The sequence below is a fragment of the Myotis daubentonii genome, chromosome 5 (genome assembly GCF_963259705.1).
Source record: "Myotis daubentonii chromosome 5, mMyoDau2.1, whole genome shotgun sequence".
Lineage (NCBI taxonomy): Eukaryota > Metazoa > Chordata > Mammalia > Chiroptera > Vespertilionidae > Myotis > Myotis daubentonii.
Genome location: NC_081844.1, coordinates 30,855,081 through 30,912,476, shown reverse-complemented (window position 1 = coordinate 30,912,476; position 57,396 = coordinate 30,855,081). Strand labels below are relative to the sequence as shown.

The 57,396-nt window shown below is 51.2% G+C and overlaps 2 protein-coding genes and 1 long non-coding RNA gene across 3 annotated transcripts; 2 read left to right on the top strand and 1 right to left on the bottom strand.

The window, feature by feature from the left end:
• The first annotated feature begins 18,363 nt into the window (after window positions 1–18,363).
• LOC132234215 (uncharacterized) lies at window positions 18,364–19,270 on the top strand. Its single transcript, XR_009452874.1, has 3 exons — window positions 18,364–18,552; window positions 18,826–18,958; window positions 19,072–19,270. It is a non-coding gene; the product is annotated as an uncharacterized LOC132234215 (long non-coding RNA).
• A 10,612-nt stretch (window positions 19,271–29,882) lies between these two features.
• On the top strand, window positions 29,883–34,774 carry FEM1A (fem-1 homolog A). The gene is made up of 2 exons (XM_059697093.1): window positions 29,883–30,102; window positions 30,585–34,774. The coding sequence occupies exon 2, from the start codon at window positions 30,791–30,793 to the stop codon at window positions 32,777–32,779; it is 1,989 nt and encodes a 662-aa protein (XP_059553076.1). The 5' UTR covers window positions 29,883–30,102; window positions 30,585–30,790; the 3' UTR covers window positions 32,780–34,774.
• Window positions 34,775–44,820: 10,046 nt separating this feature from the next.
• On the bottom strand, window positions 44,821–52,124 carry TICAM1 (TIR domain containing adaptor molecule 1). The gene is made up of 2 exons (XM_059697092.1): window positions 51,955–52,124; window positions 44,821–47,313 (listed from the first exon to the last, which is right to left on the bottom strand). The coding sequence occupies exon 2, from the start codon at window positions 47,175–47,177 to the stop codon at window positions 45,105–45,107; it is 2,073 nt and encodes a 690-aa protein (XP_059553075.1). The 5' UTR covers window positions 47,178–47,313; window positions 51,955–52,124; the 3' UTR covers window positions 44,821–45,104.
• Window positions 52,125–57,396: the final 5,272 nt, after the last annotated feature.

Here is a 57,396-nt window from a genome sequence, read left to right as displayed (position 1 = left end):
CGTGGTCGTCCGGAAGGTCTTCCAGACAGTCGTTCTGCTGTTCGGTTGTTCAGTCGATTTGCATGGTCGATTTGCTTTTATTATTATAGATATTTATGTAATTATATATATACACATATAGAATTCACTCACTCATTTAAGCAATATTTATTGAGTGCCTACCGTGTACCAGGTACTGTTATAGGGGATACAGCAGTACACAAAGCAGTTAAAATTCACTGCCCTGCCCTAACCGGTTAGGCTCAGTGGATAGAGCATCGGCCTGTGGACTGGAGGGTCCCAGGTTCGATTCCAGTCAAGGGCATGTACCTTGGTTGTGGGCACATCCCCAGTAGGGAGTGTGCAGGAGGCAGCTGATCGATGTTTCTCTCTCATTGATGTTTCTAACTCTCTATCCCTCTCCCTTCCTCTCTGTAAAAAATCAATAAAATACATTAAAAGATAAAATAAAATTCACTGCCCTGCTGGAGGTCACACTGTGGTGGAGAGGTAGGAAACGGTAGCAGTACATAAACTGTACCGTATTAGATGGCGTTAAACACGAAGGGGATACATAAAGCCGGGAAAAGGGGTGGTGACTATAGGGTGGGAGGGTGTAAAAAAATCTTCATGTGCCCGAAGTAGGCCTCACAGAAAGGTAAACATCTGAGCAGAGGTAAGCTCTGTGCCCTCGGGCCCTGGCAACGTTGGCCACCGTGTGCTCTTTGTTCGGGAAATTCAGACTGAGTTGAGGGTTTTTTAAAAGCATCGTCCGTGCCACGATGTCCCCTGATGTCTGTACATCCCTGCGTCCTCTCTTGAGCTGGCCCTTTTCAGACCAGTGACAATTTAAGACGCTGCCTCTAAGCCGTCTTGCTGATGACTCATTTTTTATTCCTGTTCTAGTTGCAATCCTGAACACCCAGAAATCACCCCCCAACCCCTCCCACACCGTTTCCCCTCCCCCCGGTCCCCGGGAGGAAAAGGGCTTCACCAGGGACCACGGTGTGATGCTGGGCAAACCCTTCTGTGCCTGCTGGACTCAGTTTACCTCACTGTGGTTCAAGCAATGTTTTTTCTGAGGGCTATGCTGGCGTGGCTCCAGCGTGACTGCCTTTTTTTGCTTTGGTTGAGCTGGGAGGCTCACCTCACAGACATGCCTTTCCTTGAACTAAATCCTCTGCTTTCTTCTGCGTAAAATACCCGTCCATGAATACTTTGCCTTCAGTTAGGACTCTTAGGGTTGCAAGTGGCAGAAAACGGATGTTAAACAGATTTAACTGGTGGACAACTGCTGAGGACAGCAACAAAACTGGATCCCCCATGCCCTGCCTTTTAATGCCCTCCGGAAATGATACCCTCACACCTTTATTTACACCATATCACCACCGTGCTTGCCGAGAAATACAGGGCAGGTGTGCCAGAAACACAGCCCTTGCATAGACCATTATATAACTACTAGAGGCCCGGTGCACGAATTCGTGCACAGGTGGGGTCCCTCCCAGCCGATCGGACCAGCCGCTGGGGAAGGGACTGGGAGAGGTTGGCCGGCCGTGGGAGGCTGGCTGTGGGAGTGCACTGACCACCAAGGGGCAGCTCCAGCATCTGCCCTCTGGTGGTCAGTGCACATCATAGCTACCAGCCAGTCATCTGGTCATCCGGTCATCCAATTATAATGGCTGCTTAGGCTTTTATATATATATAGATATCCATTAATAGGACTTGACTGCACCCAGAGCTTAGCTGCAAGGAATTCTGGGAAATGCAGTTTGGAGGCTTCCAGCCCCAGCAGTACAGCATAGAGAGAGAGATCCCCACCTTCAGGCCACCCCTCAAGGCCCCAGACATGTAGATGTGACCATCTTTGACCTTCTAGGCCAGCTCAGTCACCCTTATGCAGCTGCATGAATGTACCCAGGCTAGTACTGCTCAGCCAAACCACAGAACGATGAGGAATCAGAAGTTGCCTTTACATTTTGGGGTGTTTTGTCACACAGCAATACGTAACTGATACATTAGTGGCCTGCTGAGAGAAGACTGTTGAATGGACCAGTTAATTGATCCATCCTTTTAAGCAAACAGTGGCTTAATAGAGGCAGCGAATGTCTAAATCATTTCTTTATGTCTCTCCCTCTCTGTCTCTATGTCTGCCTTTGTCTCTCTCTGTGTTTGTCTTTCTATCTGTCTGTCTCTGCCTGTCTGCCTGCCTCTGTGTCTCTCACTATTTCTGTCTCCGTTTGTGTGTGTGTGTGTGTGTGTGTGTGTGTGTGTGTGTGTGTGTTCCGCCTGGCCTCTGTCTCCCCCCCCACCCCCCGCCTTATTCTCTCTCTGCATCTCTGTGTCTCTGCCCCCCCTTCAGCTCCAAACCCTGGGATTTGGGGAGGACCCCCAGAGCAGCAGGTGGTCAGACAACCTGACACCCCTGGGGATTAGCTGCTCTGCCTCTCCTTCCCCTGATACCCCAAGAGATTTAATGCCACTGGCGTTTCCACTCCACCTTGATTAAATTTCCTCGTTGTCACCTGTGAAGTGCTGTGCATTTGCTAATGCGCCTGATCCTGTGTTTCACTCTATATGTTCCCAGTCCCCTCCCAGGTCCTCCCGAGTCACTAGTTGGCCACATGGCTGCACCTGCCTGGGTTGGGTCTGAGTCTTCTCACCCCACCTGCACCCCCCTGTTTCGCAACACACACGGAGCCTGGGAGACTTAGAAAAGCAACCATGTTCTCAGTTAGAAATCTTACTTTTTAAAAAATCATAGGTTGGCTGCCTAGATTTTTTGCATTTTCTCCTGCTTGTTTTGATGAGACACAAAAATGTGTGAAATTGGTGTTCCTTAGTTTTAGATTTTAAAACATTTTATTTTAAAAGTAATTATAGGTTTTAATAGGAAGTTGCAAATTCCCCATCTTACAAAACTCTAGAAACATTATCAAAATCAGGAAATTAACATTGTCACAATAGTATTATTTAGACTATAGATCCTCATTTCCCAATTTTTTCTTAAGCTCCCATCATGCACATGCACCTAAATGTGTGCATACACACTTCTTGAATAACACACGCATGACCAACACATGTACGCATGGGAGCACTCACCTGCACCCAAGTGCACAAGTCGCTCACACCCAGCATTGCATGCACATATATGTACAAGGGGACTCAAATACCTGCACGAATGTGGGCGCATGCACGGGTGCACAGAGCTGATTGCACAAATGCATGTAAAGTAACACTTGGGACACACATGGGACTCACCATCTGCCCATAAGCAGCTCTAAACTCATATGGAAAACTGCACACAACTGCAGTCACACCCATGCACAATACACACCTGCAGGATCACACCTGCAACCCATGCATGCAGTCACTCACACACATATTCAGACACCTATGCAAATATGCACACACACAGCCACACACACACACATCCTGCCTTACCCATATAATAACTCATGCTGGAAAAGTCCACATAGATTATTATTAATATCGTCAGCACCCCCCCTTCTAAGTCATACTGGTCGCCATGGTTTCAGGAAGATGTTGTCTGCCCTTGCCAGTTTCTCTCCCTCTCTCTTTCTCCCCTCCCTTCCCCTTCCCTTCCCTACCCTTCACACTTTTCTCTCTCTTTCTCTCTGTTTGAATAAAACACTTGCTACATTGGTATAAGTTTTTCTGGCTTTGGATTTAATAATCATAGAAATATATTCAAAGTTCTGGAAGGGGAGAGAAAAGAGGCTGTACCAAGGCCTGACTGCAATTGTAACCCTCACAGACCCTTGCCCAGGCTCTGCCTTATTCTAGTATTGGAGGACGGGGTCCTGGTGATGGGGGTGGGCAACTTGGGGCTGGCTTACTGGGTCCTATAGCAGGTGCCTGGGCCATTAGGATGCCTTGCCCCTTACCTGTGCCTGCCCCTACTTACTTCCCACCTGGCTTCTTGACCGCCCCCTCAAACCTCCAACACTAACAGATACCTTGATGCATCCAAACCTGAACTCATGATCCATCCCTTATAAACCTGACTCTCATCAAGTCTCACCACCATCCATCCTGCCTTACAGGCCAGAATTTTGGGGAGTCTCCTCGACACTTTCCCTGCTCCTAACCCAAATCCCACCTCCTCACACCCAGCTTAGTCCCAGCCAGCATCAGAATCAGGACCCTTGCAGGGACATCTCCAACCAGGATCCCTCCATCCCTCACTCTTTTCCACACAGACCTGGTGCCTAGAATGGGCCGTGTTCCCTTGCACCTCAGGGCCTTTGCACATGCAGTGCCCACCTCCCGGGACACTCTTTCCTCTCTGTGTATCTTAGTTGTGCCAATCCATCCTTCGGTCTCAGCTCATATGTCTGTAGGGAAGCCTACCCCAGTCACCTGCTATATGTTCTCTCATGTGGCCCTATGCTTTTCTCCAACACCCTGTGTTATAATGCTTCCTTGTTTCGTTAGTGTCTGTCTTCCTTCCTTTTTAGGTTACAAACTCCATAAGAGCAAGGATGTCTGTCTGTCTTCTTCATCGCTCATCTGGAACAATGTCTGGCACACAGCAGGTGTTCAATAAATACGTGCTGAATGGACAAATGAATGAGGACATTTTCAACCCTGGGGTCACACAACCAACAGAAAAATGAGTCAGGTGGGTCCAGACTTTTGAAGTAATTAGAACTGAAAAAAAGAGGGAACAGAGATGATCTTGCTCATTTTATATATATTTCAGAAAGGAAGGCCGAGGGAGAGATCAAAACATCAATGATGAGAGAGAATCATTGATCAGCTGCCTCCCGCATGCCCCTTACCAGGGATCAAGCCTGCAATGGGGCACAGGCCCTGACCAGGAATCTAACCATGACCTCCTGGTTCATAGGTCAACACTCAACCACTGAGCCACACCAACCCGGCGATCTTACTCATTTTAAAGAGGATTTTATGGTTCCAAACAGGTGACCTCATAGTTTGTAGAAGTGAAATTCATGAACATAGGTTTGTGTCCATATAGAAAAACCTCTGGCAGGGCGTGCTCCAAACTGTCAAGAGACATTGAACTAAGTGATGGAATAAATAAAACACTTACTTTTCAGTTCCTTCACAAACTGCATTTTCAAATTGCATTGTAGTTGATAAAGCAATTTCATTCGTTGTCATGAAAAAATACTTTAAAATGAGCACACTTGTTGATATGGCAATTTTGCCTCCAAACACTTCTCTTAAGGAAATAAATGTGGACAGGTACAAAGACTTAATGCCAAAGAGCTCTACCACAAAGTTGCTTTAGCCCTAAACTGTGAACAACCAGGAATTCCAATGTTGGGGCACTTGTTACTAAAAATGTGGGGCCGCTGTCTCAGGAAATACAACGTAGGAGAGAATTTCAAAACATGAAAAAAAGTTTCCCATCTATTAAGTGAAATAACGTGCTGGATGATTCCATTGTTGTAAATATATGAATGAGAACACAGCCACGTTGGGGAAAAGGCGGGGGAGGATATTAAAAACCGTTAGCAGCAATTTCCTCTGCATGGGGTCCTAGTGTGTGACTTTCTTTTTCATTGGTGTTTTTCTCTAATTTTTAAACTGTCTACAGGGAATATGCACTCATGTAGTAAAAAAAAAAAAAAAAAAAAAAAAGACAACAAATCACATTGTTTTTGAGAAGATGAAATGAATGCAATGGTAAATGGTTGTGTGTGTATGTGCATGGATGAAGATGGGTACGTGTGCGGAGATGTAGTCCTGGCCCCTTTCCTAACATAAACCAGGGTTTCTCTACCTCAGCACTATTGACATTTGGGGCAAGAGTGACATAAGGATTATCAGGCTCAGTCTTCATCAGAGAGGACTCACTCCCAAGCCCCTCACCTGCCTAGAAGGGCCTCCCAGCAGCTGTCCTGAGTGGAAACTTGAGTCCCTGTTCTCATGGCTGGCTGGCTGCTGGCGACAGAGGCTGGGTGGGTAGGCGCACCCAGATCCACAGAGAAACAGGGAATAGGCCAGGGGTGGTACTCCAGGGGCCCAGGCAGGCTGGGCGACAAGTGAAGTGTCTGACCACAGCCTGGGAAATCTTACCCTTGTGAAACCAGACGTCTTAAGCTCAAAGATGCTTAGAAAGGGACTTTAGACTCATTAGCATCTCTCAACCCTTAGTTGTGTGGGAATGGAGTGCTTTGATCTCCTAACTATAGATTGCTTCAACTATCATCTTTGAAGTCATATACCATATATCACATATCCTCACCTAGGGGCGATTCTCTTCCCCCCCGGGACACCAGGCAATATCTGGGGATATTGTGTGGTTGTCACAACTTAGGGGAGTCTGCTACTGGCATGAAGTGGGTGGAGATGTGTTCAGCATCCTACAATGCACAGGACGACCTGCCACAGAGAACAATCTGGCCCCGCTGTCAGCAGAGCCAAGGAGAAGGCGAAACTGTGAACTAGATTCACAGAATAATAAAATCATAACAGTTAACTTTGTTTATTGTGCATTCCGTATTTACCAGTCTAGCCATGTGTGGTGAGACCCCCATAAGTAGTTAAGACTAGCATTGGCCACATTTTCCAAGTGACAAAACTAAAGCCCAGAGAGGGAAAGTGTCCAATGCAAGGTCACACAGCCAATGTATAATAGAGCTGGATATTTGGCCGGGAAGAGCTGGACATATCAAGCCATCACTACTACCCACCCACTTGATGGCTTTATCACACAACCAGGAGATCCTCTTAGCTGTTGGGATGCCAGCATCTGGCATGCAGTAGGAGCTCAATAAGTGTTTGTGGAATGAATGAAATGAATTAGAGAGACCATAGGACAAATCCAAACCAAAAGCATCTATGAAACAACTTCTCTGCTCTCTCCGAATGTATGGAAGTCAAAGAGAATGAATTCAGACAGGAACACCAAATGCAACATATGATTCTGATTATATCCCAGATCAAAAAAGAAAAGTGCTATGAAGAACATGATGTGGATGGTCAACAAATTTTAATAGGTTTTATATATTGGATAATAACATTGAATCAGTGTTCAATTTCATGCATTTGTTGTATTCTAATTATGTAAAACAACAAAACAAAACAGCCTTTTTCTTAGAGGTGCTATCTCTTAAGGTGACAATAATAAGGTGTATATATTAACATGTTAAATATTGTTGTTTTTAAGCCGCTAAGCTTTGGAGTAATTTGTTACACAGCAATAGCTAATTGATACACTATTATCATTATTATGATTATTATAGTAAGTATTATAAAGTGAATAAGAATGTGGGCTTCGCCCTAACCGGTTTGGCTCAGTGGATAGAGCATCGGCCTGCGGACTGAAGGGTCCCAGGTTCGATTCCGGTCAAGGGCATGTACCTTGGTTGCGGGCACATACCAGTAGGGAGTGTGCAGGAGGCAGCTGATCGATGTTTCTCTCTCACCGATGTTTCTAACTCTCTATCCCTCTTCCTTCCTCTCTGTAAGAAGTCAATAAAATATATTTTAAAAAAATAAAATAAAATAAAAAGAATGTGGGCTTTAATAGACACTCCTGGAGGGTGGAGTCCCTGTCTTCTAGCTAGGTCCCTGCCTCCTAATTGGCCCCACTCTGAGCCTCAGTTTTCTCATCTGTAAGATGGGATGTAATGAAGATGAAATGCAGGTAAAGTGCTTGGCTGAGGCACTGCACGTGGAAGTGGTCAGGTGTAGGGGCAACTGTGATGAGGGTGATGATTTCAGGGACAGGGACTGTCTCATCTCTGTCTTGTTAAATATCATACCTTTCTGAACACAAGCTCTGAGCCTGGTGGGCTTTTCGCAAATACTTGTTAATGCAAGATCTGTATATCTGTGTTCTGTCTACACACCCTGTCTGCGCATGGGATAGGCCCTGGCATGGGTCCGGTCTGTGTTGGCGGGCTGCGTCCCGCCTGGCCAGGTCTGTGACCTTGGACCTGCTATGTGCACCCACCTGGATGTCAAGTCCACAGGGGCCTCATGGCTAGGGGTTGGGGGGCTGGGGCCTGGGAAAGCTAGGGAAGGGAAGCAGCTTGCCTCCCTCTCCCGATTCCCCCTCCTCTCTCTCCTGCCAAGTCTCCAGACCCTCTGCACAGCCACTTCTCTCAGGCACTTGGCAGAGAGGACGCGCGGCAGGCGTTGCCTGGGCAACGCCGGGATGGCCAGCAACAAGTCCACCATGCGCATCACGTGCTCGGAGTGGACCAATCCGAGGGCCCGCCTGGAAGCAGGTCAGCCTGGGCCAAAGTCCGCCTCCCTACGTCCTCCCGCCCGGGCTGGAGGCTCGGAGCTAATTACCGTAATTGCAGTGGGAGAGCTCCGGGTGCGCTGGGGCTGGGGCTGGGGCTGGGGGCTGGGCAGACCCCGAGGAGGTGAGTGGGGAGAGCAGGGAAGCAGAACCCTCTCTCTCCTGCAGCTTCGCCGCTGCTTCCACAACCTCCATCCAAGAGCTCATTAAGCGCCTATTGCGTACACTTATCGTAGGGGAGGAAGGTTGGAGCACTTGCTATGGGAGTGGGGAACCGCAGCCTCGGGCTTGGGGAAATCTGGAGTTGGGGGCGCGAGTCAAATCAATGGGTTAATTCTTGACTTTTGGGGTCTCAAAGGATTGGCCCAATCGCTGTTGGCTGTATTGAGTCACACACACACACAGACACACACACACACACACACACACACACGCGCGCGCGCGCGCGCGCGCGCACGCCACATTCCACTGTCTCAGTTTCCTCCTGTACAAATATAGGGGAAATGCGCTCTTGAAGGGCGTGTATAAAAAGACTTAGCTCCAAGCATATTGGGTTTGAATCCAGTCTCTGCCAAACACCGCCCCGGGATTCCAGATGAGTCCTTTACCCTCCTTGCACACACTCTGATTCCTCATCAATTAAAAAAGGTGGGGGGGGGGGGGAGCCTGACCGGTGGTGCTCAGTGGTTGAGCATCGACCTCTGAACCAGGAGGTCACTCCAGCTCAGGGCACATGCCTAGGTTGCCGGCTCCATCCCCAGTATGGGGCGTGCAGGAGGCAGCCAATCAATGATTCTCTCTTATCATTGATGTTTCTATCTCTCTCTCTCCCGCTCCCTTTCTCTCTGAAATCAATAAAAATATATTTAAAAAACAAAACACAAAACAAAAAGGCCCTGGCCGGGTTGGTTAGAGCGCAGTCTGCATTCACCAAGCTTGTGGGTTCGATCTCCGGTCAGGGTACATAAAAGAAACAACCAATGAATGCATAAATAAGTGGAACAACAAGTCCAAGATATTCTCTCTCTCTCTCTCTCTCTCTCTCTCTCTCTCTCTCTCTCTCCTCTTTCTAAAATTAATAAGTAAAAATTAAACAAATAGGGGATCTCAGTATTTTTTCACAGGAGTTGTGTTTCTTGAGAGCATGTATGTGAAGCATACGGTAGCATTCGATAAATAGAAGCTCATTATCATCACGGTCCCAGCTCTTAGTTATGAGCTGTGAGATTTTCAAGTGGCATGTAATGGCTCTGAACTCAGTTTCTCCCACAGATAAAATGAAAAGATTGGGTAGGCATTCTGACTGGCAGCCACTGGGTTTGTTTCCTCGCATGATTTTTTCAAGAGCCCAAATTGGAAGATTGGGTGGAGGGGGACAAAAAGAGAGAACATGGGAGACATTTATAATACTGACCAAAAAAAAAATTTTTTTTTAAAGAGCCCCATTTGGGAATGTTAACATGAAACACCCCTGCTTGAATTTGGGTTTTTGATTCCTGGGCTGTCTGATCTCTTAAATTCCTACCAGTTTTTTGGGGCTTTGTTCATTCTTTCATCAACAAACATTAATTGAGCACCTACTGTGTACCTGGCCTGCGGTGGGTCTCAGCCTCCTCATAGAGAACACAGGCTCCCAGGACCAACTTTGTCACGGGCCACAGTGAATGGCCCAGGACCTCAGTGGCTAAGGGGGTGGACCTGGACTTCTTTCAGGTTCTCCAAAACTGCTCCCCACCTCCAGGCCTTTGCCACTGCTGCTCCCTCTGCACTTATTTTTCCCTCTGCCTGGCAGGCTCTAGTCACAGATTGGCTCTCTCTCACCTTTCCTGTCTCTACACAAATGGCACAGCCCCGAGTGGCCTCCCTGACACACACCCATCTTATTTCCTCCCACCACTGTGGCTGCCAAGAATCCTGCTCCTGCCCCATCCCCCGCTGCCAGGATGTGCAGTCAAAGGAAGGACCGTTGCTGGGGAGGGCTGTACCAGGAATTTTGTCAATACATGAAGCACTTCCAAAAGCTGAGAAGGGAGAACACATTGTTCAGTGTTTGTTCACGGTTCTTCCAGGACTCGGGGCTGGACAGGAAACCAGGTCCTTAGAGGCGTGGCCTTCCTCATGGACTCTGCAGCCTGAGAGCCACCCCTGGCAGACGGGGAGCTGGTCCCACTCAGGACACAGACACCAACCACACACTGTGGCTACGAGTGGGGGCTCTGATTTCAAACAACTGCTCTTCCCCCTTCCCTGCTGTGTGAGCCTGGGCAAGTGTCCCAACCTCTCTGTGCCCACTTAGGACTCCAAGAAATAGGGCTCATAGCATTGAGCTTGGGAAGTTAATGTGCGCATGAGACGAGGTAGAGAGAGCCCTCACCTAGTAGGTGCTCAATAAATGGTAGCTGGCAGTATTACTTAAACAGAAAAGGGTTTTTTTGAAAGGATGTTGTGAGGGTCAGAGAACCAACATGAAAGCTACAAAATTGGTTTTTGGAAAATGGCAGGTGTGAGAGAGGAGTGGTGGTTCGGGGGAGCAGCAGGATGGCATGGTGTGACCATAAGCTAGCAATCTGACCTCTGTGCGCTTCCCTTTCCCCCTCAGGGACAAAACTCCATGTCTTGGCCTCTTAGACAGATGTGAGATTGGAGCAGATAACCCAAAAAGGGTTCCAGAAGGCTCTGAAAGGCCAGACTCTCCTACATACAGCATCATCCACTAATATCTACTTTTGAGAACCGATGTTTGTGAGATGTTGTGCTTGTTGCTAAGGCTGCAAGGGAATATGGGAGAGCCAAGGGAAAGAGGGCCAGAGAGAGGGGTGGGAAAGCTGGATTCCAGTCCTGGCTGGGTCCCTGGCATGCTTTGTGATCTGCCGAAGGTTACCTTCCCTCTCCGGGCCTCATCCGAGTGAGGGCTAGGGAGCTCTGTAATAGGAAGACCTCCTTTCTGATCCCGCCTCTGCCCCCTACTTGCTGAGTGTCCTTGGGGGAATGTCTCCACTTCTCTGAGCTTTGGTTTCCGCGTCCCCCCAAAATGGGATTTAGTACTTATGCTGCAGGGTGACTGTGAGAAGTAAATGAAATCGTTCGTATATTCAATGACTATCAATTCCAGGCATTGGGAAATGCAGTGGGATTAAAATGGGCAAGATCCTTGTCCTTGTATGATACTAAACCTCTTAAATAAATGAGCATCAGCATTATAATAATTATTATATATAGTGTTTCAGTGTGCATTTATTATACATAAAATGTGCAGTGCTGGGCACAAAATAGATGCCCAGGAAACACTAGCTGGTATTATTGCAATAATTCCAGGATACACACTGCAAGATTCTCCTCTCCCCCCAGGTCTGAAGTGCTGAAGTGCCTGGGGTGATTCTCATTGGGGGGGGGGCGGGAGGGGGCTGAGACCTTCATTAGGGATTCCCTGGAGGCCTCAGGTGAGGAGGCTGGCCTCTGTGTGGCCCTGTTTGTGTGTTCTGCCCCTTCCAAGTAAATGCCTCCATTAATCTCCTCCTGCCTGGGCTGGAGGGTCAGGTTTCAGAACCAGGCAGATGTTGTCCAGAGTAGCCCTGTCTCCTTAATCCTCAGGGCTCCAGAAACTGTCCTTAGAAGAGAGAACAACAGGCTTGCTGAGGCCACCATCTGTGCAGTCTTGATTTATGAATGCTCCTGAGGGTGGCAGGAAAGAGGTCTCTATAGTAACGGTTGAGGAAGGGGCTGTGCCTGTGTGGGTATCAGGCAGGGAACAGGGAGGAAGAATCACCGGAGACCCTTATTCCTAAACCTTCTTTTCTACTGTGATGAGCTATTAATTAATACTCACTGCTGGCTTATTATCCCCGGAGATGATTAGCTACTGTTCCTAACTGGAGCCTCATGGGGGACATTCTCTAATGAGACTCATTCATTTCTGTCCACCTGCACCTGCCTTTCTCCTGGGACATAGGCAGATGCTGCAGATCCTAGGGACCCAAAGGGGAGAAATCAGTCAAAGGGGACTGTCCATGAAGCTGAGATCCCAGGGAGATGACAAGTGATTAAAAAACACCAGCTAGGATTATTCTGGAAGGCAGAATGGAGCCTCGTAAGGTGCCAGTGTTTGCAAGGGAAAATTGCTGCCTCTGTTTAAATGGGCCAGTTAGCCCCCAACGTAGGCAGAAGAGGCAAGGGGAGGAAGGACTCTGCAGCCAAGAGGGTCCTGAATCTAAAGGTGCCAAAATCCAGAGTTTTCTCCTGGGCCTTCGATCAGGGGCACACTCCAGCAACGTCACCCAGCTCACTCCTTCTCAGACTTAGGTCTCAGTTTATACAGTGGTGCCTCTTCCAGGAAGCCCTCTTTGGTTTGTCCCCCATCTTCCTGGACTGGGGCAGGTGACTTCCTTGGGTTCTCACAGTACCTGAGTCTCTTCCATCACAGCTTTGTCCACTCTGAGCTGTAATGACCTGGGAGTGTCTGTCTCTCCACCTAGACATTTGCTGATGATTATATAGGATGGTGTTCTCCTATATATACTGTGAAGTGAAAAACAGCATGTTCTGTAAGGTATAGATATATATATAGAGAATGCTACCTTATGTATTAAGACACTGAAGAAAAAAAAGACACTGCACATTGCTTAGGTGGCTAAAAAAATAGCTGACAATACCAAGTGCTGATGAAGATGTGGAGCAACAGAAACACTTATCCACCGCTCACAGGAATGCAAAATAGTGTCATCACTTTGGGGGAAAAGTTGGGCAGCTTCTTCTTTTAAAAAAGATATATTTTATTGATTTTTTTTACAAAGAGGAGGGAAGAGGGATAGAGAGTTAGACACATCGATAAGAGAGAAACATCCATCAGCTGCCTCCTGAACACCCCCTACTGGGGATGTGCCCTTGACCAGAGTCGAACTCGGGACCCTTCAGTCCGCAGGCCGATGCTCTATCCACTGAGCCAAACCAGTTAGGGCAAGGGCAGCTTCTTAAAAGTAAAAAAATATGCCGAACCAGTTTGGCTCAGTGGATAGAGCGTCGGCCTGCAGACGGAAGGGTCCCAGGTTCGATTCCGGTCAAGGGCATGTACCTGGGTTGCGGGCACATCCCCAGTAGGGGGTGTGCAGGAGGCAGCTGATCGATGTTTCTCTCTCATCGATGTTTCTAACTATCTCTCTCCCTTCTTCTCTGTAAAAAATCAATAAAATATATTAAAAAAAATATTGTCCACGCAAACACCCGTGCGTGAACATTTCTAGCAGCTTTATTCATAACCCGACCTAGAAATGTCCTTGAACCTAGGGTCCCTGCACTAGTGACTGAACAAGCCCTACTCCACCCACACAGTGGAACGCTACTTCCCGACACACAGCAGCATGGATGGATCTCCAATGCATTAGGAAGATGAAAGAAGCCTAACACCGAAAGCTGCACACCATGTGACCCCATTTAAATGATGTCCTGGAAAAGGCAAAACTATAACGATGGAGAGCAGATGAGCAGTTTCCAGGGAGCAGCGATCGGGGTGGGGATAGCCTATACAGGGGGCAGGAGAGAACGTTTTTGGGGTGAGGGAACTGTTCTGTTTCTTGACTATGGTGTTGGCTACATAACTGCAATTGTCAAAATTTACAGGACTGTGCGCCTAAAAAACATGAATGTTACTGTATAGAAATTATACCTCCATATATCTGGCTTTAAAACAAAATTCTTTCAAAAGTAAATGAGCCGAACCGGTTTGGCTCAGTGGATAGAGCGTCAGCCTGCAGACTGAAGGGTCCCAGGTTCGATTCCGGTCAGGGACATGTACCTCGGTTGCGGGCACATCCCCAGTGGGGGGGCGTGCAGGAGGCAGCTGATCGATCTCTCTCATCGATGTTTCTAACTCTCTGTCCCTCTCCCTTCTTCTCTGTAAAAAATCAATAAAATATTAAAAAAATAATAATAATAAATAAAATAAAAAGTAAATGAATAGATAATTATGTGTGAGGAGACTAATGGATAAGGTTATATATGTATGAGGACTCTAGAAGAGGACAGGGAAAGGAGTGGACAGTTGACAAGAATTTAGATCTTGGAGTCAGCAGACGGGGGACCCCATCCCAGATCCAGCCCCCAATTATTGTGGTCTATGGGGGGAGGGGTTTGCCTCTGCCACATCTGTAAAACAGGGCGTTTCACATCTGCTCTGCAGCTTAGGATGGAAACATCTCAGAATCCCGGGTGTAAAGGCCTTCTCTGCTCTCCGGAGGTTCTGAAGGAGACAACAAGTGAAGGCAATGCTGGTGGGAGAGTGCTGAGAGCATGGGCTTTGGAGCCAAGAGACAGAGCTGTGTTCATTTATTTATTTTTAATTTTTATTGATTTCAGAGAGGAAGGGAGAGGGAGAGAGATAGAAACATCAGTGATGAGAGAGAATCACCAATCAGCTGCCTCCTGCACAACCCACACCGGGTGATTGAGCCGCAACTTAGGCACGTGCCCCGACCGGGAATAGAACCGTGACCTCCTTGTTCATAGGTCCACGCTCAACCACGGAGCCACGCCAGCCAAGCATGAGCTGTATGTAAATCCCAGCTCTGCCTCTTGCTTTCCAGGTGGCCTTGGACTAGTTCCTTATCCTCAGTTTCCTCATCTGCAGAATGGGGACAACAATGATAGCAATCGCATGGGGTTGTCCTGAAGCCTTCGGAATACTTGGCACGTGAAGTGTTTGGCACCAAGCCCAACACGAAGTAAAAGCTCAAGGAGGGAGAAAAAGGGAGGGGGAAAGGTTTTCCTATATGATCTGCTCCTGGCCTGAGTGACCAAACCCTGGCCACCTCTTTCTGAGTATAACTCCTGCAAGTCCCCTCCAGGACACACTTCAGGGCCTGTCTCTCTCTCTCTCTCTCTCTCTCTCTCTCTCTCTCTCTCTCTCTCTCTCTCTCTCACACACACACACACACACACACACACACACACACACACACACACACAGTTTCTAGGAACGAACTGTTCCTACAAACAGTAACCCAGCCAGCTCACTGTTCAGCCTGATATTTGTCCTTCACATTTTCCCATGGTTGTCTTCTTCTCACCTTTCAGGTCTCAGCTCAAATGTGTCCACCCCAGAGAGCCCTTCCCCAACCATTCCGCTAAAGCTACGTGTCTTACACCAGCCAGTCACATACTAGGCAGGGACTAGAAAATATGGCCCTTGGGCCAAAGGAGCTACCACTATTGTTTTGTTGTTGTTAATCCTCACCCCAGGATATCTTTTCCATTTATTTTTAGAGAGAGTTGAAGGAAGGGAGGTGGGGGGAGAGAGAGAGAGAGAAAAAAAACACCGACGTAAGGTAGACACATTGATTAGTTGCCTCCCCGCACACACCCCATGGGGCAGGGATCCAACCTGCAACCTGCTACTTGCTCTTAACCAGGAATTAAACCAGTGACCCTTCAGTGCAAGGGTGGATGCTCTAACCACTAAGCAACATCAGCCAGCTGCCACTATTTTTGTAAATAAAGTTTTACTGGAACACAGTCACACCTATATATATTCTCCAAGGCTGCCTTTGAGCTACAACAACAGACCAGAGTAGTCAGGAGAGAAACCAGCTGGCCTGCAAAGCAGAAAATATTTACTTTCTGGCCCTTTACAGAAAAGTTAGCAGACTCCTGCTCTATCACCCCAGTCTGTGTCTTCTAGCTGTCATTATTGTGTGAGGTTATTTTGTTCCTTTATATATTTGTTTATTGTCTGTCTTCTACACTAAATGGAATACAAAAATGAGATCCGCTTTGTTCCCTGCTGAATCCCCAGTGCAAATATTTTCATTGTGAAGTGAATGCATACAGTAGGTTTGAGGTGTGGATTTCTGGCCAAGTCTTTCTAGAATGTGGAAGGAGGAAGTGACTTTAAAAATCCTCTAAATAAAATGGTGTTGTGAGAAAGGGGTGCCAGGCACTGTGTGTAGTGCACACTCCCATTGAAGGCAGTGAGCGAGCCAGATCTCTGAGCTGAGAGGAGAACCCTGGGGTCTAACAAGATAGAGCTACTACAAAGCTCACCTCCTTGCAAAAGAGATGGGAAACGCAGGACAATGAAATCACTGCACAATCCTGAACTGGATCCCAACTTGGAAATGAATGTCATACAGGACAGTATCGAGGCAATTGGTGAAACTGGAATGTGGGCTAGAGATTAGACAAATTGTCACAATTTTAACTTTGTGGTTGTGATCACCACATTATGGTCACATGGGAAACCGTCCTTGACCGTGGGGGAAGCATGCTGAGTATTTAGGAATGAGGGGGCCACTGTGTCTGCCACTTATATGGTTGGGACAGAGACAAAGATATATGTAGAGAGAACGACAAAGATCCAGTGGCTGTGGCAGAACGTTAACAATGGGTGGGTGAATCTAGGTAAAGATGATTATGTTCAGAAGTGCATTGCACTATCTTGCAACTTTCCTGCGGGTTTGAATTTTTCCCTCCAAAATAAAAAGGTGAAAAGGAAAAAGGGAGGGAGCAAATAAACAAAGCAGCCGTTTCTAGGCTACATTCCCGTTTCTTCTTCTTCCTTTGGTAGCGAGGTCCTTGCTCCTCTATGGGAACTGTGAAGCCAGAACGAGCCTGAGTGGAGACATGATGCAGAAGTTAGAGTGTTTCAGGTGAGTATTGCACTTGACAGCGAATTTGCTGAGTACCTACTATGTGTCAGAATTCCGAGCAGCTTCTGCACCCACTCCCCATGGGTTTGGCCGAACTTTCCCCCAGTGCATCCGTGGAGTTAAGCCTTGGTTTGGGTATCTTTGTTGGCAAACCTTACCTGACGTTCCTGGATCCATGGGTGGTCTGCAGGTCACTCATTTGTGAGCTCAAATTCCACAAAATAAGCAGCTCTTTTAGGGGACTTTCATATTGGGAAGAGCACAAGCTAGAACACAAATTCCTTTATTGTCATGCATGCTGAGTTTGAGAAGAGTTGCTTTTTCATGTCTTCACCCTCCCTAAAGGAAGGTTAGTTGCTGAATTCATGAATGGGCCCCTCCCCCAACGCCGTGCCTAACACAGTAAAGGTGTTTTGAGTAAATGGATGGACCATCTCAGGAAATAACAGGAGCTACATTATTGGGAAAATTACCAGGTCCGGACATTTTTTCTAATGTCATGCCAAGCTGCATTGGAGTCTGAGGCAAACGGAAAAAATCAGGAATGCAGATCCTGCCTTTATTTAAAATGATATTTTGCTTATTGTGGATTCTTCATTAATTTTGATTTTTAAAAAACATTGCATTGAAATATGATTTATTTTGATAACTGAGGGGGTTTTTTGTGCCCCCTTAAATTTTGTACCTGAGGCAAGTGCCTCCCTCACCTTAGTCCTAGCCCTGATTATTTATTTCCAACATGCAATCCACACCATAGCGTTAACGCCTCATCACAATGCTCTGAGAAGATACTACAATCATCACCATTTTACAGTTGAGGGAACTGAAGCACAGAGAGGTTCAACTGCGCCCCAAGTCCCACAGCACGGAGGAGGAAAATTTGGACTTGAACCCAAGTTTGTGTGTTTTTCGGCTCAGAGCCTACTCAGTAAAGTAAAACAATAAACTAAGTTATGAGTTGGGTTTTGAGTCGAGGAATCAGAAGGTCTAGGCTTGAGTCCCACCTCTGCCCCAGGCTCCCCTGAGCCCTACATTCACACAGACCTCAGTTTCTCCATCTGAAACTAGACTTAAATATTCTGCACCTGCCCTATCCCCCTTCCCCCTCCCCCCCAACACAATTTACCAGCTTTATCTCTCCTGATCGAGCAATAGCACACGCTGGAGAAACAAGCACTGACCGAGCCAGAGCTGCTAAACTGGTGGGGAGCTCAGAGACCCAGGAGAGGGCTGGGCCGAGTGGGGAGATCCTGGGGACTACAGTGAGTGGCCCTTCCCCCTCCAGAAAACCCCAACCTAGATTTTGGGCAGATGCCAGTCTTTTATTCTGAAGCTGAGGCCACAACCTATGAGGTAATCTTTGGAGCTGCATTCGAGGCGGAGTCCCATTGGTCGGCTGGCCAAGCCCCGCCCTGGGTTCCCGGTGCCCCGCCTTCCCCAAAGCCCTTAAAAGCGCAGTCCCCGCCTCGGCAGCCACTGGACACCTGCATCTGCCCACAAGCCTGGAAGCAGGTGAGACGCACAAGGGAAGGACTTCAGCTGCGTGGAAGGAGGGGTGGCTTGGGGGACCCGGCACCTCGGGGGTGGGGCTGGTTTGCAGGTCAGCGCGTGGACATCTGCCCAGAAAGCGACAAAGACGGCGAAGTTTGACGGTCTGGAAAGCAGAGACCAACCGGGCTGACTACCTGGGAGGTAAGTCCTGGGGACGTGCCACGAGGTAAGGAGCCGGGATGAGTCCTGGGAGGTTGCGACCCCTCCCACTGCCCCCCTTGCCATTCTGAAGCGCCCGGGGAAGAGGAGCGGAGAGGAAAGACATTTTTGGAAGGCGGGTTCCCCAAAGGCAGAGGAACGGAGAAGGCGGGGGAGTGGGTCGAGCCGGGAAGAGAGGAAAGTTAAGTTTTCTTCAGCCCCGAGGCTGAAGACAGCTCTGCGAGGACCAGGGGAGAAAATTGCTATTTATTTCAGCACGGAGACTCCGGACAGCGCCTCTCGGGGTCCAGGGAGGGAACCGCGACCTGCTTCAGCACCCGCGCCTGGACAGCTCCCAGCAGGTCCCGGCCGGCTTCATTGCAGCCGCAGGGCACGGACAGCTCCCCAGGTGACGGAGAGCCCTGCAGCTTGATGGGGGAACAGAGGACGGTCCGGGGTGTCTGACGCTTCTGGAGACTTGCCCCCCTCATTCAATAGATTTTTCAATGCATTGTTTTCCAGATGAGATGAAACGGCACACAGAAGTCTGTCATGCCCAACAGGTACGATGATCAAGCTGTAGGGCTGTGGGGGAATGGGTGCCGGCCAACAGGACATTATTGTGCTCTCTCCAGACTTCTTTGAGAAACATTGGGTCAGTCATTTTACATACATTATGTCATGCCATCTTCAACTTCAGGACATGGGAGTTATTACATCCAGGTGACCGTTGAGGACACTGAGACCCGGAGAGGGACAGGTCAAGGGGTCTCAGGCCCAGGGTGAATCTGCAAGTCGACCCCACATCCTGCCCACTCCAAATTCCATGCTTCATGGGCGGGCGGGAGTTGGGCCCTTGGAGATCAGCTCCTTCCTCTCCCCAGGAGGACCGGGAATGGGAGACAGGAGGCGGTGGAGAAGCAAGAAGCCCATATGCTACAGCTTGGCTCAGGCGCAGGAAAAGAGCTGGGTTGGGAGGTCGCAGACGCAGGGCAAAGGGTGGCCAAGAAGACTGGAGCCGTTGTGGTCTAGTGCTGTGTGGAAGACTAGTGATTTTGTTGTTCTGGTGTGCTATGACAACAAGTCACAGCTTCCTCATAGCGCGGACTCCCATCAACCTCCGCCTGCCATGGACAAGTAACCGTGGGGCGGGGGGGGGGGGGGGGCAGGAAGGAATCACGTCCAGCCAGGGGAGTGAGCTGGCTAATCCCATGGGACAAGAGCCAGGAGGGAGTAAAATAGGCGCATGCACCCCGTGATCACGTAGCAGTGTGCCATGCATGGTGTTGGCCATGTCACTCATATGCCCCCCACAGGCCTGAACATACAAAATACCTGACTGAACCCAGGGCCTTGGGAATCAACGAGGGGACGGTGTTTGAAGTTCTCTCTAGACCAGGATTCTACTAAGATTGGCCAATAAAAATTCCAGGAATAATTTATTTTTCTCCCACACCTCACCATCAGTTCCATGGACCAACTACAGGACAGGTGTAAACTTGTGCCTGGTAGGTGAGTTGTGGCATCGGCGAGGGGTCACCCCCAGTTCTCTGCGACATCCTAATCACGTCGAGGACACCACATTGAAGTCATTCCAGCATCAGAGCCTTGGTCTTTGCTGCGCCCTCATCTTGGAATGCTCTGCCTCCCCGAGTACCCCACGAGTTCCCTCTCCCTTCTTATCCCGGCCTCATTTCACCAAGGGAAACTTTCCTTGTTGCCTCACCACCCACCGCATCAAGCCTGTGTTATACACTCTCCTAGACCTGGGATGTCTCCTCTCCAGCACTTGCTCCGATTATTGTTAACTGTTCACAGGACTGTCTGTCACCCCCATTACACTGTGCGCTCCATGAGGGCAGAGACTGCGTTTGTGTTTTTCACTGCTGTGGCCCCAGCACCTAACCAGGGCCTGGCACACAGCAGGCGCTCAATAAACATTGGTTGAATCAATAAAGGCATCAGAAGAAATCAGTATATTAATAAATGAGCTGATGGTTTCAGCACACACATGAAGATCCTGCTTCTCTTTGGTTTCCCCCACAGAGATACCAGAGGGTAGTGGGTGCTGCGGGTGTTTATTGGGGAGTATAATTAAATTTGTGGACACTCAAGGGCCAGCCAGCCAGCTAATAGCCCCAGGAGAGAGCCAAGCTCATTTAATTAGCAGTTATGAGGCATTGATTCCTCATTAGCTCTGGCAACCCCCGTCTCCCTTCTCAGCCCCAGACAAATGAAATCTTTCTCTCTCCAGGAGTACTACCTCAGTGAGTTCATTAACAAGCAGAGAAAATATGATTGCAAGACACCTACATGCCAGAGGCACTTTGAGGATGGGGTGGGGAGAGGGGTTCAATGTCTGGATCAAGGCTAATTGTGAGAGTTTTTGTGTTGTATATAGATCTCCCTTTGGGAATGGAAGAGGTTTTAGATTTTTTAAAAAGGCACCCGGATACTGCCTTTTAGGGACCCCTAGGAAAGAGGAGATTCTGCCCTGGAATTTCTACAAATGTCTCCCCCTGGGCCCCTCACAGCCACTCCACATTAACCATTTCACACCGAACGTCCAGTCCACCCGCCCCCACCTCCCCTCCTTCCGTGTCCCCCTCAGTGTGGCGGCGGCCTCTCCACATCCCAGGGCCCCGCCCCCCCCTCATCCATTTCCCTAACCAGGTATTTGCCAAGGCAAGTCATTCTGGGCAAATCCAGCCTCTTCCCCAGCCCTCTGCCGCCATCACTGCCTGGTTGTCCCTCCCCTCCCCAACACACACAACCGTCCATTTATTCTCCACATACAGTGAGGGGTTGTTCTAGAACACAAATCTGACCAAGTCCCACCTTTGCCTTTAACCCTTCCAAGACTCCCATTGACTGATGGATGAAATTCAGATTTCAAAACACAGCCTGGCTCATCCTGCTGAGAGCATCGCCTGTCAGTTCCCCACCAGCTGCCCTTATCAACCGGCTCAGCCAGGGGCATCTTGGATTCTTCTAGGAAGCGCCCAGAGAATGCAGATTCCTAGGACCCTGCCAACTTCAATAAGCCAGAGGCGGGGCGGGCCCCAGCATCTGCATTTTGATGAGCTTCCCCACTGATTCTGCTTTGTTGTTGTTAATTCTCACCTGAGGATATTTTTTTCCGTTGCTCTTCAGAGAGAGTGGAAAGGAGGGAAGGAAGGAAAGAGAGAGAAAGAGAGAGAGACATGGATGTGAGACATACATATTGACTCCCGTATGCACCCCCACTGGGGGGTGGGAGTGAACCTGCAACCCAGGTACGTACCCTTGACCAGGAATCAAACCCGAAATCCTCTGGTGTGCAGGCTGACACTCTAACCACTGACCCACACCGGCCATGGCCCCGCTGATTCTTATTTAGGGGAATCCTTCCTTTGATTTAAAAAACAAAACAGAGGGGAAAAAAAGAAAAAAGAAAAAACAAAACGGCCCAGCTGGTGTTGCTCAGTGGTTGAGCATCGACCTATGAATCAGGAGGTCATGGTTCGACTCCTGGTCAGGGCACATGCTCTGGTTGCGAGCTCGGTCCCCAGTGTGGGGCATGCAGGAGGCAGCCGATCAATGATTCTCTCTCATCATTGATGTTTCTATCTCTCTGTCCCTCTCCATTCCTCTCTGAAATCAATCTTATATAATAAAAGCCTAATATACAAATTGTTGACCAGGAGTTTGACCACTCGCTATGATGTGAGCTGACCACCAGAGGCAGCACAGAACACGGTGGGCGTCTGCGATGCGGCGCTGGCAGCAGGTGGTAGTGGAGGTGCTGCTGGGCCTGATGGGCCCCAACAAGTGCTGGACAGCAGTGCGATGGCGGAGCAGGTGAGGGGGTGGCGCCAGGCCAGAGCGGGGTGCCAGGTGGGGGCTGTGGGGCTGCGAGGCTGGGGACACGAGCAGGGGCTGTGAGCCTGGGGGCGCGAGCTGGGACCCAATCCCCGCAGGCCACCCTGAGAGACCCCACCTGTGCATGAATTCGTGCACCAGGCCTCTAGTAAAAAATAAAAATAAAGGTACGTAAAACCCACCAACCTTTCATTTTTCCCAAAGACCTCTGGGAGGGGGCACCTCGTTTAATCTCACCTGTTTCAGCCTTCTCCCGTCCATGCCCAGATCAGTGTTAGCACGTGATAAGTATTCAGTTGAGATAAATGCTGGGTCTGAGCTCCTTTGTCAGACACAAATATGAAGGCCACACACACCTATAAAGATGAGCCAGCATTTGCAATGGAGCTGAGGGCATCTGAACTGAAGGGACAACCCACTCAACTTTCTTATCACATCTGGTCACTATCCAATGGTCTTCATTTGGGATTTCATGAAAGTGGAGTCTCAGACAAGACGATGATTCCAGGAGCAAAGGTACCAGAGAGTGAGGCAAAGAAGCAGGGATTGCCAACGTATGGGGATATGGTCCAATTACTCTAACAGGCTCAAAGTAACAGTGGCTTCAGCAAAAGGGACATTTATTTTCTTCCCTTTGACTCAGCAATTCTATGCCTAGACTCACACAGATGAGAAATGAATACCTACTTCCACAAAACGAAGGGAGGAAAGGAGAGAGGGAGGGACCCATTTCAGAGGCCGATCAGTCCTCTCGAGCAGTTGATTAAGTCCACACCTGGACGACTTCCCTTATCAGCTCTCATACTCAAGGGCCACTAGACACCTCCTTTAATTGTCCAAGAGCTAGGAACCAGGCAACTAGGGGCAGCCCTATTGTCATGGAGTTCAGAAAATTATTCAAATGAACCAGTTTCAGGAAGCCGGGGAAACCTGGCTCACCCCACCGGCTTCTCCAGTTACTGTCACCCTGTCCCTGCTGTAAGCCTGTGGCCTCTTCTTAGGAGCTCCAAGTAACAAAGGATTCTGCCTTTCTTCTATCTGAGTGTCATTGTGTTGTGTCCCTCCATCAAAACAATATTTAAACCTTGCAAATACACAGAGCATAAAATTTGCATGTAACCTTTTAAAAGTGACAATTTCACGACATTTCATACTTCACATAGTCCTACAACCATCACCACTAGGTGATTAATTCCAGAACATTCCATCGCCCCCCCCCAAAAAAACCCCACAGATCCTGTTAAGCAGTCACTCCCCACGCCCCTCTTCCTGCAGCCGCTGGCAACATTAACGTGTTTTCTGTCTCTGTGGGTTTGCCTGTTCTGGGCAATTCATATCCGTGAAACCACACCGTGTGGCCTTTGGTGTCTGGTTTCCCTCACGGAGCAGCGTGTGTTCCAGGTTCACCCATGCCATAGCGTGTGTCCATGGTTCATTCCTTTTGTAGAGCTGAATCACAGTACATCAGATGATGTATTAGGGTTTTAAAAAACCCAGATACTATGATACTATTTTAACAGCTATAGATATATTAGCTCCTATGAGGTAGGTACCATGATCATTCCCCATTTTATTTTTTATTTTTTTATTTATTTTTAATATATTTTATTGATTTTTTACAGAGAGGAAGGGAGAGAGATAGAGAGTTAGAAACATCGATGAGAGAGAAACATCGATCAGCTGCCTCCTGCACATCTCCTACTGGGGATATGCCCGCAACCCAGGTACATGCCCTTGACCGGAATCGAACCTGGGACCTTTCAGTCCGCAGGCCGACGCTCTATCCACTGAGCCAAACCGGTTTCGGCCATTCCCCATTTTATAAGAGAGGAAACCAAGGCTCAGAGAGCTGAAGCAAGTTGCTCAAGGTTGCACAGCTCGTGGGTGGCAGAGCCAGGACTTGACTGTTGGCAGTTTGCATACAGCGTCTGCATTTCAACCACTATCTTACACCCCTCTCACAGTGCGATACGCACAGACAATGTGGCAACTGCGACATGTCCTTCAGTCGTTTCCACAGGGGAGGAGGCCAAGATGTGGACAGGAAAGGAGACTTGTGCCCACATAGCGAGTCATCCCCAGCCAGGGCTGGAGACGGGTGGCGAGGGCAGAACTCAGATGCTGCATTGTCCAGGGAGGGTGGGGGTCTGCCAGAGAGGGTGCTGATTATATCCTGCACCTTAATGGGTCCTTCAAAAGAGAGTGGCTTGGGTTTCCATGACAACAGGCAGGCAGCATCACAAGGAGATAGCTGAGTTTCCTCCCCCAACCCATATCTGCCTCAGGAATCTGTGCTCTCCATGCCTGCCTTTCTGGATCCAGAGAGCAGCTATGTGGGTGGTCAAAGCTCACACCGGCTGGTGCACTCAGAGACCCTCTCCCGAGCCCTGCCTCAGCCAAGCGACAGAGGGATGGACAGAAACAGAACACACTGGGCGTGTGCAAAGTGAGGCAGAAGGGATTAGGCAGAGCGGGCAGTTGCCCCGAGTTTTCCCGGTAACATCATGAATCAGCAAGGGGATGAAGAAACCTCTGAGATGGAAACTGTTAACAGGACAGGACAGGACAGGGCAAGACTCTTTCACTGACAGTGATCAGTCAAGTTACAGAATGTGCTCCTCAGGGCAGAGAAGGGAGATTTGACAGAGAGCAGAGGAGGCAATAATTGGAGAGAAAAATCATCCTCATTTGATCCCACCTGGCCCAGACTCAGTGATAAACCAGTCTGGGTCAGGAGAAGGAAAGCATGAAAGGGTTGTGAATATCACTGACTTCCATGGGAGCCGCTATAAAGGACACGATTGGAACAATGAAAAGTCTTGGAATGTGGATGGTGGATTAGATGATCGGGCTTATCATTATGACATTTCCAATTTTGATCATTAAACTGGTCTGTGAGAGAATGTCCTTGTTCTTGGGAAATCTCACTGCATTTAAGAGTAAAGGTTGTAAAGACTCCAAATTACTTCCCCAAATTATTCATAAAACATTATATATACTACATTGTGTGTGTGTATACATATATATATGCATTACATTTTATTTTATGTATCTTATACATATATGTAATATCTATAATACATTATATTCTGTTATAAATTATACTAGAGGCCCGGTGCATGAATTCGTGCACAGGTGGGGTCCGGCCGGCCAGGACCAGTGGGGAGGAGGGGACATGGGAGGTTGACTGCTGGCCCCGCCCCTGATCGGGGTTCAGGGGAGCCAATCGGGCCAGTTGGCTGCCACAGTTCACGTCATAGCAACCAGTCATCCTGGTCAGTCCATTGTTCCGGTTGCTTGGCTTTTATATATATAGATAATAGATATATCATTATCCTATGTAATAAAAGGCTAATATGCAAATTGGCCCCTCGACCTGGAGTTCAACTGGAGTTCAACCAGGGGGAGGGGCCAGCCGGTCAACTGCCTGCGGACCCTCCCCCCAAGCCTACTCCAATTAGTCCCCCCACCACATCCCCTCCCCTCTGCTGGCCTAGCCCGATCAGCCCCCATAGGGGTGGGCCAGCCAGATACCACCCATGCACAAATTTGTGCATCAGGCCTCTAGTCTCTATATCTACACTAATAAAAGAGAAACATGCAAATTGGTGTCACTCTGCTATGCCCACCCGCCAATCAGGATGGCTATGCAAATTAGCCCAACAAAGATGGCGTTTAATTTGCATATGCAGGCATGGAGCGAAGACTGAAGACGACTGAAGACTGAAGAGGCTTGGCTTCTCTGCTGTGGTCAGAGTGAAGGCCTGGGTCCCGGGTGCCGGAGGAAAACTGGTGCCGGCAGCCAGGGGAAGGAAGGCCTATTGAACGAATCTCTTCATGCAACGGGCCCCTAGTATATATATAAAAGGCTAATATGCAAAGTGTCCCCTCAGGAGTTTGACTGGGAGACTGGGAGTTCGATCCCTCCCTGTGATGTGCGCTGACCATCAGGGAGCAGCATGGAACATGGCTGGTGACTAGTGGCAGAGGCAGGGCGCTGAGGGAATGAGGGAAGGAGGAAGCAGAGAGGTAGGGAGGCGGGGAGGCAGGGAACCTGGGAATCTGATTGGCCCTGATCGCTGGCCAGGTCTAGGGACCCTACCCATGCACGAATGTCGTGTACCGGGCCTCTCGTATAATATAAACATGTATCATATATACTTATATATCACATTTATATACATATATAATATATAATAAATATATAGATTGGGGGGTGACTGCTCATGGGGAAGAGGTTTCTTTTGTTAAAAAAATATATTTTATTGATTTTTTACAGAGATGAAGGGAGAGGGATAGAGAGTTAGAAACATCGATGAGAGAGAAACATCGATCAGCTGCCTCCTGCACACCCCCCACTGGGGATGTGCCCACAACCAAGGTACATGCCCTTGACCGGAATCGAACCTGGGACCCCTGAGTCCGCAGTCCGACGCTCTATCCACTGAGCCAAACCGGTTAGGGCGAGGTTTCTTTTTGGGGTAACAAAAATACAGCGGTGGGCAAAAGTCAGTTTACAGTTCATATGGAAAAATAATACAATAAATAATAATACAAAAATAAACTGTTTTGCATAATCACAACTATAAATCTACTTTTGCCCACCCCTGAATTTTGGAACTAGATAGAGGTGATGGTTGTACAACATCGTGAATGTCCTAAATGCGCTGAGTTGCACATGTTAACAGGGATAATCTTATTTCAATTTTTAAAATTACAGACTCAAAGAAAAGCTTCTCTCTTGCTTGTTGTCACAGGGGACTACGCACTCCTGCTACTCAACATTTCTATTAGAAATGAGGTAAGGTCGCCTTTAAGGCCCTCAACGAGAAAGAAAACACACATATCATTGAACGCCACCAGTGTCAGTCATCTCTGCTTGAGAAGTGGTGACTAAAATGCCCCCACAGCCCGGCCGGTGTGGCTCAGTGGTTGAGTGTCGACCGATGAACCAGGAGATCAGGGTTCAATTCCCAGTCAGGGCAAATGCCCAGGTTGCGGGCTTGATCCCCAGTGTGGGTGTGCAGGAGGCAGCGATCAATGATTCTCTCTCATCAATATGTTCCTATCTCTCTCTCTCCCTCTCCCTTCCTCTCTGACATCAATAAAAACATTAAAAATAAATGAATAAAATGCCCCCGCATCATTTTCCCATGGTAGACTCCTCTCTCTTTCCCCAAACTTCATGTGTGCGTGCATAGCTTCCCAAGTCAGACTTCTGCTATAAAAAAAAAAAGGACACTTCACCATAGACGGCTAAGAAAGTAGTGTGGACAATGTCTGCTTTTTATTCAGCACTGTTTTATCTTGTAGAAGAAATCAAGAAGACTTGATGAAATGTCCCTTTGATAGATGTGTTTAGCTCTGAATGCTTTATCCAGTATGTTATAAAAAGAACCAATTGCATAATTGAATTTAGGCACTTTTAAAGAGAAGGGACTGTCCCCTCATTGCTGTCGAAGAATTCCCCTAAAAGGCTGTCTTGTAGGCATGGCGTGAGTGATTGATTCAATGAGGTACTGAATGCATCATGTCTATGTTGGGGTGTATCCCCTGGGTCTTTGCTCTGTGTGTGGTCTTTTTTTGTTTGTCTGTTGTGGGTTTTTATTTTTTGCCAATCCTCATGGAAGGATATTTTTCCCATTAAATTTTTAGAGAGAGTGGAAGGGAGGAAAGGGGGAGGAGAGAGAGAGAAACATTGATATGAGAGAGACACATCGACTGGCTGCCTCTCACATGCACCCTGAGTGGTCCAGGGATCACACCTGCAATCCAGGTACCTGCCCTTGATCAGGAATTGACCCCACAACCCTTTGGTGCACAGGCTGATGCTCTAACCACTGAGAAACACCAGCTAGGGCCCATGTATGGCTTTAAAACATATCTCCAAACTTACTGACATCTCTCCCACATCTGAGTCCCTTCCCTTGAGAGAGTGGTGTCTGATTCTCTCCCCTTGAAGTGGGTCAGATTTAGCGAGCTTCTTCCAGAAAACGGCCTGGGGTGGAAGTGCCCCTGGATGGCTCTCAAGGCTGGGCGACCCCCTAAAGACTCTGTCTGCAAATGCGGTCGCATCGGGAGTTAGGCCTTCAACCTATGAATTTGGGGAGACACACGCAGTTCAGTCCACAGCAGGTGATTAAGCCAAACAGATAACTAGAATGATAGGAAACACTGCTTCTTCCAGCAACTTTACCTGAAACATTCCCTATCCGTGAAACACCTCCCAGCCCCTTTCTTCCCTGACTTAGCCCACCTCCCGTGGTCAGATTCTGGGTTCCTGAGAACACTTGTCTGCCTGCTCACTGACACCACCCCCGCCCCCCACGCCCCAGCTTGTACCAAGGAACCCAAAACACAGAAGATGCTCAGGACATCAATAAACGTGGCTGAATTGGTTATATAAAGTCATGTCCCAATGCCTCGGGCTGAGGGGAGCAGCATAGACCTAGCCAGTCCCTCTCTTCAAGAACACAGTGGGACCGTTTCTTAGAAACTAAACCAAGGCATATCTTCCCATTGAGCAGGCAGCCCCCAGAGAGGAAACAGGCAGAGTAAACAAACTCTCAGGCAACTGTGTGAGCTGGTTAGTCAGTACAGACAGTGACATTAAAGCCACGAGCTACAGTGAGCCCGGTTCCCGTTACTATTGCTGCATCACGAACCGCTCTGGAACATACCAGCTTGAAACAATCATTGTCTTACAGGTCCTGGAGTCGGGGGGCCAGGAATTGGGGCACGGCTCCGCTTGGTGGTCAGGGGAACAAGGGGGTCTGCGCTGGTCTAGCCAGCATGACGGTCTTGACTTCCTTCATGCGGGCTGGCTTCCCCAGAGAATAGTGGATAATTAGTACCAAAACTGAGGAAAAGGCTTTCCTGTAATCCAACTGGATAAAAAAATCCTTCAGAACCTTAAAACAATTAAACAAACAAACAAAAACAACACGAGAGAGCCGGCTCAATGTCCCCCAGTGGCTGAGCGCTGACCCAGGCACCAAGAGGTCACCGGTAGGATTCCGGGTCAGGGGTGCCCGTTTCGGGCTGGATCCCCCAGTAGGGGGCGTGCAGGCGGCGGCCGGTCCTGTGATCCTGTTTCTCTCTCCTCTCCCCCGCCTCCCCCTTCCACTCTCTCCGAAAAGCAAAGGAAAAAATATCCCCAGGTGAGAATTAACTAACAAACAAAATCAATAAAAAACTTTTTTTTTTTTTTTAATGAGAGAGAGAACAGGGGAAGCTGGTGACCATTTATGCCCTAAATTCAGAAATCCCAGGGCCACGTCTGCCTTACTCTATAGGACAGGTCAAAGCAGGCACGTGTCCACCCCCATTCACGGAGCCGGGATGTAGTCCCGCCCTCATTTGCATAGCAATGAACCAATCAGGGACGGGGGCCAGCACTCTTCTCGACGTTAGCCAGCGTCACCTCGGCCTCAACAGAGTCCCCGTCCAGCTCTCCTCGCAGTCTGCGACTCCTCAGCGGGACCTGTAACACCAGCACTGAAGCAGCAAGAGACCCTCACTGGCGCTGTCTGCACTGAGCGGTCTCACACCGAAGCCGTCCCACCGCCCAGCCGTTCCACACACGAGCTGTATCACAACTCTATCAGTAAAGCCTCCCCTCATTACCGCACCCCGAGAATTTCCGGGGGTATTGCCTTGGTGGCCACCACCTTCAGTTGACAGTATTCAAGGGTGAGTGAATGAAAGAATAAATGCATGAGAAGTGAGCGCACGAAATTGACCCTTAGGGCCACCTGTACTTACTGCACCCCTAATATCCTCGCCCTGCTGGCTTTCCTGCCTTTCCGAGCGCCCCCTGTCTGTCAGCAGCCCCAATCAGACTGCTTGGCCGGCTTAGCCTGCTTTCCCCTCTCGGTAAAAGGCGCCAAGTTGCTCCCGATGCCTTCTGGGGAATGTAGTCTTTGGCGCTTGTTTGCGTTTCCTGTTGGCTTCGGCATTAAGACAGTCGCAAAACTTCCTTGGGACCCCTAAGCTATCGCGATGGCATTGCATCTTGGGAATTGTAGTCCTCCGTTGACAGTTTCCGCTATAATCGGCTGCAAATGGAACGACAATTCCCACCATGCACCGTGCGAAAAGTTCGCTTGGGGCTAGCCCGCGAACTTCTGGGAGATATAGTTCTCAAACCTCACAGTTCCTTCCCTATCCTACAGAGCAGGCCGGCTCCGAGGACTACATTTCTCTATGAGCTCCCATTAGACCACGGCACCCGGCAGCGGCCACCATTTTGTTCCGCCCAAGGAGCCCCTAAGATGGCGGCGGGGGAGACGGTGAAGGTTGCAGCCGGACCCTCCGGGCTCTAGGTCGCCGTCTCCCCGTCTCCCGGCGGCCAGCCCATGGCCTGGCAGAGGTCCGGACCATGGACCTCCGCACCGTCGTGTACAATGCCGCCCGCGACGGCAAGCTTCAGCTGCTTCAAAAGCTGCTCAGCGGCCGGAGCCAGGAGGAGCTGGACGAGCTGACGGGCGAGGTGGCCGGCGAAGGGACGCCGCTGCTCATCGCCTCCCGCTACGGCCACCTGGACGTGGTCGAGTACCTGGTGGACCGGTGCGGCGCGAGCGTGGAGGCGAGCGGCTCGGTGCACTTCGATGGCGAGACCATCGAGGGCGCGCCGCCGCTGTGGGCCGCCTCGGCCGCCGGCCACCTGGACGTGGTGCAGAGCCTGCTGCGCCGCGGGGCCTCGGTGAACCGCACCACGCGCACCAACTCCACGCCGCTGCGCGCCGCCTGCTTCGACGGGCACCTGGAAGTGGTGCGCTACCTGGTGGGCGAGCACCAGGCCGACCTGGAGGTGGCGAACCGGCACGGGCACACGTGCCTCATGATCTCCTGCTACAAGGGCCACCGTGAGATCGCCCGCTACCTGCTGGAGCAGGGCGCCCAGGTGAACCGGCGCAGCGCCAAAGGTAACACCGCCCTGCACGACTGCGCCGAGTCCGGCAGCCTGGAGATCCTGCAGCTGCTGCTCGGGTGCCACGCTCGCATGGAACGCGATGGCTACGGCATGACCCCGCTGCTGGCAGCCAGCGTGACCGGCCACACCAACATCGTGGAATACCTTATCCAGGAGCAGCCTGCCGGGATGGAGGTGCAGCCAGGGCTGGCCCCAGAAGGGCCCTCGGGTCTGGGATGCGTCAAGTCCCAGGGGGCCAGCTGTTGTCGCTCCTCCCCAGAGGAACCGCTGAGTGAAACTTACGAGAGCTGCTGCCCCACCAGCCGGGAAGCTGCCGTGGAAGCCTTGGAGTTGCTGGGAGCCACGTACGTGGATAAGAAGCGAGATCTGCTGGGGGCCCTGAAACACTGGAGACGGGCTATGGAGCTGCGGCACCAGGGGGGCGAGTATCTGCCCAAACCGGAGCCCCCGCAGCTGGTCCTGGCCTATGATTATTCCAGGGAGGTGAACACAGCCGAGGAATTGGAAGCACTGATCACCGACCCAGACGAGATGCGCATGCAGGCCCTGTTGATCCGAGAGCGCATCCTGGGTCCCTCGCACCCAGACACTTCCTATTATATCCGTTACAGGGGAGCCGTGTATGCCGACTCCGGCAATTTTGAGCGCTGCATCCGCTTGTGGAAATACGCCCTAGACATGCAGCAGAACAACCTGGAGCCTCTGAGCCCCATGACCGCCAGCAGCTTCCTTTCATTTGCCGAACTCTTCTCTTACGTACTTCAGGACCGGGCAGCCAAGGGCAGCCTGGGCACGCAAATTGGCTTTGCTGATCTCATGGGGGTGCTCTGCAAAGGGGTCCGGGAAGTGGAACGGGCCCTGCAGCTGCCCAAGGAGCCTGGGGACTCTGTCCAGTTCACCAAGGCCCTGGCCATCATCCTCCACCTGCTCTATCTGTTGGAGAAAGTGGAATGCACGCCCGACCAGGAGCATCTGAAGCATCAGACCGTCTACCGGCTGCTGAAGTGTGCCCCCCGGGGCAAGAATGGCTTCACCCCTTTGCACATGGCCGTGGACAAGGACACCACAAACGTGGGCCGATACCCAGTGGGCAGATTCCCCTCCCTCCAGGTGGTCAAGGTGCTGCTTGACTGTGGGGCCGACCCGGACAGTCGGGACTTCGACAACAACACCCCGTTGCACATAGCTGCCCAGAACAATTGTCCGGGGATCATGAATGCCCTGATTGAGGCGGGGGCCCACATGGATGCCACCAACGCCTTCAAGAAAACAGCCTACGAACTGCTGGATGAGAAGCTGCTGGCTAAGAGCACCATCCAGCCCTTCAACTACGTCACCCTGCAGTGCCTTGCAGCCCGCGCCCTGGACAGGAATAAAGTCCCCTACAAAGGCTTCATCCCCGAGGAGCTGGAGGCTTTCATTGAGCTGCACTGAGAGGCTCCGAGAGGGGAGAGACCCGGAGCGGGGCCCACGCCAGTCCTCGCCATCCCTCGGGGAGCACTTCAGGTGGCATGAAGCAGGAAGAAGGGCTCCCCCAACTCCACGGCCTGTCACCTTGCAGAAAGCGGGGAAAGGAGTTAGCTCTTGGTGCTAGAAGCCTCAGGGTCATGTGCTCAGAGAACTGTCTTTCTCCAGGAGGACACGCACTACTTTCCACACATCCCATCTGCCTGGGCCTAGGAAGATGTTGCTTTGTGAGAGGCAGAGGGATCGAAGCCGCTGTTTTCCTGTACTAGAAACAAGAAGAAACCGAAAATTGGGTCTGTCCTTCTTTGCCCCTTAGGTGACTGGATAAACCCAGCCACAAAATGCAGTGTTAGGAATGGGGGCTCCCAGAGGGGAAAGTTGGAGACTCAAGAAGCAAGACCATTTCTCGCTTCTTCCAGCACGGTTGCACCTCCCTCCCTCCCTCCCGCGTTGCCATCGTTGTCCCACACAGGCAGGCCTCTGCTTAGGGTAGCCTGCTGCTTGCACAGCTTGGGCTGGTTTGGTGTTCTGTTTAGTTCGTAGGTGGGCAGGCTACAGGCATCACAGGAGTTCTGAGGTTTTGCTGCCATATTTGTTTTTCTTAAGAATTTGAAATTTTCTCTTAAGACTCGATAGGTTGATTTTGTGCACCAAGGGTTTTGTCACGCCCGAGGTGGCCAAGGCCCTCGGGAGCAGGCTTTATTGTGTGAAGAATTTGGTGAAGGAGGTAGAAGACCATGGCCTCGGTTCCTAAAATGCAGGCGGCTGTACGTTTCTTAAAACTTCACTCATTTGCCTTTTACTTGGGCCGCTCGTATTTCCAACCTCATTAGAGAAGTATTTTTTTCTAAAGAGGTTCAGCCCAAACGCCCAAGGAGCTGAGCTTGATGTGTTTCCCGCTGAGTGAGAACTTGCAAGGTGGTTTGGGGCTTGGTTTTCACAGATTCTGCGTTAGAACTGCAGGCCACGTCAGCCCCACAGATCATATACGCGTGCCCAGTATTGTGGGTATAGCCACCCTAAGTGGCGCCAGCTACTCTGACCGCTGCTCCGGTCTCCCTAAGGAAATGCTAAGTGCGGCATGAACTCCACAAATCAGCTGGATGAGGCAATGCTGAGAGCTGAGGGGATACGGGCTCTTGGCTTCCCATCACTCAGGGTATGAAGTGCCTGTGTTAGAGAACTGCTGCAGGGAGGGTTTCTTGGGTAGCACTGCCTGTGCCCTGTCGGCAGAAGGGGACTCTTCCTGGCCTATTTGGACAAGCGTGCGTAGCGGAGGGGCCGGAAGCTCAGGTCACATTCAGGACGGCAGCCCCCTTACCCCACCCTCTCCTGCAGCCTCGTCAGATGGCAGCGGCACGGAGGCCCCAGGCACCACAGCAGGTCCTGGACGCTCTGCCCTCAGAACACCAGGCCTCGTGTGGACCTGCAGTGTTACTCAGGATGCTGTTATTTACAAGACCAGGTTTTACCTTCCGTGGAGGGGGAAACGGCACAGAATAAAGAAATGAGGCCGTGCACTTGTGAGTCCTGACGCTGGTGTTTGTCACTAAAAAGACAACGTTAGGAGAAAAGCACCCAGCAGTGCCTTGCCGGGGCAGGTGGGGGAGGGGGGAAGGGTGCCGCTGAGAGTACAAGGCCGTGGCGCCAGGCCACTTCAAGGAGTGCCTCAGGCTGCCATCTCTAATGAGGTTTTTAAATATATATATATATTTTATTGTTGATGATATTTCCCATTTTACCCCTCTCCTCCCAGCCCCTACTCAGCCCCCAGGTCTTCACCACCCTATTGCCTGCGTGTCCGTGGGCTCTGCATATAAGTATATAAGTTCTTTGGTTTGTCTCGTCTCGTCCCCCCATCCCCACATCAGCGGATGTCAGTCTCTTCCATGCCCCCGTGCTGGAGTTTTTCCGTATGTGCTGGGGCTCTGTGTGAGGTTTCATTCAGAAATGGAGTATCGCTGCGGAGAAAGAAAAGGTGAAAACCCCCTGCCTGCGTCCAAACCCCTCCCTTCGCACGGAAAAGAGGGTGAGCTTGACCCTTCTGCAGGGCGAGGAGTGGCTGAGAAACAAGAAAGCCTGCCCACCCGGTGAGACCCGCAGATGGAGCCGCTGGAGTGCTGCGGCCCGAGAGCTCTGTTCATGAACTGGTGGGTTTCCTGGAGCTGCTTCCAGCTTAGGGAAACCCAGGCCTCCCCGCCACATGAGCACAAACTCCTACCCAGAGCACTGCCCGATGGCGTTTTTCCGAGCACCCCGTTTGCCAGTTCCCTTAGGGCTGAGGCCCGAGCTGTTATTCCCGAGGTGGATGGTTCCCGTGGCCTCGCCTCCCGTGGCCGCAGGAAAGACCCTGCCAGGCCCTGGTGACCAGCCATTCACTGGGCTGGAGGGCTCTCCCTCCTGACTTCACTGCGTGTCCGACAGCCCTCAATAGCTAATACCCACTCAGGGACAACATGAATATGTCCGTGCCTTAAAGGAGTGGATTTCGAATCCGCAGATGCTCTCAGAGCCCTGTCCTGGGAAACACATAACTGCAGAAGCATTTATTGAGCCCTGACTGTATGCCGGCACCATTCTACGTGCCTCGTTAACTGCTCACCACAGCCCTGTCAAGTAGGTGTCGTTATTTCTATTTTGAGGCGATAAAGGGTGTTAGGAGGCTCACCAAAAAGGAACACTGATTCGTGCCAAATGCTCCCCTTACGGACGCCCAGGAAAGCCTTCCCGGGGTCAGGTGAGGGTGTTTCAGCAGCTCAGAATGGGAATGGCCTGGTTCCTCCGGGGGTCCTGATACGGCAGCCAGCAGAATGGAAGCCATCCTTCTGCCAGCCAAAGGCCTGACGTTCCCGTTCACTCGGATTGGGACAATCAGTAGCCCAGAAATGGGGGGTGGGGGAGGAGCCCGCCCCCCCAAAACACCTGTCCAAGTGACATTGGGGCTCTGTAAAATGGAACCGATTCGATGGAGGAAGGCAAAAAAAACAAGAAAGCGCATGATAAAATTATTACCTGTAAGTTATCAGTGAAGAAACAAGTTCAGAGAGGCCATGCGGCCTGCCCAAGGCCACACAGCCAGGATAATGACCCACTCCACTGGTAGTTGAGCAAATTGAGGCTCTGTGAGGGGTAGGGATTTGCTCAAGTTCACTCAGCCAGCCAGCCAAAACCGGTTTGGCTCAGTGGATAGAGCGTCGGCCTGCGGACCGAAAGGTCCCAGGTTCGATTCCGGTCAAGGGCATGTACGTTGGCTGCCGGCACATCCCCAGTAGGAGATGTGCAGGAGGCAGCTGGTCGATGTTTCTCTCTCATCGAAGTTTCTAACTCTCTATCTCTCTCCCTTCCTCTCTGTGAAAAATAAATAAAATATATTTAAAAAAAAAAAAAAAAGTTCACTCAGCCAGGAAGCGTGCAGCCCACCTCACCAGCGGGAGCCGCTACCCCACTCACTGTCCCTTCCCACCTTACTTCCTGCCTCCACAGAACAGAAATTCTGCCCATTTGCTCATTTACTTGCTTAATAATGCCTTTCCCAGACCTTCCAGATCCCTGTGACAGTCTGTCTTAGTCACTGCCGTGCTCTTAGCACCCATGTGTTGAGTAAATGGGTGAATGCCTGTCAACTCCCGAAATTCCAGTCCGTGGACGACTTGAGGCAGCAGCAGGGGACACAGGGAGCAGCCCCTGATGGCTTGGCCATGCACAGAACCCGCCACCCCCACGGGGTTCCAGCACTGTCATCTGAGCAGTGTTTACCAGAGGGGAGGGGCGGGGCGGGGCAGGGAGGGGATCGGATTGTCCTGGCCCGAAGTTAAAGATAGCTCAGCCCCAATCACATCACAGGCTGGAAAGGAGAGATGACCAGCCCCTGGGACCGCTGGCCCAGCAGGGCACTACATGTGCCCGGAGAAAGGGTGGGTGGGGGTGTGGATTCCTGTGGGAGATTCTGAGGGCTGGACCGAGAGGGTGTTTCCAGCCAGTGGTTGTCACAACACATGTTAGGCAATTCCCAGCCCAAGTTCCCTCCCCTGCCCCAGCACCTGTGGCTCTTGTAGGTCACAGAAGAGACTTTGCACTTAGGTTTTGAACAAACATCTGAGATCCCCCAGGTCAATCCTCTCCCCCTGCCTTATGCCCTAATGTCCTCCACTGCAGCCCGTCGAGCAATGATCTTGATAAAATGTCACCTCCTTTGCGAAGCCCTCCCAGGTTGCCAAAGGCACAGCCCCAGCCATCTTCCACCACATCCCCCTCGTGTATTTCCTTCTCAACCCTTATAACCTTAACTCCTGTAACCATCCTTTTCTTTACAAGCTTCCTTTGCTCATCATGTCCCTCCCCTAGAATGTCCTCTACACAAGCTCACCCCTGCCGTGTTCCCAGTGCCTAAGAGAAGGCCTGACACAGAGTAGCTCTTTAAATATTGGTTGAATGAATAAATGAACTCGCGTGGTTCATTCTAAGAAGAGCAAGGAGGCCTGTGCGGCCAGATCAGAGTGAGTGAGCGGGAGCAGGAGGAGCTGGGGGATGCAGGCAGATGGGGCCGGGCCTTCAGGCCTCAGGGAGCTGTTTGGGTGTTATCTTTAGGGAGACAGGCAGCCGTGGCAGTTTCAAGCCAAGGAGAGGAATGAATGGCCTGATTTCAATTTTGAGATCCCTGGGGGAACGTTTGGGGTGGATCTAGAGACGGGGGGGGGGGGGGGTGGCGGGGGGGTGGTGGAGGGGTGAGCTATGCAGGTGTCCCAGTGAGCACGGGGGGGGGGGGGGGAGAGGGGGGACAGAGGGCTGGACCAAGTCATGCCATGCGTGGACAGATGTCAGATCTACTTTGAGGTTGGCTGGCAAGAGCTGTTGATGATCTAGGCTGGAGACTAGGGATCGAGAGGAGTCCAAATGGATTAGGTTTTGAGCCAGAGCCAGTAGGTGGATGGATGGCGGAGCTGTTTAATGGGCTGGAGAGAAACGGAGCAGAGTTGTTCACCACAGGATAGCGCTTGGTGCCTGGTGGGCGCCAGTATTTGGTGACTAGTAAGAGGCTCTCAGACCAGGGAAGGTCGGCTGTGAGTTGCTGAAGTGGCTTAGCGTTGACTTCTGAAGGACCTCAAACTCAGATGGCATTTGGGACAGGAAGGCGACACAGGTGGGTGGGCACCTGTGGCCCAGCTTCAGTCAAAGAAGAAGACACAAAGAAAACTGGAAAATATTTTGAACTGAGATAAAGCACAGCACGTGAAATGTGTGGACTGCAGCAGCTGAAGCCGTGCTAGAGAGAGACGGGCTTTGAGTGCTTAGAAGCGAGTGAAAATGGAGAATCCTCGATCCGTGGGCCAAATCCAGCCTCCTTTTGTAAATAAGGTTTTATTGAAACCAAAAGCTGCTTAAATTTTCTTTTTAGTTGTTTATTGATTTGAGAAATAGAGAAGGGAGAAAGAAAAAAACACACAAAACATCCATTTGTTGTTCCACTTCTTTTATGCATTCATTGGTTGCTTCTTGTATGTGCCCTGACCGGGGATCAAACCCACAACCTTGGGGCCCTAACAGATGAGCTACCCTGCCAGGGCTTTTTTTTTTTTTTTTTTTAAAGTTTAAATTTAATGAAATACATTGGTGAGTCCCCAGCCCACCAATCATTTCTCTGATTTAGCTTTTTCCTCTTTCAGGGAATGGGCATGCTCATTGGGCAGTGTGGAGTAGTGGTTAATACACAGGCCACATGACCTTGGGATCATCATTTCCCTTCCTTGTGCCTCAGTCTCTTCATCTGTAAAATGGAGTAATGGTAAGCAGCTGCCTCCTGGCGATGTATGAAGGATTAAATGAGTTTACCCATGAAAACGTCCTGGCACACAATAAGTACTCAGTAGAGCCCTAACCGGTTTGGCTCAGTGGATAGAGCATCGGCCTGCAGACTCAAGGGTCCCAGGTTCAATTCCAGTCAAGGGCATGTACCTTGTTTGCGGGCACATCCCCAGTGGGGAGTGTGTGGGAGGCAGATGATCGATGTTTCTCTCTCATCGATGTTTCTGACTCTCTCTCCCTCTCCCTTCCTCTCTTTAAAAAGTCAATAAAATATTTATTTTTTAAAAAAATAAGTACCCAGTAGAGCACTCATAGTTATAGGGCACCTATATGCACACCCATTTGTACATTAATACAGGGACAAAGTTTTAAATTTTTTAAATAGTTATGTATTTATTTGAATGTGTCTTAAGGAACAAAGCATAGCTAGCTCCACCCAGCATGTGAGTTCACAGATGTTAATACTGCAAATGACCCAAGTTTAAAAATAAAGATGAGCTAAGCTGGAGTAGCTTAGTGGTTGGGCGTCCACCTATGAACCAGGAGGTCACGGTCCCATTCCAGGTCAGGGCACATGCCTGGGTTGCAAGCTCCATCCCCAGTGGGGGGCAGGCAGGAGGCAGCCCATCAATGTTTCTCTCCCTCCCTCCCTCTCTCTCTCAAAAATCAATGAAAACATATTTTAAAAGAAAAATAAAGAAAACTTCCTACTGCCCTAACCGGTTTGGCTCAGTGGATAGAGCATCGGCCTGCGGACTGAAGGGTCCCAGGTTCGATTCCAGTCAAGGGCATGTACCTTGGTTGCGGGCACATCCCCAGTAGGGAGTGTGCAGGAGGCAGCTGATTGATGTTTCTCTCCCATCGATGTTTCTAACTCTCTATCCCTCTCCCTCTCTGTAAAAAATCAATAAAATATATATTTAAAAAAAAAAAGAAAACTTCGTACTTTATACAATTTTTTTTTTGTTTTGTTTTTACTGAGGTAAAATTTACCATTGTAAAGTGTATAGCTCAGTGGCTTTTAGTATAGTTGTGAGGTTGTGTAACATCACCACCATCTAATTCTGGGCGGGGAGGGAAGATTCATTTAAAGAAAATTATCCAACAACTCAAGGAGTAGAAAAACATTAATCAGAGGACAGTAGACAGGTAAGCAGAGTTTGGGGATCAGCAGGAGGATGCCAAAGCATCAGCGCTCCGTATGACAAAAGGGGACTCTGACACCCAGGGATGGGGTCAGGCACGTCACACCACCCTCAGCCCGCCGGCCCCCAGGCCCAGGTGCCAGCAGAGCAGGAGGCAGTGTTTACAGGGTGGGGATGGGCACCGAGCCCCGGGCGGGGTCTGAGGGCCCCAAGGGAGCCTTGGAGAGGAGCGGCGGTTGGGCCAGGGCAGCTGAGAGGTCTCCGGCAGCTCCTTTTCTTGGGAAGAGTATTTTTTTACTAGTAAGTCCCCTTGGAAATTGGAGACCCTGGACGCCTCCCAGGGCTATAAAAGGCCGTGTCCACTGACCAAGTTAAAAATAGAAGGTCCCCACCCAAGGGCGCTCGGGGCTGGGCGGAGGGACTGTGTAGGCTGGGCGGGGGTGGGACCTGCTCTGTGACTTAAGGCATGTGTCTGCCCTCTCTGGTCCCCAGCAGCATTAGGCTGATGATTTCCGAAGACCCGGCTGGGCTGCCGCGTTACGGAGGCTGTAAGCCAGGAGAAGGGGCGCGCTCTGGGGGTCCCTGTCCCTCAGGGTTCTCTTGGGAGGAGACTCCCACCCCAGCCCTGAGCAGGAGAGGCTGGAAACACAGGCCGTCAGCGCCACCTGGTGGCCATGAGTGCTCATCGCCTCACCTGAGTCCACACAAAGGAAGCATCTGGGCCAGGGAGACACACGTCCTGTGCCCAGGTCAACCACACTGCTCCTCTCCGTCCACAGGAACCCTCCCTGACACCCCCAGAAAGCTCTGTGTGCCCATCACACCCAGGACTACCCAAGTTGTAACCACCTAGTCTTATGTCTGACTCCCTCACAGAGCTGTGAGCCCGGAGGCCAGGAACAGTCTGCTTTAGTCAACACTGTATCCCCTGAATCCGAACCCAACGTGGTTTACAGTAGGTGCTCAGTATATACTGTTTAATGAATAAATGAATGCACTGCCTGCCACCAAGCAGGAAGGAAACATGGAAGCAAGAGGATGTTTTAAAGACAAAACAGACTCAAACATAATTCGCATTTGTTTATTGAGCGCCTCCTGTGTGCCAGGCACTGGGATCCAGCAGTGCAGGCAACAGACAAAATTCACATCCTCATGGAGAAGGCAGGTGACAATGTGGGCAATGAATGAGTGACTTATTTTGTCCAAAAGTGCTAAGTGTCATGGAAAGATAGAGCAGAGTCAGGGGGATCTGGTGGGTGCAACTGTAAATGAATTTTAAATGGGGTGCTCAGAGAAGGCCCCATTGAGAGGGTGGCATTTGAGCAAAGATCTGAAGGAGGTGAGAAGGGAGCTATGGAGGTTTCTGGCGGCAGGACATTCCAAGCAGAGGGAGTAGCCTGTGCAAAGGCCCTGGGGCAGGACCAGGCCTTGCAGGTTGGAGGATTAGTGAGGAAGCCTGTGTGGCTGGAGTGGAGTGAGCAAGGGGAAGAGAGGGAGAAAGTAAGGGCAGGGAGGGGGATGGGAACAGGTCCTGCAGGGTCTTGTGGGCCTCTGGGAAGGTTTGGACTTTTTCTTTTTTAAAAAATATATTTTTATTTATCTGAGAGAGGAAGGGAGAGGGAGAGATAGAAACATCAATGATGAGAGAGAATCATTGATTGGCTGCCTCCTGCACACCCCCTATGGGAGATCGAGCCCACAACCCAGACATGTGACCTTGACCAGAGTCGAACCCGGGACCCTTCAGTCCGCAGGCTGATGCTCTATCCACCGAGCCAAACCGGCTAGGGCAAGGTTTGGGCTTATATCTTGAGGGAGGGAGTTGGGGTCCCTGGAGGGCTGTGGCCAGAGGGGAGGCATGACTAACTTGGGTCCTCTGGCTGCTGCAGGGAGAACACACTCTTAGGGCAGGGGTTGAATACAGATCAATAGAGCCTCCAAAAGGGGAAACTGGGTGGCTGGGGACAGGGGAGAGAGCGCAACTTTATCCAGATTCCTCCTTGGTGCCTTTCGAATTTTGAGCCATGAGAATGTATTCCTTGTTCAACAGGACGTGAACTTAAATACACATCTGTTGATTGTGCATTTGTGTGCAGTGCTACATTGATGACTGGGGAGGCTTGTGGGGGGCGGGGGGAGAAGGTCTGTCGCCTCCTGTGTCTCACCCGACTGGGCCGAGTACATAAATTTGTGAGATTCAGATGCAGCCCCCCTCCTGTCCCCCGTTCTGCCCAAGCCAAGCCACAGCTGTGCACGTGCTGTGGCACTGGGTGAAGCTTCTGTGGGCCTGGGGTGGGAGAACATCTGTAAACTATCTAACCGTCTTGGAAAGACATCGTTCCAAGCAGGGACCCAGTACTGACCTCCAAAACCAAGCATCTGTTATTTATTCACATTTCACAGTTTTTAAAGGGGAAAATTTTCAAGAGAATTTCCTTATTTTTTTTTTTAAGACTGGCCCAGAGGGGACATGGGATGTCCCCAGGAAACACCCAGGCCCACGGTGGCCACCAGGGGGCGCTGGTGCAGCAGGGATTATAGCTGAGCCCCCAACTCTGGGAAACCGGCCCTCCTGCCTGGAGTTGGCATATCCTACATGGCCTCTCCTCAGGCATTTGCTGTGCTCTTTTCCCAGCCGGCGGCTCATTCCTAAGGTCTTAGCTTACTTCCTCCTTCCAGAAGCTTCTCAGTTCCCCCCGGCGGACCAAGGGTCCCTTTTGGGCTCCAGCAGCCGTCTACATTTCCCCATCACAGACTCTGTCTCTGGCTTTGGGCCATACACACTGAACGGACAGAACAGCATTGTCCCGGGTCACCTCCAGGGTGACCACTCAGCCATCACTGTGCCCACAGGGCCTGCACAATAGGACCCCAATAAATGTTGGTTGGCTAAGCGGATAGATGAGTCGACATTCTCCTCACCCACTGCAGGTAACGGGTCTGTGTACCCATCGTCCCCCACAGGCTCACACTCAGCAGGTGCTCAGTCACTGTCAAAATTACCACCCATTTAACACAGACCACGCCCTGTGCCGGCTTCTGAAAACACCACGGTGACCAAGACAGATCTGTCCCCAGCCCTCTCAGGGTGGGCACAGTGTGGTGGAGAAACCATGAACTAACACATAATGGAATTAGCAAGAATATTTCAAAGAATTTAAAAATCAAGACAATGAATGAACAGGCTGCTCCGTTTCTGTGTGGGCTACAATTTAATACAGACCTCTGGCTCTTCCTCCTGCTCCTGAAGGTTACTTATGTGCTGTATGACCTTGTACAAGTCACTTGGCCTCTCTGGTCCTGTCTCCTCCTCTGTAAATTGGGGACAATGATAGTCTCCAGTCCCTGGGGCTGTTGGGAGGACGAAATAAGCCCATCTGCCCTAGTCCTCTAGCTGCCACCCTGGCCCCATCCGTCCTTCCCCCAGCAGCCCCCAGAGGGCGCCTGTGAGCACCTTCGTCAGGTCTTGGCCCTTCTCAGTGCCCAGCTCTCCAGGCAGCCACCTCCCTTGGCGGGGTGGGGAGCAGCGGGATCCAAGTCCTCCATGTAGCCCACAAGGCCACACGGCTGTACACGACCTGCCTCTCCTAGACTTCACCTCCTCACTCCCTCCCACCTCTCCAGCCAGAAGGGCCTCCTAGCTGTTCCTCCAACAGGTCAAACATGGCTTGCCCTAGGACCTTTGCACTGGCTGTTTCCTCTGTCCGGATCGTCCCCACCCCAGCCGTAGCCAGTTCCTTCTCTTCCCCCAGATCTTGGCTCCAACACCACGCCCTCAGAGAGGCCCTCTCTGGCACCTGGGCCAAAGGTCCCTCTCCTGACACTCCCATCCCCTCGCCCTGTTATCTTGCTTCCTTATTTGATGACTCACTCACTACTCCCCTCTCTTCCACCTCCAACTGCACCCCGCTGCCTGGGAAGATCCTGGCAGGCCCTCAATCCATGTTGGTCAGATGAGCCACATATTCGCTGCCACTGTCGTGATGTGCAGCTGGCTCTTACCTCCGAAACCCCGTCCTGCCCCACGCACCCCAGACCCTATCTCAGGCTTTCCTCGCCCAGGTTTCACTTCATCTTTCTGGAGGCTGGGAGCAGAGCCCTCGCAAAATCTGAGTCAGCCACTAAAAGCAAGTGGGGAATGACAGCCTGGGTGAATCATGCCAGGCCTGCCCTTTGGGGCGGCAGGCACTGAAGGAAAGGGCATGCAAAGTCAATGTGCAAATCAGACAGTGGGTGAAGGGGCCTCCCGCTATTTGGCTCAGCCCCCCCAAATTCGTCTTCCTGGGCTCTCCCATCATGTCCTCCCTTGGAAGTTTGGCTTCTTCCATTGTAATCTCCCCAGATCCAAGCCATGACTTTTGAGACCAGAATTCACCTCTTTGGGCCTCAGTTTTCCCCGTCTGGACAATGGGCCCAACCATAGAAGCTTCTACCCCCGGGAAGTCGTTTGGGGAGATTAAAATATGCTTAGATTTTTAAAGCCCCCAGAATCGTGAAGTGGTGAGTGCTCGACAAATTCTATTCTCAAGAAAAGAAGAATTCCCTCCCTGTCAAGTATGCAGCTAATACGCCCTTACTCTGTCCCCCGTGTTGCAGTGTTAGGAACAACTCACTGATTCCTTGAAACACAGGAATCAAACCCACTCCTGGGAAAGGAGAGGCTCAGAGGTGAAGACACTTGCCCCAAATCACACAGTGGGATCTGAGCCCAGCCTTGCTGAGGGCATCAGGCACACTCGCCACACCCCCGCCCCCAAAAGCGCTGCAGCTGGAACTGCTAAATACCCACCCCCCCTCTTTTCTCTCCATCTCCTCTAGTATTACAAGTAGTTTTAGTAAATAAAGCCCATAGCCCATCAGAAGACTGCATTTCCCAGTCACCCTTGCAGCCGGAAAGGAGCCGTGTGACATGCTCTGCCCAATGAAATCAGTAAATACCGGAAATTTCCGGTTCATGCCATTCATGAGAAGCGTGTTTTTCTCTTCGGTTTCCCTTTTTTTGGACAGTAGGCATGTTTTTATCTTTACAGATCGCCTAGCAGAGGCGAACAGCGCTAGAGAAACATTCAATAAATATTTATTATCATTAAAACACGGTGCTGCTGTCCCCAGCCCATTCCCTACCACCATCATCCCATCACCCAGAGAGTCTGACAACACCATGTCCAATTCTGGCCTCCCCGAGAGCCAGAAGGTCATCGGGGCCCATTTTTCACCATTTCCTGAGGCACAGAGGTGACCCCATCTCCTACTGCATCCGCGGGACACGGGGGTGGGGGGGGTGTCTCTCCAAGATCCAGCCCGGAGCGGGTCTGAAGTCAAGGTCGCCAGGCTGTGTCACTGAGTCATTCCGCTTCCTGGGTCTGATCCTCGGGCGCCGGGGCCCCTCTTTGGCTCCACATGTGGTTGTTGAGCCCCAGCTGCACCATCTGTGCGTGGTGGATGATGAGGGGCTGCAGCCCCGGGCTCTGAGGGGGCACAGGTGAGGCCTGCGGGAAGACCGGAGGCTGCGGGAAGGTTGGGCTGGGGGTGCCGGCCAGCCACGGAGGCGGGGTTGGTGGCTGATAGCTGGGCCAGTACGTAGGAAAGGGTGGCTGGGCTCCCAGGGGCCCCGGGGCCCCAGAGGGCCCCTGAGTCCCAAACGTCATGTGGCTCGCGAAAGCTGCCTGGAGCTGCTCCATCTGCGCCTGCCAGGCCGCGTAGGTCTGGACGTAGGAGGCGTGTGCAGCGCCCACCGCGGCCGCCCGCTGCCGCTCACCCTCCAGGTGCTGGCGCCGCTCCCGCAGGGCCCGGGCGTCCTGCTCCTTCCTCCAGTTGGCCTTGCGAGCCCGCAGCTTGTGAGGCCTGAAGGTGTTGGCTAGCTTTCTGGCGAAGATCTGCGAGTGCTCGTCCAGCCACACCAGCCCGGCGAGCAGGCTGGCCGTGTCGGGGCTGAGCTGGGCCAGGGAGCTCTCCAGGGGCAGGAAAGGGACCACGCAGTCCTGCCACCCTGGCCGCGTGAGGCTGCTCATCAGCGACTGGCTCAGCTGGTGCTGGCTCAGGCAGCAGTCGAAGTTGGCCGTGAGCAGCAGGACGGTGAAGGCCGAGTGGTCTATGGCGTCCTGCAGGCAGCGCAGGCTGCTGCGCCCAGGCACCTGGAAATCCTCGCAGAAGGTGGCTCCGTCGGGCACACCCAGGGCCTCGAACTTCTCCCGGACACGCAGGGCAATGTGCTCATCCGCCTTGGCGTGCAGGACCACGAAGTTAAAGAACTGCTGCTCTGACGGCTCAAACTCGGGAGAAGGGGGACACGGGCTCGAGGAGGAGGAGGAGGATGCCGGGTGAGCCGAGCCAGGAGCCGATAGGGAGGGGTTGGGCGGGGACGTCTCGGGGGCCGAGGAGGTGGGTGGGCACGGCGGGGCTGCGGGGGAAGTAGTATCTTCCACGGGGATTTGTAGTGGCACCTGGTCCTCAGTGGGGCAGGTGTTTCTGCAGGGCGAGGGGAGAGACGCGGGGGCTGGTGTCACTTCCGTACATTCCACTGGGTAGTGGGTGCTGGTGCCTGGAGCCTCAGCGGCGCTGGACGGGCCAGCCGGGCTCGCATCTAAGGCCGCCTCAGGCAGCCCGGGGGCCGGGCTATCGGAGGGCACCAGGGTGTTAGCAATCTCCTCCGATGTGGGCCAGCTCATCTCCTCGGGCTCCTGGAGGCCTGCGGGGACAGGCTGGGGCTCCGGGGGCTCACCACACAGCCTGCTGGGACCACGGGGGCTGTGGGGCTGGCCGAGGAGGGCCATGGTGGGCGACTGGCTAATTTCCAAGTTGCTGGCCAGGGAAGCCGGGCTGCCGGTGGACCGGAGGGAGCAGCCTCTGCTCCAGCCCAAGGGGTCCTCGATGGGCTGAGGGTGGCTGCGCACCGCAGAGGGCGAGGCGGAGGATGGCGGGAGGCAGCCCAGGGCAGAGTGGAGCGGCTGGAAGCCCGCCGGGTCCCCCACGACATCCCACCCGCACCGGTTCCGGGCCTCCTCCTGGAGCTCCCCGAGCCGGGGGTCGTCCCTGGAGCTGAAAACGTGGAGGGCCGCCCGATAGGCCGCGTCCCGCATGGGGGCCGGGCACAGCTTCTCCTCGGCGAGCAGGTGGTACAGCCGGGCCACGGCCCAGGGTACGTCGGGGGGCTCCTCCGCGGCCTCAGCACTGCCGCCCATGCCGGCCCACTGGCGGGCCACCAGCCGGGCCACCGCGTCCGCCTGCAGGGCCTCCAGGGAGAGCCTGGCCTCGGTCTCCTGGCCCAGGGTCAGGAGCACCATGGCGTGCAGGAGGCCCGCCCCCTGCCGGCTGGGGCGCAGGCCCTTCAGCTTGTGCTTCAGATGCAGGAGCTTGTCCTGGCCTGCCCTGCCCAGAATGCGAAAGGCACCGGAGAGCGACGGGCCCGTGCCCGCCATGGGCAGGCTGGGTGCGGCCTCCGACGGCAGGAGAAGCGCTGGCTGGTGGAGGCATGATCCACACCCCTGCCTCCTGCACGCCCGGCGTCCCCTACCCGCTCACCATACCGGACTCCAGGGGACTATGGGAGCAGACCTGTGGGGAGCAGGAAACATATGGTCACCACTGGGGGCGGAGGTGGGGGGCGCCTGGGAAGCAGCCCAGACACGCACCTGCCTGCAGAGGCCACCATGACCTCTCCCATCAGGAGGACCCTGGGCAAGACGTGTCCCCTCCCCCAACGTGTTCCCTCCTCTTGCGAGAGGATCTCAGCCGACACTTGCCTGGCGTCACCCAAGAGGTAGATACTGCTATCCCCCCATTTGCAAATGAAGAAAGTGAGCCAGGGAGGTGGGGTCCCTTGCCAGTGAGTGACAGCTGGGATCGGAACCCCAGCCGTCTGGCTCCACAGGGTGTGTGCCTGACCGCCAGACTCCACTGCCTACGACGGTAATAAACCCACTTAGATTGTCTCAAGGAACTGAGTTGTGTTCCTGTATGGAAAGTTCTGGGTCCGCGACTGGAAGTCAGCAGGGGCTCAATACGTGTTTGAGAGGAAAGCAGCCCGCCTCCTGGATGGCCCGGGAGCCCCACACCCTGACTTTCCTGGCCGTAGGTAGTCCTTCCAACACGGCCAGAGCTGATCTGATCGAGAGAGAACAGCAGACCGGATGGGGTGTCACTCATGACATGACGTTAGAAAACACACTGGCTTTCTTCTGAGTCACTCTCTCTACGTTTTTATTTTTAAATATATTTTTATTGATTTCAGAGAGGAAGGGTGAGGGAAAGAGAGAAACATCAATGATGAGAGATAATCATAGACCAGCTGCCTCCTGCACGTCCTCCACTGGGGATCGAGCCTACAACCTGGGCATGTGCCCTTGACCGGAATCGAACCTGGGACCTTTCAGTCCGCAGGCTGACGCTCTATCCACTGAGCCAAACCAGCTAGGGCTCTATATGTTTTTACTGATTTTAGAGAGAGAGGAAGGGAGAGAGAGAGAGAGAAATATCCATGAGAGAGCAACATTGATTGACTGCCTACTGCACGCCCCCTACTGGAGATCAAGCCGGCAACCCCAGCATGTGATCGAACCAGTGACCTCTTAGTTCATGGGTCGATGCTCAGCCAGTAAGCCTCACCAGCCGGGCTCAGTCACTCTCTTTTTCTGTCATGTGTCAGGGGTAAACCATGCTGTGAGCAGCCCTGTGGAGGGGCCTACGGGGCAAGGAACTGAGGCCCCCTGGCACCAGCCACACGGGGAGCCGGCTTGGACTCCAGGCCCATCGACTCCAGCCCCAGGCAAGTCTTCAGATGAAGCAGCCCAGCTGACAGCTTGACTGGACCTCATGAAAGAATTCGAGACAGAACCACTCACCTATCTGCCCCTAGATGCCTGACCCTCAGAAACTGTGCGAGATCCTATGTTTGTTGATTTTAAGCCACAGAGTTCTGGGGTGATTTGTTACACAGCTGTATGTAGCTAACTGATACAAATAGCATTGTTAATAGGGTGCACTAACCATCACTGCATGCTGGCTCTACGCCTAACAGCGTTGCCATTCCATATGGAGGCCATGTCCTCTTCTCTCTATTTCTCAAAAATGCCACGCTGATTCCCACTTCAGGCTCTTTGTAGGTGCTGTTTCCTCTGCTTGGAGCACCTTATCCCCAGACCTTTGCCTGGGGAACCTTTCTCTCAAAACTCACTCTCAGGCTGAAACCGGTTTGGCTCAGTGGATAGAGCGTCGGCCTGCAGACTGAAGGGTCCCAGGTTTGATTCCGGTCAAGGGCAGGTACCTGGGTTGCGGGCACATCCCCAGTAGGAGATGTGCAGGAGGCAGCTGATCGATGTTTCTCTCTCATCGATGTTTCTAACTCTCTATCTCTCTCCCTTCCTCTCTGTAAAAAATCAATAAAATATTTAAAAAAAACAAACAAAAAAAACTCACTCTCAGGTCCCATGGCATCACCTCAGGTACCATGGAGCCCTCCACCACCACATACGCTCCCATACCAGTCTGTCTTTCCCTAGCACCCACAGTGAGGATCTACAGCCTAGAGCAGAGCTTCTCAACTCCTTCCCCCAGGGAGCACTGGGCGATGTCTGGGGACATTTCTGGCTGTCAATACTCTGGAGAAAGTGCCCTATCGCCATCGAGTGGGTGGAGGCTGCTCAACACCCCACAGTACCCAGCACAGTACCCAGCACAGTACCCAGCACAGCCCTCCAGAGAGAATGATCTGGCCCCAAATGCTGCTGAGCGCTGATTTTGAGGGACCCCAGTCTACGATTCAGGATTTCTTTCTTTTTTTTTTATTTAATATATTTTATTGATTTTTTTACAGAGAGGAAGGGACAGGGACATAGAGTTAGAAACATCTGTGAGAGAGAAACACTGATCAGCTGCCTCCTGCACACCCCCCACTGGGGATGTGCCTGCAACCAAGGTACATGCCCTTGACCGGAATCGAACCTGGTACCCCTCAGTCCGCAGGCCGACGCTCTGTCCACTGAGCCAAACCGGTTAGGGCTGATTCAGGATTTAACGATCCATTTGAAGCAGACGTCATATGGTCCCACCGGGCACCAGGGCCAGGGTCGTGTACCCAGGAAGGTCACCGCAGGGCAGGGAGAGCATGGGGCGTGCCAGCCTCCGGGAGTGGGGGCACAGGGGGCATGACTGAGCAGACAGGAGTGGTGCAGAGCAGAAAGGCGCGCTGGGGAGAAGGATGTAAGGAAGTTCGAGGCTGCCTGGCTGTTTCAAAAATGGAAATAGCCTCACATGTTGAAATGCTGATGGGGAGAAGGAAATAGCAGAGACCCAAACAGCGGAGCTGACTTCCTAGTGTGGGGACAATCAACAGTGAGTCTAGTCTGCTACCACCAGGACTGGTGCATAGTAGGGGCACAAGTCACTCCTTTTTGGCTAATTAAGAAATGTTACAAGCCCTAGCCGGTTTGGCTCAGTGGACAGAGCGTCGGCCTGCGGACCGAAGGGTCCCGGGTTCGATTCCTGTCAGGGGCATGTACCTCAGTTGCAGGCTCCTCCCAGGCTGGGCCCTAGTCAGGGCACATGCAGGAAGCAACAGTCAATGTGTTTCTCTCATATCGATGCTTCTCTCTTTCTTTCCCTCTCTCTTCCACTCTCCCTAAAAATCAATGGAAAAATATCCTTGGGTGAGAATTAAAAATAAATAAATATAAATATAAATATAAATATAAATATAAATATAAATATAAAAATATATACAGGCAGTCCTTGGGTTATGTCGGACTCCAACGTACTTCGTTTCGCGGTTACGTCGCCATCTCCCATTTATTTATTAAAAAAAAAAATTCTGTCATTTCGACATATGTACATACGTGCTTCATGTTTTTTAGTAATTATTTACCACAAGTAAAGGTCAGGAATTGTTATCTTTCTTTTAATTTTTTTTTAGTTTCGCTTCATGACTGCTGTGCATGTGCTGCATGTGAGTGACATAGGTGCTTACGTAGGTGGGTTCCGACTTAACGGCGAAAATTGCCTTACGTCACGCCGTAAGAACGGATCTCCGCCGTAACCCGAGGACCTACTGTGCATATAAATGTTACTAGACCTGGAAGGCAAAACATAACCAGACTGCCTCGGAAGATGTATAGGAAACCCAAGGGAGAGTTAGTCAATAAGTGTTTACTGAGCACCTACTACGTGCTGGCCCCTTCCCACACCAGGCCGGTGGGAAGCTATCTGAATCTACATTTGGCACACACTCCTGGGACCTTTCAGTTTTTGCTTATTGGCTTGGCTGTGGGCTCCATGAGGACACTGCTTGGTCCCTACTGTGTGCCCAGCATACTGAACAGTGTCTCCTGGCATACAGCAGGTACCTCATAACCGTTTGTTGGAGATTTAATGTTTGCCCCTTTTTCAGAGGAGTAAACAGAGACCCGGGCAGTTGCGGGAACTTGCCCCACTCACCTACCCACCCCCAAACTGTGGAAGCCACACGGGAGCCCTCCAGCCGGCCTGTCACACTGGTACCCCCTCCCCCAGCCCCCTGCCTCAGCCACCTGAGAAGGAAGACATTCCTGTCCATCCGCCTGGGCTCATGGCCACCGCCTGGGGCCACCTGGGCTCTGACTGGTGCCAGTGCCAGCGCTGGGCAGACTTGCAGCGGCTCCTAGTGCCAATCCCACAAGCCCCACGGAAAGGGATGAGAGGGGAGGGGCCGGAGATTTCCGATCGCAGCTGACCAGGGTGGGCCAGGGATCTGCCGTGGGAGGGGGGTTCTGGGGTCCCTGGGAAAGGTGGGGATTCAGGGCTCGGAAGGCGCTGGGAGGAGGGCCAGCGCTCCTGGGGCAAGAGGTACAGAGGCTGGGACAGAGAAAGCGCTGAGATTTCGGAAGAAATAAGAAACACGGGGGAGAAATGGGAGTGGGGGAGACCTGGAAGGCTAGGGAGAGATCTGGGGGATTGGGAAGAACGCAGGGGAATTGGAGAGAAATTCAGGGTGTGGAAGAAATGGGGGTTTGGGGGGACCTGAGTCACCGGGAGGGGAGCTGGAGCCTTGGGGGTGGAAGGGGGGGACGCAGCGCAGGGACGCCAGAAGCTCTGAGGGCGGGGGCAGCGGACCTCGAACCTAAGCGAGGAGCCCGGACGTCCAGCCATCAAGGCGCCCAGCTACCAGCGGGCGCCCCGACACGCGCCCCGCCCTTCCCCAGCGGCCCTCGCCCCCTCTCCACTCACCCGGAGCGGCCCGCACCCCTTCTTCACTGTCCCGGGCGGCCGGGGCGCCGCTCGCGTCTCGGGGCCAGGGTCTGCGGGCGCACGGCCTGTCGGCGGTGCCCGCGGAGGGCCGAGCGCGGAGGGCGCGGGGATGGGACGGTCCGCCTTCGGGGCCTTTGCCCGCCCTTTTCGGGCCCTCTGCCCGCCCTTTCCGGGGCGGGAGTGGGAGGGAGGGAAGGAGGTGAGGTCACGCTTTTCCAGCGGAACCGGGAAAGTCCCCGAGACGCCCCGCCGCGCCCCCCTCCTCCGCCCGGCGCGCTGCCCAGACGGCAGTTTGGGCACTTCCGTTACGCGGCGCTCTGGGGACCACAACTGGGGGACAAGAGGGCCGAAGTCCTGCCCTGGGGAAGGGGGGACAGTCTAGTGAGGGGGGACACAATTTAAAATTAGGTCATCTGCATTAGTGATCGGGACTGTCCAGGAAATAGAACAGGGGCTGGGAAAATTGTAGCGGGGGACGCCCCAAAATCAGGAGGGAGGGAATCGTGGCCATCCTGGAGGAGTTTGGGGAAACCTATGTGTTGGGGCGGGGGGAGGGGTAGCAAGATGGCATATCTTGAAGCTGCAAACACGACTTTTTAAGAATTCTCAGGGGTCCTAACCTTTTTGGTGTCCAGCTAAGAGGCTACTCAGGGCCATCATACTTTTAGAGGCACACAAGTGTTTTCATTTCTTTTTCTTTCTTTTTTTTTTTTTAAGTGAAACTTTCATTTGAGAAGGGATATCTTTTTAAAAAAATATATTTTATTAATTTTTTACAGAGAGGAAGGGAGAGTTAGAAACATCGATGAGAGAGAAACATCGATTAGCTGCCTCCTGCACATCCCCTATGGGGATGTGCCCGCAACCAAGGTACATGCCCTTGACTGGAATCGAACCTCGGACCCTCCAGTCCGCAGGCTGACGCTCTATCCACTGAGCCAAACCAGTTAGGGCTTATTTCTTTCAAAATCAGAAAAGGGGAAAAAAAGAATAGAATTGCAGCCTGGATTATATTCGTCTTTATACCAGTGCTTTTGTAACATGTCATTTATTATTTATTTGTTTGTTTAAATGAAGAAAGGGGCCCACAAATTTATAAATGCCTTTGTCTGGGCCCCTTTGTCTGCCGGGAGAATCTAGGAGCCTCTTCTCAAAGTAACATTTGTAGATTCATAAAACAACATACAGGGGCGACAAAGGACATTATATTGAAATGCACTTCAGTAATCTGTCATCAGATGAATGGATAAACAAAATGTGGTATATCAATTCAATGAACTACGTGTTGTTCAGCCTCAAAAAGGAAGTTCTGACACCTGCTACAACATGAATGAAACTTGAGGACATTATGCTCAGTGACATAAGCCAGACACAGAAGGACAAATACTGTGTGATCCCACTCATAGGAGGTCCCTAGTGGAGTCAGATCCACAGAGACAGGAAGTAGAGGGTAGGAGCCAGGGGCTGGGGGAGGGGGAATCAGTGTTTAATGGGGCCGGAGTTTCAGTTTGGAAGATGGAAAAGTTCCAGAGATGAGTGATGGGGATGGTTGCACAACAACGTCAATGTACTGAGCTGTGCCCTTAAAAATAGTAAGATGGTAAGTTTTATGTTAAGTATATTTTACTACAATTTTAAAACTTAAAAAAACGTGTAAGACAATCACTTTAAAAATACTTTTGGAAGAGAGCTAGACTGAAACACACAACACTTAGGGATACACCTTTATCACCATGTTCACTAAGAAGATCTAATAGCTGCGGTGACTTTGCAGGGGTGATGAGGGTCCGCTGAATTTCGAGCCATCTGCAGCCGTGTGAGCTGACGTGAAAATACCTGTGGTTTGCAATTAGGGACAAAGTCACAGAGCCTGCTGTTGTCTCCTTTCATAATTAAGGAAATGATAACTAGCGGTTAGAGTCAGTGAAAATAAAGATATGTATTCTCCCCCCCCCCCCCCAGCAGTTCATGGACTCCCTGAACTCCATCATCAGGTTCCCTAAAAGGTCCATGGATCGATCTCAGGACAAAAAAGTTCACCTAAAGGTTGGGGCAGGGGCGGGGCTGCAGAGGAAGTTATATGGATGCAAACTCCCCATGGGGCCCTTGCTTAGTGCCTGACTCTGGTGAGGGAGAAGTTTTATTGAACACCTACTGTGTGCTGGGCATGGGCTGGCTTTGGGGATACATCAGGAAGAAAGCAGTGGTGCCTGCCTGTGGGGCTTCTGGAGCTGGAGAGGAAGGGTACATTAAACCCACCTTCTCATATCTCTCTCCCCCCTGCCCCACCATCACCAACTTTTGGTACCTGCTGCCAAGCCAAACACATCTGATTCATGTCTTAACCTTTCCAGGTAGGTTTGAATGTGCCCATTTTATAGGTGAGAAAACTGAGGCTCAGGGGAAGTAACAGGGCTGGAGCATGCTGGCTTCCAGGGGGAACCCTGGGCTCCAGATGGAAAAATCTACCACCTGGAGATTGCCCACCTCCCTGCTTCAATGAAAGTAGAAACACATTCCAGTTGAGGTGTAGGTTCCCACCCAACTTTCCTTCTTCCTGCACCTGGAAGGTGGCCCTCCACTTGGGTGCCCATTCCTTTAGTTTTGCATGCATATACGCGTATCCATTGATGTGATACTTATTTTTAATAATGATTTTTTTCAAAATTTTGATTTTGAGAGAGAAACATAGATTTGTTGTTCCGCTTATTGATGCCTTCATTGGTTGTTTCTTGCATGTACCCTGACAGGGGATTGAACCTGCAACCTTGATATATCGGGACGATGCTCTAACCAACTGAGCTACCTGGCCAGGGCTGATAAGTGTGATATTTACTGTTCTTCAGTCTGGTTTGGCGTTATAATTCATATCTTCCAGAAGCCAGCAAACTTTGTTTGCGTAAAGGATCAGATAGTGATTATTGCCAGCATTACTGACCAGACCATCTATGTTATAACTGACGCGGCCCTTGTAGCAGTCACAGATGTATCAGTAAATGAGGTGGCTGCGTGCCAATGAAACTTTATTTAGGAAATCAGGCAGCAGGCTGGACAGTGGCTGTAGTTCACTGACTCTGGACAGAGATGGCATCAATATTCACCTTTATTCCACTGACATCTCTAACATTTTTCTAATCCACTATCTGTAGCCCAATCTTGTTCTTTTGAAGTGTTATGTTCTCACTAAGCATGGCTGTATCACAATTTACTGAGTCCCCTGTCATTGGACATGGTGGTTGCTTTCACTATTCCCCAATAACAGGCATTGTTACCTTTCAAGGTGGTGGGTCAGGGTGGGGGGATCTGAGTGCTGAGTTCAAATCCTTACTCTGACACTGACTAGCTGTGAGATGGGCCAAGGGCCAGCCCCCTGAGCTATGCCTGTCTCCCTCCCTGTAACATGGAGGTGGTAACTGCACCTACCAACAGGGTTTCGGTAGGGCAGCTGCCGAGAAGGGGAACTCGGGGACTCCTCCTCCGACGTGGAAAAGATACATTCTCGCTCTTACTAAATACTACTGACTGTTCTCCAAATCGGTCCCCCCCCCCCCCCCCCGTTAGCACTCACACTGGAAGTGAACAAAGGGCTCATTTCCTCTGTCCCCCACTGCATGTTACTTTCACTTTCTTGTGTTGAATTCATAGGTGCTATAGTCTATCAATCTTAAATGAACAGCTCAGTGGATTTTTGCATATGTACACCCTCCCTATAGCCAACACCCAGATCGTGATGTAGGGGTCATTTCAGCCTCAAGAAGTCCCCAACGCCCAGCCGGTGTGGCTAGCGGTTGAGCGTCAACCCAGAAACCAAGCTGTCACCAGTTTGATTCCTGGTTAGGGCACATGCCTGGGTTGTGGGCTCGATCCCTAGTGTGGGGCGCGCAGGAGGCAGCCAGTCAATGATTCTCTCTCATCATCGTGTTTCTATTCCTTTTTCCCTCTCCCTTCCTCTCTGAAATCAATAAAAATGTATTAAAATAAAAAAGAAGAAGTCCCTATCCACCCCTTCCTCATCGTTACCCATGGGGCAACCACCGTGCGGGTTTCTCTCATCGTAGTTTAGTTTCACCTTGCCTTGAACTTTCATCGCAATGGGACCAGAGTATGGCTTCTTGTGTCTGGCTTCTTCCACGCAATATCATGCTTGTGAGTTTATCCATACGGTTACAAATATCGAAAACGTATCCTTCTTCCTTGCTGCATAGTATTCCACAGGATGAATCCACCCTGTTTTGCTTATCTATTCTCTTCTGGGTGCACACCTGGATGCTCCAGTTGGGAGCTGTTATGAGTAAAGTGGCTGACAAGATTTGGGGGCAAGTTTTTGTGTGGACATTTGCATAGCACTTGGCTACACATACAGGAATGGGGCTGCTAGAACAGAGGGGAGGTGTCCCATTTATTTTTTATTTTTAAAAAATATATATATCTTTATTGATTTCAGAGAGGAATGGAAGAGAGAGGTAGAAACATCCATGATGAAAGAGAATCATGGGTCAGCTGCCTCCTGCACACCCCCTACTGGGGATCGAGCCCACAACCCGGGCATGTGCCCTTGACCAGAATCAAACCCAGATCCTTAGTCCGCAAGCCGACGCTCTATCCACTGAGCCAAGCCAGCCAGGGCCCCAGTTGCTTTTTATTTTTTTTTTTTTTTATTTTTTTTTTTTTTCAGAATCATTTTTTTTTATTTTTTTAATTAAATCTTTATTGTTCAGATTATTACATTTGTTCCTTTTCCCCCCCCCCATAACTCCCCTCCTCCCAGTTCCCGCCCCACCCTCCGCCCTCACTCCCCACCCACTGTCCTCATCCATAGGTGCACGATTTTTGTCCAGTCTCTTCCCACATCTCCCACACCCCTTTCCCCCCCAAGAATAGTCAGTCCATTCCCTTTCTATGTCCCTGATTCTATTATAATCAACAGTTCATTCTGATCATCAGGTTATTTATTCACTTGATTCTTAGATTCACTTGTTGATAGATGCATATTTGTTGTTCATAATTTGTATCTTTACCTTTTTCTTCCTCTTCCTCTTCTTAAAGGATACCTTTCAGCATTTCATATAATCCTGGTTTGGTGGTGATGAACTCCTTTAGCTTTTCCTTATCTGTGAAGCTCTTTATCTGACCTTCCGTTCTGAATGATAGCTTTGCTGGATAAAGTAATCTTGGTTGTAGGTTCTTGGTATTCATCACTTTGAATATTTCTTGCCACTCCCTTCTGGCCTGCAAAGTTTCTGTTGAGAAATCAGCTGACAGTCGTATGGGTATTCCCTTGTAGGTAACTGAGTTTCTTTCTCTTGCTGTTTTTAAGATTCTCTCTTTATCTTTTGCTCTTGGCATTTTAATTATGATGTGTCTTGGTGTGGTCCTCTTTGGATTCCTTTTGTTTGGGGTTCTCCGCGCTTCTTGGACCTG

Bases quoted from the DNA above. Each gene is read 5' to 3' on its own strand.
- FEM1A (XM_059697093.1), top strand. From the start codon at position 30,791: ATGGACCTCCGCACCGTCGTGTACAATGCCGCCCGCGACGGCAAGCTT.
- TICAM1 (XM_059697092.1), bottom strand. From the start codon at position 47,177: ATGGCGGGCACGGGCCCGTCGCTCTCCGGTGCCTTTCGCATTCTGGGC.